Source organism: Capricornis sumatraensis, chromosome 16, assembly GCF_032405125.1.
Source record: "Capricornis sumatraensis isolate serow.1 chromosome 16, serow.2, whole genome shotgun sequence".
NCBI lineage: Eukaryota > Metazoa > Chordata > Mammalia > Artiodactyla > Bovidae > Capricornis > Capricornis sumatraensis.
The window spans coordinates 32,554,858-32,625,721 of NC_091084.1; the positions used below are offsets into that span (position 1 = coordinate 32,554,858).

Consider the following 70,864-nt stretch of genomic DNA (forward strand, 5'->3'; position numbering starts at 1 on the left):
TGTGTGTGTGGAATCTGAAAAATGATATAGATGAACCTATTCGCAGGGCAGGAACAGACTGCAGATGCAGGGAACCCACGTAGGGAAATGGGTGAGGTGGGGGGGTGAACCTGGGAATTGGGACTGACATACGTGCACTGCCAAGTGTAAAACAGATAGCTGTGGGAAGCTACGGCAAGGCACTGGGAGCTCAGCTTGGTGCTGTGAGGGGTGGGGTGGGGTGGGGTGGGCGGCGGGAGGGAGGATCTAGCGAGAGGGAGCCATGGCGGGGGCAGGACAGGGGGCATGATCTGATCATGAGGGTCCCTCTGGCTCTCTGTTGAGAACAGACTGCAAAGGGAGCAAAGACAGAAATGGAGAGACCAGTTAGGAAGCTCTTGTCAAAATCCAGACAGAGATGATGGTGGCCCTGCCCAAGGTAGTGTCAGAGGTCTGACTTCAGATGGAGTCAGCCAACAGGTGGAGACGCCCCCGCCAAAGGTGAGCAGGCAAGTTCCAGGCTCTTGGGTCCTTCTGCTCTCTGCCCAAGGACATCTTTTCTCCTGGGGCAAAAACTAGGAGTTGATCTCCTTTGGAGGGGGTTGTGGAGGAGGATGAGAAAGCCAAGCTCTAGCTCCTTCCTTCACATCTGGCACAGCCAGTAAAGGCTGATGACACCTTACAAGTCTCTGAGCTAGAGTGGGGAGGAAGGGGATGAGGGTGTCTCTCATGAGTCCAGTCAGTGGCATGCTGGAAAAGGTTTAACAACTGTGTGTATGTTTGTGATTTTACTGATATAAAGGGTGCATTGCATATATTTTACAAATAATAATATATTATTACCAATAATAATAAAATTTTATTGTAAATTCCATATAGCTGATTGGTCCTCATAGAAGGTTTCTGCTGGTTATTGCAGAACTCTTATACCCATAGCCAACCTATGGTTATAATTGACAAACAAGTGTAGTTCCCACATGAATGTTGGTTGATATTTGCATTTACATTAATGGGTAAAAAGAAAATGAAATGACAAGGACATTTTCGGGAAATTCCTTTGGCAATGATGTGATTTCTTTGCTGCATCAGATAATAGTTTTCAATTACTGCAAGAATATTTTCTCAATTTTTTGTGCTATTTGCAATGTAATAGCTACACGCGCCACATATTACTTTGAGGTTTAATCTGCATCATTAAAATTTTCTCCATCACTGTTTTTAAGTCTAAACAAATAACAAAACAATAAATGAAGTCTTGACTTTGTGGCATTTGCCAGTTTCCATGTTGCAAATACTCTCACCCTGGCCAATTTCAGGCTACCAAGACGATGTCACTGGTGCGGAGTTGAGAAGAGATGCTTAGCAGTGAGTCGTTATACCAGGATTTCCAACATACAGATACGATCGATGGAAATAACCTCAAGAGCAGAGATAATAGTAAAATAATTAGAAAATAATGAGTTTTGAGTATTTATTACCTTTGTGTTTAATGCAACTTGTTTAATTGTAAGCTTATATAACTTAATTTTTCATAATGACCGTCTTTATCAACTAGCTCGCAAAATCACTGAAAGTTTAACAATCGACTCTTGTGAGTCAATGCCAGCAGCTCAGGCACCCCGCTGACTGTATGGTGCTGTCACAGAAATCACCCATCTTTCCAACGGGAGACCAAAAATAGAGAAAGTTAGGATCAGAGGGATGAGCGATTTGCCCCGGCGCCTGGTAACTGGTGGCCTTGGGTGTCTGGTATGGCGTGAGGGGCGAGTGGTGGGAAGCCCAGGGAACCAGAGGAAGCTTCATACAAGGGCAGGGAGGGTCGATGGAGGCTGTGGATGTGAGGGATCCTCAAGCCCACATCCCCATAGCCATCACCTGCTCCTCTATCTGCCAGGCCAGCCATGGTGGATCTTCACGGACAGGCAGCCGCACCCAAGTTGCATAGGCTGTGGTTGATTAACAAACTGGCTGTTAATCACATGCTCATCAACGTAAATAGCATGTTTGTCCACAGGACGGAAGGTGTGCCAGGGCCAGCCTCCTTGGCTGGGCTCGTGGTGAAGCCAGCATGCGGGGATCAGGCCAAAGGGAATCAGGTGGAGAGTCTGGCCCTCTGGCCCAGTGAACTAGTGTTTCATTGTCCCAGAAATGAGGGAGGGGCCAAAAGAGAGGTTGAGAGCTAGCCCCCAAAGATCCCAGCTGCAGCTGGGAGGACAGTCCCCTTTCCCCCCTTAAGTCCTCAGCATCCTGTTTTGTTCCCCAAGTTCCTTCTCTACCAACCAGTGCCTCCAAAATACTTGCTTGGCCCTCTGGGCTCTAGAAATGAGAGTGATGATAGCAAGGCCAGACTCACCCCAGCCTCCCCAGGCCCACCCAGGTCCTGGACGTGGAAGGAGCAGCGGAGTGTAGCCCTAAACCCCAGGGACGCTGAGTGCGCCCTTGGCTGTGGCCACTCTGAATTTGGCCCAGCTCAGAAGCTGAGGGGTAGAGCAGGCCTCCTGAGCCGGGGACCCTGTAAGGGGCGAGGGCAGTAGGGAGAGTGAGGGACTGGCCAGAGCGTGGCCCACATCCCAGCTTCTGTGCCCAGGAGGGGGAGCCCACCAACCTGGAGCTATGTTAAAAACCTCTCTGAGTTTCCATTTTCTCCATGTTAGAAAACGAGTTAACCACACAATAAATTCCTGGCTTTCATAGATTTACTATTTGGCTGTTTAGTTTTGTTTGTAGCCCTTTAATGAACTGGATGCTTGCTTGGGCAGTACCCCCTCTTGAGCCTGGTTTGCCTTCCCAGAAGCCCTTGGTCTCCTGCTTCATTGGCCTTGATGGAAGCTTGGGAAGAAGGATTCAATGTCTTCTCTAGCCTCCATCCTCAACTCAGTCTAGAAGCTCACTCCTCCTGGATTTCCCTTCCCAATAGGACCTAGAATCTGCATTGCTGCAGCCAGTGCCTTACCGCTGGTGGCAGAGCACCCCCCAACCCGAGACCTCCGCACCCGGGTCTGCAGCTCTGCCCCTTCCCGGTGTCCAGGCTTTATCAGCCCTGGGGATGAGGACCATGTGGGCCGCAGAGTGAGGCTTGGAGCAGGTCCTGCCATGGGACAGGTGACATGAACAGAAGCTTCCAGGGCCCCTTCCTCCTTTTCCACAAAGGGCCTCAGGGCAGCTCTCCTGGAACAATGGGAGTTGGGGTGGGGAGCACGTCCCCCACCTGCTTGCCCCACCCTCGGATCTCTCCCAGCTGCTAGTGACAGGTCAGGCCCTGAAAGGAGCTGAAATTCAGCCCCGCTCAGCTTTGGGCAACTCAGGGAGGGGTAACCAGTGAGAGGGCAGGCTGCAGTGGGAGAAACAGGTGAAGAGAGCAAAGAGAAGGGAGTGGAGACAGAGAGGGAGGCGGGAGGGGAGGGGTGCAGAGCTCAGGCTCTGCACAACACTGCCACAAATCACTTGGAGGAGGCCTGGGAGCCCTCACAGCTCCGAGGAGATCATTAGCGCAAGAAAAGTCCTTTCCCTAGGAGGCCTAGGGGGCCTCCGGCCACCCTTTGTTCTCACTAAGGGGGAGGGGCAAGGCGGGGTTGGTGGGGGGGCGGCTTCATTTACCCCATTGCAAAATGTGAAGCGAGATCCTTGCCTCCAAGGCCCAGGGCAGAGACTGTGTCCTGGGGACACTGAGCTCTCCATGCACAGGTATGTGGACAAGCCATGGGAATATTACTAGCGATTCTCATCCCTAGCAGTATTAATAAAAATACTTCGTGCAGAGCTCTGGAACAAGCCTGCTCTGGGGTGTGGAACAATAACTAACATTTATATAGCGCCTCACAGCATGAAAAGCAGGGTGTACTTCTCTCCCGTGGTTCCCACAATACAGGAGCGATGCAGGTAAGGTGGAGGACTTGCTTCTTGTTTTACAAACCAGGAACTTCCAGTTCAAAGCAGCCCCAGGGCAATGGAACCAGGAAGCTGGGCAGAGCAGAAACGGCACCCCAACTCTCGCCCTTTCTCTGGGTCACACAGGAGAACCCGGTGAATGTGACTGAATCCAGGGAAGGAGAGAGACCACGGGACATGGGGGTCTGGGTCACTGGCACAGGGGTTCTGCGCCACTTCCTTGTTATAATGAAGACGGTGCCCACCCGCTAGGGTCATTGGGCACATTTGGAGTTAGGATGGATTCAGAGGGCTTGGCAAAGCTCCCAGAAGAGAGTTAGTGCTCAGTTAACATGAGCAGAGGATTTACTCTTCCTAAGACCTAAGAAATGGCAGAGTTGGGCGGGGGGGGTGGTGTTGCCGGCCACTCATTGGCCAAGAGATGGACATGATGACCCTCCCAGTTCTCTCCAGGGTGAGGGACCCAGAAAGTCATTTTCACAGCTTTTCTCATTGAGTCCCCATCCCCATGGAGGCTTTGGAAGCCCACAGCTACTGGTTTCACTGGACAGCCAGAGGACATCACTAAAGTGATGGGTGTCCTGAGCTGAAGCAAAGGAAGTGGGCTCTAGCGCCTGGGGACTTGAGCAGCTTCTTGGAGCCCACCTGTGCCCAAGGCAGACCCGGGACAGATCAGCACCTCATCAAAGCCATCAGAGATTAAGCAGGAAGCTTGGAGCCGTGCAATAGCATAGACTCTGGATGCCAACAGATCTGAAACCTAACTCTGCCTCAGTTTCCTTATCTGGAAAGTGAGATTATAGTTGCCATAGTGGGGACTAAAAGTGGTTACCTGGGTTGAGTTCCCCTTCCCCTCCTGCCCCTCACTGTGGAGGCTAGATGAAGGCCCAAGATGCCAGACCACTGGGCGGAGGTCCCCAGCCCTCTCTGTGTGGATTCGCTGGGGTCAGGTTCCCTGGAGGCAGGTCTCTCATCAGGCAGGACCGACAAGTGGGATGCTGGTCACAGGAGCATCAGAGCCTGTCTGTCTGTCTTCTTCAGGACTGGCGGCTGCCGCGGCCTTCCAGGATATACCCCTGAGGCTGTGGATCCATGGAGACAGCCCTGTCTCCCTCCATGGCTACCTGAGTGCCCTGACCCCTGGTTCCTCCTCCACGGTCCCCTTGAGCCCTGTGCCATGTGCCAGCATCACGTGTGGTCTCCTCCTGCCACCCTTACCCCTGCAGCAGGCGAGTAAGTCTGGTGACACGTTTGGAGGTTCCGAGGGCCCCGCCATTAAGTGGTGTAATTTAGTCTGGGTTCTGTGTTTTGATTTTGCCCAGCTGCGTCTGTGTGCATTTAGATTAATCCTGTTAGCTGGCGGGAGCGGGGCTACCTGCTGTTTATCAAGAGTGCTTGTGCGATTTGCGTTTAATATGCAGCCACCTTCCCTCTTAGTGAAGCCTTCTGTCCCCTTGCTTCCCACCTGAGCAGGGAGAGGAGGAGGGGTCCACAGAAGGGGCTGCGGAGCCACCCACACTCAGCCTAGCACAGACCCACCTCTCAGCCTCCTCCACCCTCGTCACCTCCCCCCGGGCTCCACTTTCATCCAAGGCCTTTGATCTGTGCATCTTGGAGCGTGGAACACTCCAGGATTATGGCTGTGGCTGGCCTAAAGTCAGCAGGGGTCCGGTGCTCTGACTGATGTTTGGAGACTTGTCCCTGACTCTCAGTTTTCCTACCAATCAGATGGAGCTCGGGCTTCCCTGGTGGCTCAGAGGTAAAAGAATCCGCCTGCCAGTGCAGGAGACACGGGTTCAGTCCTTGATCCAGGAAGATCCCACATGCTGCGGTGCAGCTAAGCCCATGCGCAACTATTGAGCCTGTGCCCTAGAGCCGCAGCTACTGAGCCCATGGGCCCTAAGGCCTGTGCTCTGCACCAAGAGAAGCCACTGCAGTGAGAAGTCTTCACACCACACTAGAGAGCAGCCCCTGCTCACCAGAACGAGAGAAAAGCCTCTGCAGCAAGGAAGACCCAGCACAGCCACAGGTAAATAAACCAGTACTTTTTTTAAAGGTGGGGCTAGTGATAGCCATCCTACTCACGCAGAAACCCGTCCTGCAGGTGCAGCGAGGGCATTCATCCCAGTATCCATGCACAGTGTCAGCCCTGCTGCACTGCCCGGTGCAAGGCATTCTGGATGAGAGTCCCGTTCTGCACTCCCTCTTGGCGATCTGTCCTTAGACGAGTCACCACGGTGCACGGCCTCTGGGACACCTCATGGGATACCTGCCCCATCTACCCACAGGGTTGATGCCAAGACCAGCTGAGATCAGTTTTCACCCAACAGCGGAACTCTTACCAGATGCTTTCAACACAGCATCTGATTTCACGCAGGGCAACCCTAGGAAGGAGAAGTGGCCACCCCAGGCTCCTGGATAAGGAGCCTGGAGTCAGAGAGGTCCACTGCCTCTGAGCTCGTGCTCCCAGCGTTGTGCTCCGCTGGTGGGACACTGACTGGGTCAAGTTCTGTCCCTTTGCACAAGGTCACATCTTTAATGGTGATCTCCACGTGGAAATAAATGGCTGGGCAGAGTCACTCACTGCTCCTCAGGACTGCGGGCACTGCATCAGAACCCCAGCTCCCTTCACCCAGCGCTGACCAGTCCTCTCCTGCTAGAGGGTTTGAGGGCTGCCAGAGGTCACCGGCTGAGCCCTCCCCCTGCCCTGACACCTCCCAGCGGTGCACCAGCCCTCCCCCGTGAAGGCATTCCCCCAGGGTCCATCATCGGTCCCTTGGGAAATCTTTCTGAGCAAGGTCACAGCCCCACCACCACTGTCTCCATTAGCAACTCCCCAGCCTCTGTCTCCACTCATACCTCACCTCTCAGCCTCAGATTTTTTTGCTATGGGTTTCTCTTTTTTTGAACAGTTTTGTTGAGACACAACCCAAATACTCTATAATTCACCCATTTAAAGTCTACAGTTCAATGGTTTATTTAGTTTATTCATGAACATATCCAAACATCACCACAGTTCACTTTAGAACATTCTCATCATCTCAAAAAGAAAACTCGTACCTTTTAGCCATCACCCCCCATCCCTTCAGCCCCACTCACGTCCCCAAGCAACCATTAACCTACTTTCTGTCCCCACAGATTTGCTTATTCTGGACTTTTGTAGGAACAGAATTGCATACTAGGTGGACTTTGGTGACTGACTTCTTTCACTTAACCTAATGTTTTTGAGGTTCCTCCACGTGGTAGCACGTGTCAGGACCCCATTCCTTTCATGGCTGGATGATGTTGCTGGGACACACACAGGAATAGCCGGCTTGTTTCTACCGTTTAACTGTAATGAACAGAGCTGCTATAAATGTTAGCATACAAGTTTTTGTCTGATGTATGTTTCCTATTCTCCTGAGTATATACCTAAGAGTGGAATTTCTGGGTTATATAGAGTTGTTCAGGGCTTCCCTGGTGGCTCAGAGGTTAAAACGTCTGCCTGCAATATGGGAGACCTGGGTTCGATCCCTGGGTTGGGAAGATCCCCTGGAGAAGGAAATGGCATCCCACTCCAATATTCTTGCCTGGAGAATCCCATGGATGGAGGAGCCTGGTGGGCTACAGTCCACGGGGTCGCAAAGAGTCGGACACGACTGAGCGAATTCATTTCACTTCACTTCACTTTCACTTATGGTGTTGTTTAGAGAAGGAAGTGGCAACCTACTCCATACTCTTGCCTGGAAAATCCCATGGACAGAGGAGCCTGGTGGGCTGCAGTCCATGCGGTCACGAAGAGTTGGACACAACTAAGCAACTTCACTTTCACTTTTCACTTTCATGCACTGGAGAAGGAAATGGCAACTCAACTCCAGTGTTCTTCCCTGGAGAATCCCAGGGACGGTGGAGCCTGGTGGGCTGCCATCTATGGGGTCGCACAGAGTCAGACATGACTGAAGTGACTTAGCAGCAGCAGCAGCAGCATGGTGTTGTTGCTCTTAAATCGCTGTCATGTCCAACTCTTTGTGACCCCATGGACTGTAGCCCGCCAGGCTCCTCTGTCCATGGGATTTCCCAGGCAAGAATACTGGAGTGGGTTGCTGTTTCCTTCTCCAGGAGATCTTCCTGACCCAGGATTGAACTCATATCTCTTATGTCTCCTACATTGGCTGGTGGGTTCTTTACAACCCGTACTACCTGGGAAGCCCACCAGCAGTATATGAGGTTCTAATACTCCATCTCCCTGTTAACAGTGGCTACTATTGTCTGTCTTTTCAATTATCACCATTCCTGTGAAGCAGTGTCTTGTTGTGGGTTTGATTTGTGTTTCCCTGATGGCTAACAGTGTTGAGTATCTCTTCACATGCTTACCGGCCATGTGTATTTCCTTGGAGAAATATGTACTCAGACACTTTGTCCACTTTCTAATTGGGTTGTCTTTGAAAGTTTGTTTATTTATTTGGCTGCACTGCATCTTAGCTGTGGCACTCTGGATCCCTGTTGCGTCATGCAGGACCTTTCACTGTGTGCACGGACTCTCCAGTTGTGGTGTGCAGGCTTAGTTGCTCCATGGCATATGGGATCTTAGTTCCTTGACCAGGGATCAAACTGGTGTCCCCTGCATTACAAAGCAGATTCTTAACCACTGGACCACCAGGGAAGTCCCTATTGGTTTGTTTTTTTTTTTTAATTTTGGAGTTAAGTTTCTACATATTTTCTAGATATCAGTCCTGCCATCTCAGATTTGAGCAGCTAACCAAGCCTAGCTTCAGGTCCAGGGGGAGGACCGTGGGCTCTGAAATGAGATCAACTTGGGCTCAAGTGTCCACTCAGGCACCGAGTAGCAGAGAGTTAGTGTAACTCATCTATAGAATTGAAGTAATGGCACCTGGAAAACAGCACACTTGTGTTTAGCTGGTGCTTGGACGGTGCTGGAGCTGAGGCTCTGTGCAGTTTTCCCACTGAGGTAGGTAAGGAGCAGCTATTATTCCTATTTTGCAGGGGAGGCCACAGAGGCACAACTTGCTCAAGGCTATGGCGTCATCAGTGTCAGGCTGGGAGAGCCCAGAACTGCAGGACTCTAGAGCTGAGAGCCACAGTGGTGTACTGCTTTTCCAAGGTAGACCATCAGCATGGGTTAAATGAATGAGTGAATTCATGCCCCCACTGACGGGGACCTCACTACTGACAAAGCTATCTGCTCTACTCTTGGAGAGTCCTAGTTACTGCAAATTCTTTCTTTCTCTGAATAACAATCGCCTGTCCCTCATCATAACCTCTCGCACTGGCCCTGGTTTTGCTCTGCAGCAGACTCCTGAAGCGTGGACCACCGTTCACTCCAAGCCTCTCCCTTTGGCACTCAGATACTCACAGGTGAGCCCAAGCCCTGCCCACCTGGCCCCAGGGTTGAGTCTGGGGAGTGACCACTCCCACTGGCCTGTCCAGCCCTCCCACTGGATGCAGAGAAAGCCAGATTCCCCTCCCCAGGAACCAACAGCTGAGGCCTCCACAAGGAGATGAGGCCCTTGTCCACAGTGATGTGGGAGCCGAGGCTTTGAGACCAGGTCAGGTTAAAGCAGACCCAAGATCCAGGTGAGAGCCAGAGGGGCCTGTGGCTGGCTGGTGGGAGGGGGTGCACATGGGGCAGGCGGGGGCAGGGAGCCGCTCACACTCTAGCAAGCTGAGCAATCTCATGCTTGGTTAGCTCTGCGAGTGACATTGATTTGGAGCTGACCCTTCGTGGCCCCAAGGCTGACCCAACCAGAGAGCCGTGAGACCCAATCTCAGGCTGTGAGCCCTAGACAGCCTTAGGGCCAGGGTGGGGGTGGGCAACTTGAGGGCATAAGCCTCCCGCCTACACACACACACTCCTCCGGGCCTTGCAATCAGCCTGTCGTGCAGTCAGGCAGACAGTGCACCTGAGCCCCTCCACCAGCCCCTCCAGACAAGACAAGGAGGGAGCCCCACCTCTGTCCCTTCAGGGGTCCCAGGGTGGGCTGCCCTTGAGAATTCAGGCTGGGACCACGACACCCAAGGATCCAAGGCCTGGACCTCTGGCTGTGTCCTGAATGTGGAGGGAGCTCCCCTGACATGGGCAGATCAGAGGGCCATCGTTTCCAAACAATTCCTGCAGGTCAGTATTAGTTGAGAGGCAGACGTGGGGGGCAGGACAACCCCTAAGTTACTCACTGGCCTGACCTCCACTTGCATTTCTGTGGAATGGGATGGGGATGCTCACATCCCCAACGTGCTATGAGGGTTAAACAAATCCCCAGAGCCAAGCCCACAAGATGCCACATCTACAATTCCGTTCATTCGACACTCCTGATGCCAAAATGATAGAAAGGAGAACGGATCAGGGGCGGGCAGGGGTCAGAGAAGAGGGAGGAAGGAGGAGATGAGGGCGCCTACGAGGGGAAACAGCAAAGATCCTTTTGCTGACGGAGATGCTCTCTCTATTGGCTGTGTCCCTGTCAGTATCCTTGGTGTGAAACAGTACTAAGATTTTGCAGGATGCTACCACTAGGGGAACTGGATACAAGGCACAGGGCGCTCTCTGTATCATTTCTCACAACTGCACATGAAACTACAAGTGTCTCAAAAGTAAAAGCTTAATTTTTAAAAAAGAGAGTTATCTCATGTCTGGTGAAGAATAGCATCTGTGACATTATCTATTCCTCTTCCCCCTTCTCATGGGTTCTGCTACGAACTGGTGTGTGGCCTGGAAATCGGCATTGTATGAGGTTGTCACCTCAAAAGAGGGGCAGCTGTGAGAAGAGGCTGACTGTGTGTCAGCATCTTTCACTTCTGTGCCCACCATAAGTGCCTGATAGGTGCAGGAACGAGGGAACGAGAGAGAGTGAATGACCAGCACAGCCCCTGAGCTGGAAATGAAGTAGGCTTAAAGCAAGTGATACTTGGGGTAGACACGGGCCTGAACTTGTAGCTCCTAGACCGTCGGCTCAGGACCCTGCCTGGCCAGGTCACCCCGGGCTGTGTTTCGGGGTGTGTCGGGGGTAGGGGGCAGGCTGGGTGCCTGCACAGACAGCACTTTAATTAGTGGCGGAGTCAATTACACCAGAAGAGGAGAGCCCTGACTTCTCCCTACGGCGTGCGGAAAATGGAAGCCTAGCATTTTCAATTTAAGGTTCAGTTAGATAATGCCTATTGGTGCCAGTAGATTACAGAGTGGATATTAAATCCTACAGGATTTGGAATCGGAGAGTACAAGTGGAATCCGTAAGTAGGGGGAAGCCTCCGGAAGGAGCTGGCCCGCCGTCCTCAGCTAATGAGACAGCCTCTCTGTGAAACAGCAGCCGGCACAGACCTGGATCCTACAACTTCCGCTCTGGGACGGCGAGGGGTCAGGGATCACTGACATTCCAGGGGCTGGCACTGCTGTCCTTACTATCTCCTTGTGCAGATTCTTCCCGTGCTACAGGTGGGAACGGAAGGGCCCAATAGCACACCAAGTTTTGCCATCGTAATAGGAACTCACACTTCAACCCCATCCAGCCCTTCCCTCCCCTCTCCAGCTGATCGACTCCGACACAACCTTGGGACTTCCCTGGTGGTTCAGTGGTTAAGACTTCACCTTCCAGTTCAGGGGGTGCAGGTTCGATCCCTGGTCAGGGAGCTAATATTCCCACATGGCTTGTAGCCTAAAAAACATAAAACAGAATCAATATTTAGTAAATTCAATAAAGACTTTTAAATGATTTACATTAAAAAAATCTTGGGAAAAAAAAAAAAACTCCTACACTACCTTCAAAATGATTCAAGCTCCCCTCCTCCAGGAAGCTGTCCAGGATGCTCCCAAACTACCCACTGAGGTTCCTCTGTGAGCCCAGGGGCATTCCGTTCACCACAGTCATTATCACTCAGGACTTTCCTTGCTTTCTACCCCATCTTTGAAGGGACCATTGTGATTTACCCTCCCACACTCCCAACCACACAGGGGTAACCAACAAATATGCTGGACATGAACTGACATTTTTATACCGTTTGTTGTGGAATGACTGACGTTTTCCGAATACGTGATGCATTCACAGTGCTCAAGACTCAAGAGGCACAGAAAGATGAGGGCAAAAGTCTTCCTCTGTCTGACTTTCAGCCCAGCTCCTCCCTGGGGATGGCCAGTCTCCTGTGAACCCGTCCAGGCTTTATCCTGCCAGCAAACATGCTTGGGTGTCTTTGCCTTTTTTAACAAAACAGGAGAACAATCTCCTTACACTATCTTCACATCTTTCTTGGAAGCTCTTTCTTATCCCGCTCAGAGGATGTCTTCCTGTGCCTAGCCATCTTTGTACCAGATCCTGCATCTTCAGACCGAGGAGCCTGTGAGCCTGTGGGGATGGACTCGCTTTTCCCGCTTTCCTCCCAGATGGACATGAGGTTGCCTGGGTGCTCCGAGACGCCCTCTGAGGCTGACCTGGACCATTGTGCTCAGAAGTGTAGACACAAGGCCTCCAAGCCTTGGGCCCAGCCCACAGGATGACAGTGGGGACCACCACAGCTTCCCTGAGGCCAGCGTGCTGTCTCTGGCAGGCCCATTGCGAAGGCTTGGGCTCAGTGGAGAAGGAGGATATAGAAGCTTATTAGTTTAAGCAGGATGAAATGTGTAAATAATTACCCCAGCCACCCGTGCATGTAGCGGCCGGCCCCTCGCTCTGGGAGGAGACGCATCAGCCTTCATTCTTCTCTCAGATTGCCTTCTCTGCTAGATACTGTCGAAGGACCTGTGGCTGCACATCCACTCAGGGCGGGAAGGGTCCAGGCCCATCCCGTCCCCAGGAACCGCAGTGGGTGGTCTTGAGGACAGGCCCTCCTGCGGAATGGTGAGGTTCAATTCTGCCACCACCAGCAGTGAAATCAGCGTCAGAAAAGGACAGCAAAGGCCTGACGCCCACTCCCAGAGCATTTATTTATCGAGGAATAAGGTGTCAGGAACTGGGGCAACTCTTTGCTTGCTTCCTTTCATTTAATCCTCACAAAACACACAAGTGGTTGTAATTACTAGCCCCATTTTACAGATGAGAACACAGAGGGCCAGGATGTTGAGATGCCTCTAATATTGAGAATGAGTGAGGAAGCCCCCATCCATTCTGCTCCCATACCAATTCCCACTCCCACCCTTCTGCTCTCACCTGGGCCTTCGTGCAGACGCAATCCTGGACCCAAGTCATCTAGCCCAGATCCCCCCGGCCCCGAGACAGGTCCCCACCTAAGCCACCAAAGACCCACAGCCTCACCTCTCGAGGAATAATAGGGAGTCCCATGCCTCCCCCTGCCAGATCCACCTTCTGCAAGTTGCCAATCAGCAGCAGGCTTTGCAGTCCACTGAGAGTCTTGACATGAGGATGGAACCAACCTCAGAGAAATACAGTTTGCTCCCCAAGGCCAACTGCAAGGCCAGTGGGGAAATAAATTATCAGTCCACTCAGGATTAATTTCCTAATAACCACAAGCTAGCCAAAGACCTCCCGACCCTCCCTCACCCAGCTCCTTGTCCTCCCTGGAGAGCCCCAGGGACCCAGAGCACTGTTCTCATCCTCGGGGGAGGGGGTCCTGGCTCCCGCCACCCACTGCCACATCCTCTTGCAAAGGTGTCTAGTTGTCCCCAGAGTCCCAGCTCCTTCCCCCTTCCTTTGCCTCTTAGCCTCAGCACGGTGAGGTGATGAATTAGGAACCAGAAGTTGGCACATTCACCCAGCAATTAGCGTTTATCTCTCTTGTTTATGTGGCTGAACAACTGTTCATTTTCAAACTCAATAGTCACTACTCAGAAAGATAAACCTGCCTGGGTCACTCCTGGGAGGCGATTTGAGGGTTTGGTAGGAAGATGAGGACAGGGCAGGAACTCAGCCCACGTCTTCACCTCCAAGTGCTCACTCCTCCCCAGGCCTCTGCCCTCCCTGCCTAGTCGACCAGGATGAAGGTTCAAATCCCCCCGTTCCATGTGCTGGAAATCTGAGGATGACAGATGTTGAGGGGTTCTGCGGTTTGCAGACTCTCCATTTTTTCTCATGTTGGATTTCGAGGGCTCTGACTTTCCATCCTGCACTTCAACTGGGGTCTGCCTTGTACAGAGTCCTGCCTTCGGGGGCTGTAGAAGTGACCCTGAGGCCCCCTTCCTGAGGCCCACACAGCCAACCCAAGGGGAGCAGAGACCACGCAGAAGGGACCCCACCCGTGAACCACACTACAACCTCAAGCCAGGATGGACAGGGCTTGGTGGGATGAAGCAAGACCCTCCTTCCTGCGCACCTGTCATCACGTTCCAGCCTAAGACTACAGAGTCTGCTTGACTAGTGCAGAAAAAGGCAAGAAAGGGACTCCCCTTGCGGTGCCAGTCCTGACTGCAGGGCTAGGGGAGGGAGGCTTGGTGTCCATTAACTGTGGTGAAATGCTGCCACCTACCGGCTATATAGAGAACTGCAGGGAGCCCTGGGGCTGGTTCGGGGGCTGGAAAGGAGTCCAGAAAAATGCCCATTGGCTCACTGGTCTCTCCCGTCCAATGGCGGAAGGTTAAAAGGACCAGAAAACCTAGCTTGGATGTTGACTGGACAGCAATAACCATCGTTTATTGAGCACTTGCTGTTCCCAGTGCTTTGCACACATTCCCAACAATCCTGTGTGTGTGTGTGTGTGTGTGTGTGTGTGAGTCCCTCAGTCATGTTCGACTCTGTGACCCCGCCAACTGTAGCCCGCCAGGCTCCTCTGTCCATGGGATTCTCCAGGCAAGAATACTGGAGTGGGTAACCATTTCCTGCTCCTTGGGTCTCCTGCATTACAGGCAGTTTCTTTACCATCTGAGCCACCAGGGAATCCTGTAAGACACCCCTATGGGATTTACCCTCCCTTGGCCAGGGAGCTCGTCAAGCTGGTGAGCAGTACAGTCCGGCTCCAAACTCTGTACTCCAAACTCAGGCGCCGGTCCCTGCTGCCCACACAATGGCGCGTCCCAGATCCCCCTTCCCTGGACCTCTCCCCAGCTCCTCTTTTGTTTCTTTCACCCCGACTGCCTTGCCTTCTCCCCCAGACAGCTGCTTCTCAGCCGCCAAGTCCTGTCCACAGGATCCCATTCCTCCAGGAGAACAAAACTCCACGGAGTCTGTATTTTGGTGGGTCCTGATGATCCAGGCCCAGAGAAGAGCTCAACGCTTCTAAGGTCCCAGTCTCCCCACCTTCTGAACAGGGGAGGAGTCTCTTTGAGGATGCCCCAAGCTGACTATCGTCGGATCTAAAGGTGAAGTGGGGCAACCGGCTGGATTAGGGGAGTCTCGGGGAGTTGGGGGCCCAGTTCTGATCACAGCGCCCCAACCTGGGACCAAGCTGCATTTTCCAGTCCCTTCTAATCACTCTTCACTGTGATCTTTGCCGTACAGACTATCAGAGCTGGGAGCGGACCTCAGGATTGATCCATTGAAAACATCTCCTATAGATGGCCTTCCCTTGTGGCTCAGCTGGTAAAAAATCTGCCCGCCGTGCAGGAGACCTGGGTTCGATCCCTGGGTTGGGACAGTCCCCTGGAGAAGGGAAAGGCTACCTACTCCAGTATTCTGGCCTAGAGAATTCCATAGACTGTATAGTCCATGGAGTCACAAAGAGTTGGACACGACTAAGTGACTTTCATAGATGGGAAGCTGGGATCAGAGAGGGCAGCAGATCACACAGCCCAAAGTGGCAAATCAGGAAAGCTCCGCTGCCCAGCCTGTCTTTCTACTCCCTCCTCATCCAGCCCAGACCCTGGGGGTCCTCACCTCTGTGCCCACAGGCTACCCACAGCACCCCCAGAACCACCTGAGGCCCAGAACGGGTGAGGCCAGGACATAAGGGAGCATGGGCCTCAGAGGAACTAGAATAGAAACAGCATCTTGCTTCTCTCCTTTCTCTCCCTTTCTGCGGAGAGACGCCGCCTGTTTCCTGAGCCACTTGGGGCCTGAGTTAGTCCCCATGTTTTCACTCATGCTGAGGAGGGAGGTTTTCTAAGAAGCGGGAAGAAAGGATTCCCTTGATTGCTTTATAGTCACAGCTCTGGAGGCAATGGAACCTGTGGCGATGGTGGGGGAGCATGGTGCTCCATCCGGGCCCAGCAGAGGGCCAGGGCCTCTGGACCCTGCTGCCCTCTCTCTTCCCGCCTTTCTGGCTTCCAGGCTGCAAGTGGCTGCCCCTAGGGAGATCCAGGCCTCGGACACACAGGGGCCCAGCTGCCCCATGGCTCTCAGCAGGATAGGGGACAGGACCCCTCCTCAGCTGGCGGGCTTGGGGAAGGGCCCAAACTTTGGGCAACCAAGCCCTTTCTCAGAGAATCTGGGTGTCCCTGGGGCCCAGGGCAGTGGCTCTCCTTACCATCACATCCATAGGGAGGGAAGGTCCTAAAGAAGGTGGGGGGAGGCTGGGGGCACTGGGTGCCAACGGAGATGGACCTGCTGGGCAGGGGACACTTGTCGGGGGCACTGCTCATGGAATCAGCCCCAGGGCTACAGGGAGCAGCAGCTGAGCCTGGGACACTGGGCCCCCAGACCTCAAGGAGGGGTGCCAGATAGCAGAGCATCTCTCTGGTGGTCAGCTCTCCTTCCTGATAATGCCAGAGGGTTCTCCCTTCCTTCCTTCCCCTCTTTCCTCTCTGTCCCCCTCTTATCCATCTCCCCTGATTTCAAGGAGCCCCATTCTGGGAAGTCTGGCTGCTGGCTGGCCTCCCAAAGCTGCCTGGCCCAGCAGGGCAGGGAGGGGATGGGGGGTTGCACCTCCATGATGGGCCAGCAGGGAGCTCACTGAGGCTCTTTTCCTGAGGTGGGTGGGGCTTCTCCCTCAGTGTTGTTTGGGCTTTGGTGGGGAGCAAAGAGGGACATGAATGGAAGGGCCTGGGGGCTCCCAGCCATACCGGAGAAGAGGTGGGTGTAATTTTCTTGCACTTTTTTCCTTCCCTGCCAAGTTATGCTTCCTTCTGTCTTGCTTGCCTCTTCCGGGGAGCCTTCCCTAACTGCCTCTCCAGGCCTCTTCATGTTCCCAGGGACTAGAAGGCCTCTCTCCTTTCCCCATGGCCCAAGCTCAGGATGACACCACCCTTAGGAGCTGGGCTTCCCTGCCAAGTCTCAGCTCTGGGCTCCTCAGCCCAGGAAGCCCTCCTTCTACTAAGAAGACTCTCAGGTCTGAAGGCTCTGCCTGGCCTCCATTCCAGCCTGTGGGCCCTGCTCCCCCTGGGGCCTCAGAGGTAAGCTTGCTGGGGGCTCCGAGCTCTCACAGCCCTCGGGGTGTGCTGGTGACCCCCTGGACCCCACCCTAGTGTCCTCCCTTCTGCTCAGTGTTCACCAGGCCACTTCAGGAAGGTCCAGTCTCCTGCACTGACTCAGGTGGGGGTGGGGAGGGCTGGGAGCACTGCCCGCCAGGGACTCAGGTGGGGATGAGAGGGGTGGGAGCACTGCCCCTTAGAGACTTGGGTGGAGGTGGGGAGGAGTGGGAGCACTGCCTACTAGGGACTCAGGTGGGGGTGAGAGGGGTGGGAGCACTTCCCACCAGGGACTCAGGTGGGGATGAGAGGGGTGGGAGCAGTGTCCCTTAGAGACTTGGGCGGGGGTGGGGAGGAGTGGCAGCACTGCCTACTAGGGACTCAGGTGGGGGTGAGAGGGGTGGGAGCACTGCCTACTAGAGACTCAGGTGGGGGTGAGAGGGGTGGGAGCACTGCCCTCTAGGGACTCAGGTGGGGTGAGGACGGCTGGGACCACTGTCCACTAGGGACTCTGTGGGTTGGGGAAGGGTGGGAGGGAGGCTAAGAGGAACCACGTCTTCTGGGGGAAAGAAAGGAGACAACCACATACTCATCAGAGGTGGGAAAACTGGGTTCAGAAGAACTGCAGCCAGTCCCTCTGGTGACCCTGAGGAAATGGTGGTTCAGTACAAAGAAGTGAATGATCAATGGTTTATTCAGGAGGGGAAAGCCCAAGCTGAATGTCTCCCTCCCCCGTGCCTCCCCCCATCCTCCCTTCCTCCCGTGCCCCCTCCCACCCCTGACAGCTGGCCCCACTCCCCGAGGCCCCCATGGCCCTTGGGAGGGGTCAGTGAGAGGAGGGATGACCCTGTGTTGGTGCTCCTGGGTTGGACTCCTCTCCAGGAGGCCCCTTGACAACATGCAATGTGGAGGGCGGGAGGAGGAAGACGCTGGTGGGGGCAGTGGATGAGGGTGCGGGCAGGATGTAGGCACCCTTGAATATAAGCACCTCTGGCTACCAGCCCCGCCACACTTTCACCTGCCTGCTCACTTCCCATTGCCAGGGAGAAACACAATTATGAAACTAATGAAATTCTGCAGGTAAACCATATTTCCCTCAGAGCGGCTGGGCCAGGAGCTGTCTTCCTGGGTGGGGTATGTCACACCAACGGAATGGCTTATCTCAGAAGAAAGGGCTATCCTGACGAAAGTCCTCCTGGTGGTGAGGGGAGCCCGTCCTCAGGGACCACACACTCACAGTGGATGTGGAGAGACCCAAGGCGGGGCAGGGTGACTCCAGGGCACTGGGAGCTTTCCTCTGAGGTGGCCAAGGGCTGCAGCCCTGCCGGGCTGGGCACTGATCGGCAGGACCCAAGCAGAGCACATGGGGCCAGTCTTCTCCTGGGTCGGGGGGCAAGCTGCCAGGAAGAAGTGGCCCACATGGATGGGAGGCGGGCAGCTGTTGTGGCCAGGTGCCTACTGACTGGATCATGGCATAGGGGTCCTTGGAGAGAAGTGGCCAACAGGCCTGAAGAGAGCAGGGCTGGGCAGGGAAAGCGGGCGAGTACTGAGTGGGCACCCACCACCAGTCCCAAGAATCCTGCCCAAGAGCAAGAGTGGGGTGGGTTAGGGGAGAAAAGCCCAGCTGTCTCCCACCTCCATCCGAGCACAGGAAAGATGGTGACCCTTAGTTACGGAGCAGGAGAGGCCTGCATGGAGCGCACTGACGAGGAGGAAGGGGGCGGCCAGGCGGCCCTGAGCTAGCGGGCTGAGGGCAGATGAGAAGCGTAGCGAGAGCAGCCGGTGGGAAGGGCGGGGGTGGCGGGGCCTCGCTCCAGCCCATCTGGAACTCATGGGGCCTCGTTGGACCCGATCCCGTTGCCTTTGTTGACATAGAAGGGCCGGTAGTGCGACTGTGTGGGAAAAGGAGAGTGGTTAGGAGGTCTGATGGAACGCATGCCCGCCAGCCAGACCCCACACCCTCACCTCCACCAGGAAGCAGCAGTGGTCTGAATCCCAATAACCCTAGGGCCCTGTGGCCTAACCTGTGAGCTCCATCTACCCTGGGACTAGGGTGGGTGCCAGTGGTATCAGAGTCTCCGGGTTCACATCCTGATTAGAATTCTTTCCACCAGTTGGCGGGTGAGCTTGAACCTCAGCCTGATCAAACGCTCTCTCCATGCCCAGGAAGCCCCTCCCAGCACCATCGTAGCTCCCATTCATCCCGCGTTCTCTACTCTACAGACACACTCACTGAATTTCCACAACCACCCAATTAAGTGGGTTACTATTAGGAAACCCATTTTATACATGAACAAACTGAGGCACAGAGATGCTAAGCAACTCACCCAAGGTCCCTTAGCTAGTAAGCAGAGGCGCTGGGATTCGAACCCCAGCAACCTGGCTCCAGAACTCAGCCCTCGCCTCCACCTGTGGCACTGTACCACTTCTGAGTGTCAGGGGCTGGCCTCTGCTCTCCCTGCATCATTCTCCCTGACAGAAGGGGTTGCAGAGAGGGCGAACCACCCCCCAGCCCAACACAGACTGGGGGCCTCCCCCCACTGCAAGCCCCTCCACCTCTCTCATCCTGGTCCCCTCATCAGGATTCAGGAAGCATCTCTCAGGACAGAGAGGGTGACAACTTTCCTGCCAGCCCTGTGTATTACATCCTGCAGCAATTTCATGAAATCAGCACGCCCCTCTCCTCCCAATCACTTCATCAGGGCCCTGAGCAACCACCCTCCAGGCTGCAACAGAAGAGCACATTTCAGCTGCAGCTTGCCCCTGGGAGGGCCCTGGCTCCTAAAGGGTCTCCAGAAGTGGCTTTGCCCTTGAACTGGGTCACAGCCTGAGCCCATCTCACACCGCACTGATCCCAGGAGACCCCAAGGGTGACCCCAGCCCCTGCCCTGGGCCTGCCTGCCTGAACACCTGTGTCTACAGTAGCTCCTTGCCTACGTCTGGTCCACCATGGAAGTGGGGGCCTGTGGAATGCAAGAGCTAAGAGAACTTAGCTCTGGCCTTGGTTAAACCACTCATTAAACAATGGAAGAGACAGAGATTCAGGGCAGGGAGAGATGGCCAAAGTTCCTCAGCTGCTTAGCAGGAGAGCCGGGCCTGGATCCAGTCCCCTGATCCCCAGGTGCCAGCCTGGACCCCTGAAGAGTCAGTAAGGTGAAGTGGGTAGACCCAGAAATGGCCGAAGCCTTTCTTAAAGGAAGGTTGAGTCAAGCAAATGGATGGCAGGTCAGTGAACAGTGCTGTCTTATTGAGAGCCAAGTAGCAGGTGGGCACAGAGCCCCATGGCATCTGGGCAGGATGCTCCCAGCACATACACACCCATCCCCTACCCATTTCCTCCCAGGCTCAGGGTCACAGCACATGAAAGTTGGAAGACTTAGGAAATCATCCAGGCTATCTGCCCATGTTACAGATGGGAAAACTGAGGCACAGGGGAAGAATGACTCAAGTTGGTGAGAAGACTGGGGCCCAGGCATCCTGACTCCCAGGCCAGCCTCTGCCCACACTAGCACCTGCCCCCATTCTCCCCTCTGTGCTGGGTGCCAGCTGGGGACCGCAGAACCCTGCCCTGCCAGGCATCTCAGGGTGGTGATGAGCCTTCTGTGCTGGGACTGGGGCTCTGGGATGGTGGGAAAGTAGGGGGCGGGTGGGGAAGGACCGAGCCAGGAACAGAAGCCTTCCTTTTTCTTCCCATATCTGCTTTTCGCAGCCCTGCTGTTGCAGTGGCCCTGGGCCTGGTTCAAATTACACATACCATCACTTAGTTCCATCGCCAGCAAATTAAAGGTTCTCTTCCAATTAAACCAGCCCCAGTCACTCTTTGTAGCCTGGAGCAAATCACCTCTATGTTCTGACCTCCAAATACAAAGACAGCAGGGAGCCAGGGGCTCCAGGCCCTGTGCACACAGAGGCCACCTCCATCCAAGGCAGCTGACTGACCCCTTCAGCAGGGCCTGGCGAAGGCCTTGGGAGAGAGCATTCCCAAGCGGAGGCCCAGCCTCCACAGTGAAGGACAGCCCCTGATCACTAAGGTCTTGGGCGGGGCTCAGTATGTAAGATCTACAGATATTGGAGATCAATCCCATCTCAGCACTGCATTGTGGTGTCCCAAAGGGGGCTCTGACTCATCCAGGGTCCCACAGCTACCAGGTGGTTCGACTCCAAGACCATGCTCCTTCTTGTCCTGCTCTTTGATGCCCCTACTCAGCGACATTAGCTATCGAATCTTAAATATCTCTGTTCCCAACTTCACAGCCTCTCACCCACACTATCATCCCAATGGCCTCTATGCTGTCAGAACTAGAGATGCACCCCCAGGGAACTGGGACTCGTGTCTAGGATGCCAGTCCCCCATAGTCAACATTTTGGCCACCATTCAACAAGCAGAGGCAGCCAACAACCATCTGCAAGTTTTAAAAACTGCCCGCTTTACAGATTAGAAAATCAAGGCCCAGAAAATTGGTGCTTACCCAGGCCCCCTGCCTATCAGCCGTTGGTCTTTCTTATACTACCCTTTGCTGGAAGCTGGTGTTCAGGCCACTGCCTCCTCTCTCCATCCTGTGGCCAGGAGATATCACCATGCTCCCACAGGCCCTGGACAAGTGATGACCAGATGCCCCTGGGAGCCCACTCTGGACATGCTAGTGCCCAGGTGGGCGCTTCTCACTCACCAGTAGAGTCTGCTTGCCAGATTTCCAGGTCTGGGGCTGGGCCTTGGGACTCTGGCTCCTGATGAGGGAAGGGTAGCCTGGGGAGACAAGGGGCTCCAGTCAGAGGGAGCACAAGCTGGTGCTCAGGGGCTCAGGGCTGGAGCAGCACAGATGCAGCCAGGGGGGTTGCCATGGAAAATCCTGAGGAGGTGGGCCGGAGGGAGGAGGCACCAAGGCAGACAGAAGGAGGAGGAGCAGACCAGGTGGGCTGGGCCAGGCAGCAGGGGAGCATCACCCCAAATCCAGGCCAGGATCACACCACTTGCGGGGATCGCCACCCACCCCGCTGCAGGCTTACCCCAGAGGCCCCTCTCCTTCCCTCCCCAAAGCCCAGGAAAGCCCCTTTATAAGCACAGTCTGCCCCATCTCCACCAGGAGGTGCTCATTCCAACTCCCTGACCCCTCCACTACATGGACGAGGCTCCCCATTTCCCGGCCTGTCTCCGGCCAGGCACTGAGCTGGACTCCACCTAGGTCTTCCCTGTTCTTATTGTCCTGGACTGCACAGATAATAATCAGCGGTCAGAACTGGAGCCCAGGTGTGCTGGACTCAAAACCTACCGTCTTGCCCCACCTCCCCAGTTCATTTTCCTCTTTCCTGCTTCCCAAGCAGGAGGCTGGGGCCCAGAGAGTGGCAGTAATGTGGCTGTGGTCCAGGTTTCAAACAGCAAGTCCATGGGGCGCTGTCTAGGTCTGGGGTCCTAGAGATGCTAGTCCGGGGCAGCGCTGTCTGAGCCCACCTCCCCATCCCTCTGCCTCAGCCCAGCAGGTTTGTAAGGGCTCCGTCCACAGAACTGTGAAAAGCAGTGTCAGCCCTCAGCCTGCAGAGACCAACAAGGCTGCCTGGGAAGGAATAGACTGTGAGCTGGACGTAGAGGAGCTCAAGAAATTAACAAGGTCTGTCTTGGCAGGGGCAGGCTGGAGCCCTGCACTGGGCTGCTTGAAGGGCAATGAGCTGGTCAGGCCCAGAGCCACCTGCAGCACTGCTGGGCTGCCAGCGAGGCTGGCCCTTCCAGGGCTGACGCTTGGCAAGGGGGCAGAGCCAGAGCAGAGAACCTGGCTGTCTCCCTGCATCTGGGGGTGGGGGCAGCCTTGGAAGGAGAGGAGGAAGCAGAGGGTCCCTCAGGTCCTGAGCGGGAGGCTAAGACAAGGGGGGAATTCAGGTCACTTCTCAGTTCCCAGAAAGAAAACCCCAGGCCAGCCATGAGAGAGGTGGGGATGGGGGTGGGGTGGGGTGTGGCCCAGGAGACCAGCCTGTACAGCAGGGGTTATCCAGGGGCGGGTAGGCTAGGATGGCAGGTGGGGTGGGGGGCATGCATCCTCTGCCAGGGGGCTCTGGGGAGATGGGAGGGACCAGGACACCCTAGAAGTGGCAGACAGCCCCGTAGGATGTCCCAATTGCCCTGCTATGGGAGAGAAAAGAGGGGTGATGCAAAACAGGTGGGTACCAGGATTATTTTTAAACAGCCCACTGCCATCCAGTGGTTTGGAAAACTCTGTGGTGGCCTGTCCCAAGGTGGTGAACTGATAGGGGACTTTCCCAGTGCCTGCCAGGAGAGAGAGAGCCATTAGCACTGGTCCTAGGAGGGGCCAGAGGGGGTCGCCCATCCTGCGGGCACTGCTGCTCTCAAAGCGCTCGCTCAGCCCCCCACCCGGCGCCCCCCGAGTAGATGCAGTTGGGAGCCACGGGGCAGCCCATGCCCAGGACCCCCATCTAGGCCAGTTCTGAGCAGATCTGCATGAAGGTGACAACAAGCGTCCCGGGGGTCTTGGTGTATTTGAGGAGGGGCTCTCCTAGAGCAAGGCCCCCCCACCTGGAGAGACTGTGGACCGCCAGAGAGATGCTGAGGGGCAGGAAAGCTCTGAATCACACCTAAGGGGGGCCATCTTTCCTGCCTGGTGGCCTTTGATCCAAGCTTGACCAGAGAGCAGGGAAGGACCTGCTGTAAGCCAGACAGGCCAGAGCAAGTCCCTGTCCTGGGGATCCTGTAGTCTGGGACCTTCTAGTCATATCCCCTTGTGGGTAGATCCCAGAATCCCAGCCCTGGGTAGAGTCCAGGACCCAGCCCAGAAGGGGCAGCTGGATAAGCAACTGTCTGAGGCTGCTGCCTGAGGGTCCACCTATACCTTTCCCACCCGAGCCCACCAGCCTGCTTATCCAGACTCCTAGGCCAGATGTCTGCCAGCTAGAAGGCAGATAGACCTGCTCCCTCTACCCCCAGAGCTGCCCCGTGGACCTTTAAGAAGAGATGTGAGGGCTGTGGGTCCACTGGGAGCTGGGGTCTGGCTCAGGCTGGCCCCTTGGAATGACCTCAACCCCAGGGGACAGGAGGCATCGACCACTCAGTCTTGTCAAAGAGCTCTGGGGGCAGAACCAGATCGGGAGGGAGGCCTTCAAGATCACGTAGTCCGCCTGGCCCAGAGGGGACTTGGCAGGACTCTGGCTCTGTGGGAGGCTGACAGGTGCTTGGGCCACAGGGTTCTAGAGTCCCCTGAGGCTGGGAGTCACTGGGTGACAAAGTTAAATAAACTTTCTGCAGTAGGAAGACTCGAAATTAAGCCTGATGGAAGCCCCCGGGGACGTCGGGGCACAGGATACAGAGAGTATGGTGTGTCTCCCTCACCCCCGACACTGAGGCCTGTATCACAGTGCATCCCGAGGGGCCCACATGCGGTGGCCCAGCCCTCATGACAGCAGAGACCTGATGGAGGCGGGGTATGGTGAGCAGAGACCAAGGCAGGGCTTATAGAGCGCCCAGAAGACAAGGGCCGGATGGGGGTGAGCTCACCTTTCAGGGAGAAGGAGGAGCTGCCTGCTTGCACCGCAGGCGTGTCGTCAGAGCTCTGAATGGTGGAGGAGTATTCCCAGACCCGGGAGGTGTAGTTACCTGGTGGGGAAAGGAAGCGGAGTCAGCCCAGGGCGGCCTGGCACGTGGGATGGGGGGTTGGGCAGCGAGCAGAGGCCATTTCTGCAAATCTCTCCAGCCCAGCCAGGAGGCAGCTGAGTCCTCATCACACCTCTGACCAACCCTTCCTGCCATCAAGCTGTCCTTCTAAGGCATCGTCCTGCCCTTGCTCTCAGCTTAAGGTACAAAGTCCTTAACACGACCCTCAGCTCTTCCCTGAGCTGATGCTCCCACCCTTCTCCACCACCTCCACTTCCTGGCTTCCCCCTTCCCTCTCCCGCCCTCACTCAACACCCCAGCCAGGCTGTGCCCTGAGCTCCTGATGCACAGCAGGCTCGCTCTAGCTCCAGGCTTTTGGCACAGCCCAGGTCCTCTGCCTAGGAGAGTCCACTTGCTCCCCGACACTTAGTAAATTCATGCATTGGGTCTTCTGGCATCAGCTTCCACATCATCTCCCCCAAGTCTGCGTGTGTCTCAGCCCCACGCCCCGTATATCACACTGTAATTACACGTTGAATGGTCCGTCTCCCCAGCTGGCTCCGTGGGGGCAGGTGGTGTGCCCGTCTGACCCAGCCTTCCACCCAGGGCCTGGCACCTAGCCTGGCTCCTGGAAGGCGCTCACTGTCCGGCTAATGGATGAATGAATGAGTGAAGGAACAAATAAACACAAACACAGCTAAAAGGTGGAGACGGAGGCAGCTGCTCCAAGCCCCGAAATGCTGTGCGGAGGATGAGGCAGGCTGTGGTGCTCCATTTGCAGATGGATATAGAGAGACCTGGGGACAATGGGGCAGGGACACCACGGGGGCATTCGAGAGCTCCCCCGCCTCCCGCATGGAGACCTGCCCACTCCAAACCCTCCCTTTCAGCAGCTCTGAGCACAGCGGCTCTGCTCCGTTGAGCTCACGCCACAGAGGAGCCCCCCAACCCTGGAGATCTCCTGCTGCTGCCTGGGGGGGAAGGGGTCAGAGGGCAGATGGGGGTCGGGGGCTGGCCGCCTGCCCCATCATGAACCCTCACCCATAGGGAGTCTGCATTAAGGCTGTCACTAAGCATGTCCACCCAAGGCTCCAAGGGGCCATTTTCTTTGCCCTCTCATCCATCCATTCATCGCCCCCTCTTCCTCCCATTAAACAAATGTTTGCTGAGCCCATCCTTCTGGACCCTGCAGTGTTAGCGGGGAATAGGACAGACCCAGCATCTGCCTTCACGGAGCTCACAGCGCAACGAACCCAGTCCTGGACATAGAGGCCTGGGCACTGCCCTGTCCACAGTGCCCCAACCCCCAGATCTCTGGATCTACCAACACTCCCACTTCCTTCCTTGCTTCTCCAGACCCCTGGTGCCGTGTCCCCAGGGACTCTGGTGGAGCTGGCCCGAGTCCCCTCCCCATCTGCACGTGGCACACACCCAGGAGCCCCCCAAATCTGGGTCCATCAAAGGCTGGGCCCTGCCCTCGGCAGAGCAGTGCCCTCCACACTTTGGGCAGAGGAGGGGACCCTGCACTTGGCAACTCTCCCTGGGGAAGCACGCCTCCACCCTCATTTCACCCCTTCCGGGTCTTAAGGGCAAGTCGCCCACTTACCTCCCTGGCAAACATGCCTCCTGGCTCTCCAGGGATGGCCCGGCCCGTAGCACACCTGACTTTTCCTTGCCTGCTTCCCTAGTCTGTTTTAACCAGTGTCCAACTTTCTGACACAGGAGTGCACAAATCAGGAAAGGTCCCCTGTGGACCCCTGGCCTGCCACTTGCTGAGGGAAGTCCTCACACACCTCACCCTGGGGTCCGCTTTCCCCAGCTCATCCTTCAGGGAGAAGACCTTACAGACCCAGGGATTCCACTGATGCGGAGGTGCCTGGCTGGCTTTCCTCAGCCGAACGATGTCACACACATGCGTGCACACAAGCACATGTGCGAACCACACAGACACACATACACCTGAACACCCCCTGAGCTTGATAGGATCCTTCCTCACCCATCTCCAGGCCAACCCCACTCCAGCTCCCCAAGTCACCTCGTATGCGGAGTCCCACTGCCCATTGCCCAACCCCCACCTGCTGCCTGCATGGCCCCACACAGAGGCCCTGCCACCCTCCTGCTGAGCCGCCTCCTACCTTTGGTGCCGTATAGGTTGTTGAAGTTCTTCTCCTTGGAGAGGCGGCTGGGGGAGGCCGGCTGGTACGAGGTCCTGGCCCCACCTATGAAGGGGATGAAGAGGGGGCTGTCATCTCAGAAAGGGGGGCCTGGCTCAGCCGGGGGGCCTGTGGCTCTGACTTGAGGGGTGTCAAGCAGGAATCCTTGCCCCCCCAAAACAGCTCCACCTGTCTGGGTCAGGACCGGGGTTCAACCACCAAGATAGCGCCCTTGGGTCTAGGATAAGGCGACCATGTAATTTACCATTCATATCGGAGCAGAATTGAGAGGGATGATGCTAGTTATCAGGCTGAGGGTACCAGTGTAAACTTGGAGAGTCTTGAATGGACTAAGATGTATAGGCATCCTAATTAGAGGCTTTGAGGGTCACTAGAGCGCCCCTGCGCCAGGCCCTGCATGCTGAGACTCCAGAGGCTGGGTGAGAGGTGGGGTGCCCGTGAGGAAGCTGGGCCAGGACCACTGTGGGGGCAGAGGTGCAGTGAGGGCTGCCAGCTGGGTGTTGCTGAGCTGGTACCATGAATATCTCCCCACCTGGGTAAGCTTTCCCAGCGATTGGCCCTAAATGGCATGGGTTTCCCTTTTCCCTCCCTCCCCTATTTGGGCTTCACAACCATCTGGGGAGAAAGGCAGAAAGAAGGGGCTCCACACCTTCACTTCACAGATGAAGACATCGCATGCGTGCGTCAGAGTGCGCGTCGGCTCCTGCCCTCCTGCCTAACCAGCCCCACTCCCGTTCTGGAGGAGAGCAAGCATGCCAAACCTTCACACCTTCGGTCCAGCCCTCTCGCCCCTTGCCCTCTGTCCATCATAGCCATGCCCTCTCTACCAAGCCCTCAACCCCTCTTTCAGGGAGCCTGGAAACTAACCTCTCCTCCAGAAGTCTCACTGCCCAGCCCCACTGCCCCAAAGCTCCCAGACGCAGGCCGCTGGCCCCGCTTCCAGATCTCTGTGCTGACTCTCCTGGCCCCTCCCTTGCCTCTGTCTTGAGCCTGGGAGCCCCCAGAGGGCAGATTTCCTCCTCCCTCCTGTCCTGGGTGCAGGGGCAGAGACAGGATAAACCTGTTCCTTCTGCCTACAAATGTCACAACCTGACTCACAGTCGCAGAGCTGGAGGCTCTCCTAGCAGCTGAGTCCAACCCCCTCCTTCTCAGGTAGGAACACTGAAGGGGCAGTGGCCAGCCCCAGGCCACTAGGCCCCTGGCTCTCCAGGGACATCTGGGCGGGTCCCTGCTCCTTCCTCAACACCCCCATTACTACTCGGCTCCCCTCCGTCTGCAACAGAGCAGGCCAGCCCTGCAGGGCCAGTCGGGGTCTGATACCACCCTGGGTCTGGTCCTCAGAAGCTGGTGAGCCAAAGGTCTGGACCACGGCTAGGGATGCTGAGACGGCTGATTAACGTAGCTCATCTTCCCACAGAACTAGGCTCGAAGGGCAGCGCCCCGGGGGAGGGAAGGAAGCAGAACTGGCCAGCCCGGACCTGGATGGCCCCCACTAGGAATGTAGGGCAGGGTACCTGCGCCCAGCTGCCTCACCGGAAGCCCAGGTGTTGTTTTGACATTGGGTGGGGCGGCCGAGGTTCCTCTCTGCTGAGCTCACCCCTCCAAATACCCGCTGGGGCTCCTCCTGCTGTGCATGCGTGTCTGAGGGTGTGAGTCAGTACCCAGGACCTCAAGGCTCCCCCTCCCGGCCCCTGGTGTCTACCCCAAGTCTCCTGTCTCCCCCCTTGCCTACACACCCTCTCTTCTCCTGACCCCCGACCCCCGCAACACACGCACATGCATGCACATGTCTACCAGGCCCACCCACCCTTATGTAACAAGCATCACTGTGGTTTGTTTGTTGCTGATGCCAAAGAATGTGACGGGCTACCGCAGGGCAAGGACAGGCCGGCGCTGGTCTCTTCCCTCACCCAGCTGGGCAGCACCCATCAGACTGGCCCTCACCTGGGTCTGGGAGGGAGGGCTGGCTGCCTGGGGGAGGGGGACTGAGGAATTTACAAGAGCGCCCCTCAATCCCTGCCCCACTGCCTGGAGGAGCAGGATGGTTCTGGAGGAGCCAGCCCTCCTCCAGGACTACAGAAATCTAAGCAGAAGCAAAACACAGCTCAGCCTGGCGGATGGAAGTGGATGAGACCCTCAGGCGTCCCTCTGGAAGGAAAGAGAAGGAGGTGTGGGCGGGGGGTGGGGGCGGGGGCTGGCATGGGGCACGGAAACCAGTGGGGCAGGTGCCAAAAAGAAGCAAGAGGAGGTGCTGGTGACTGCGCCAGTAAGCACAGGGCCTCCAGGTGGCTCAGTGGCAGAGACGCAGGAGACCTGGGCTTGATCCCTGACGTGGGAAGATCCCCTGGAGAAGGAAACGGCCACCCACTCTAGTATTCCTGCCTGGGAAGTCCCATGGACAGAGGAGCCTGGCTGGCTACAGAGCATGGGGTCACAAAAGAGTCAGACATGACTTGGCATTAAACAACAGGCAGGTACAGGCCAGGACCTTCCCAGGCAAGTCCACGGGGGTTGCCCCCTGGGGAACCTGGCTGCATCTCTCCTGGACCTGCTCTCAGCGGCAGGACCCGCTCCCTTCTCTTACCCTTGGGCGTCAGGTACATGGAGTATCTCTTCATGGCGTCCGGAGCACTCCACTCGCTGGTGTAGCTGTTACTGTAGTTGTTCATGTAGCGGTGGTCACCACCTGGGAAGGAGAGAGCTCGGGTCAGCAGAGGGACAGGTGGGGAGGACGAGCTGGCCCACTGGGGGCATCACTGAGTCAGCCTGTGGCCCCTCTGTCCCAGGGAGAGGCGAGGCCCCCAACCCCAGAGACAGTGGCCCCCTGCCCTGCACCCGCTCTGGCCCTGAGCTCCTGGTGGGTGAGGGAAGGGCTCAGTGGGCCATCCGGCCTCGCTGGGACTGCTTCCTATGAGGAGACGATGAGCACAGCACTTTGCAATTAATAAGGTGCTATTGAGTTCCATTTGTCATCTGACATGTCCGTCAACCCTTGGGCTGGTATGAAGATACCCAGGTGGCAGATAGGAAGATTGAGGAAGATTGAGGCTCAGGAGGTGAGTGAAGCCACTGCCAAGTGTCACATGGCCTATAAGGGCAGATCTGGGATTCGAGCCCCCATGCCCACTTTCTGCCTTTGTCCCAGCCACTGATGACAGCCCAGGGGATGGAATGAGGTCCCAGCACTGGCCTCCAGGGCCAAGGATCCAAGTGGCTGAGTGGAACCATGCAGAGGGGAGTGAGCTACTCAGAAGGGCACCGACTGCCCCCGCCTGGCACCCACCAGCAGAGCCCTGACCCCAATCAGACCTGTTGCTCCACGCTTGCCCTCCACCCCATTCCTCTCTCTTGCTACTTCCCTTCCCTCTTCCTCCAAGAAGAGGAGTGGGGGACTTAGACCTTCACCCTTCATCTCCATCATGTGGGCCAAGCAGGGGCCTGGCGCACAGTAGGCACGTCATGACAAACATCCTCTTTGATGTAGGTCCAGCTCCCTCCCCACCAAGCCCAGGGGGGAGATGCCCTGGTGTCTCTCAGCTCCCTCACCTTTGATGGTGAGAATTGAGCCCCTGGCGGGTGGACAGACCACTATCAAGGAAGAGAAGACGGTCACTCCAAGGTCTGACTCACCGGCCACCCGCCTCCCACCTCCTACAGCCAGACACACTCCCAGCAGCACAGCAGTGACCAAACGCCGACTCGGACGGAGGCCCAGGGCCCCAGGCACAGGTGTAGAGCCGCTGACGTCAGCACGACCCATCCCGCGCCTGGCAGCAGTCTCCCCGCACAGCTTGTACAGGCGCAGGGCCACACCTGCACAGAGGCCACGGCCAACACAGTCATGACCTAGAAATGGCTCCATGGGCGAGTGGCGGTGGGAGGCGGGGGGTCCCTGCACCCGCGAGGCTCACAGGCCACCCCAATGCAGCCAAGGCCATCCTCATGGGTCTGGCCCGACCTCAGCTGAGGAGCTCCCCCACACAGTTTTGTGCCCCAGGGAGCTTGACCCTCACACCCCCTACTCCTCTGCAGGCCGCCAGGAGCAGCAGCTTCTCCGATGAGAAGATGTGGGTGGAGGGTTTGAATAACAGAGCATGAAACCCAGCTCACCCCCTGCTTAGCCGTGTGCCCTTTGAAAATCTTCTGTGAGATGCAATACATCCCGCAGGGAGACTGAGATAGTGCAAGGGAGGCGCTTACACAGAGCCAGCATCCAGGGAGCGCCAGATCACAGAGGGCCATCCTTGCCAGGACCGCCACCATTGTCATTAGGAGGATTTCAGGACCCAAGTGCCCCTTGAAGCAAATGATTGTCTTGTGGCAGTGGCTTATCTGTCCTTAGGGTGGCAATGTCCCTCACATCTCCCGGGGACACTATGTGATGTCAACATTCCCAAGATATACAGACACCAGCCCCTGAGTCCCAGCCCCTCAGCGCACCATACCCCCTTCTCATGCCCCAAAGAGTCACATACTCCCTTTGGAGACCAAAGACAGTCACTTCCTCTGGGTGTTGCAGCTAGAAGTCATTAACTAGGCTGCATCCTCAAGGTCTGGGCCACCGGGTGGAGCTTGGGGAAAGTGTCCAGCTTCAGGCCCTAAAGGGATGGGCTGGGACTGGTGGAAAAGCACTTAACGGGGCAAGTTCTCGTGTTTGGAGGCTTTCTATGAGGATGATTCAGTTGCCTCTGCAGAGGACAGTGTGATTCAATAGAGAAGCTGACTTCAGGGGAGCTGGTGAGTCACCGAGACATGCTGTGCTCAACCACGCCCAGCCAGTCCACCAGGCCAAGTCCACCTCTGGGCTCAGCACTGCTCAGCACAGCCATGATGACAGGCAAGTTCTCCCTCCCAGCATGCATGCAGTTCTAGGTCATGTCCCCTGGAGCCTAGGAAGCCACCAGATTGGAGTCTGGCCCTTACAATTCACAGCGTCCACACTGCTCCTGGCTTAGGTCCCCTAGTCAGACGCAGGGCTGTAAAACCAACCCCCGAGTTTGAGGGACAATCCAGGGAGAAGATGTTTGTCCCTAGTGGTACATCTCCCTAGCCAGTGCCTGGGATGCTCCCCTGGAGGCCCCTTGTAATAGCTGCATAACTTGGGCAGCAACTCCGAGAGAGGAGGGTACCATCTCTGAGTCCTTGTCCAAACACCCTCAGGTGAGATGGGAGGCTGGAAACAGTGAGGTCCCAGCTGCTGGGATGCCAGCCTGAGCCAGGCAGCGGGAACTGACCTAGGAGAAAACCTCCATGGCCTTGGGGCCGGCCCACGGGAGGGGACTTACCATTCTCCATGTGGTTCCTCTCAATGAAGCTGCGGCTCAGGTCCGCCTTGCACATCTTCTCAACGTGGCGCATGCAGACGTTAAGCAGGTCATCCTTGCAGTTGCCCAGCGACTGACCCAGGCCCTCCCCCTCCAGCAGAACGTGATAGGTGGGCAGGGGTGGGGGGAGGGAGTAACTGCTCATCAAAGCACCAAATTCCTACCAGGAAAGGAAAGGAGCCATTAGTGTCCTGGGTCTTTAGGAGCCATGAGGACCCACAGTCTCGCTGGAAGGTTCAACCGGGAGCCAGAGGAGGTGGGGTCTACATCCAGCTCGGCTATTAACTGGCCTCACTTTTCCTAGGGGGCACATTTCTTATTCTTCTGTAAAATGAGAAGGTTTGACTAAAATCCACTAGATGGGGACTTCCCTGGCGGTCCAGTGGTTAAGACTCCGTGCTTTCACTGCTGAGGGCACTGGCTAAATCCCTGGTTGGGGAACTAAGATCCCCACAAGCCAAAAAATAAAATTAACTTTTAAAGAATAACTAAATAAAATCCACTAGATGCTAATATCCCTGATGGCACTAGCAGTCGGATATGTGACCCCATGGCTCCCACCTCTAAAACTGGATGCATGGTGCCTCCCCACAGCGGTTTATTTGGGTTTATGGGAGCAACCCAACCTGCCAAGTCTTTGGGAGTGAAACCACCAAAGAAAGGCAAGGAAATACTAGCATTGTGGGTCAGTCACAGCGGTCTCCCCCCCGCATGTGCCCACTCAGTCCTGCCTCTATTCTCTGGCACGTCTTACCTCCTTTCTCCCTTACTGGAGACTCTCTCCTGCTTTTCAAATCCTAACAGGCTTTCAAGACCCAGTTCAAGTTCCACTGCCTCGACAAAACTGTCTCCATGCTGTCTGCCCTTCCCAGAGCTTCCACAGGCACTTATCTCCTGAACCATAGGCTTTTCCACTTAATTACAGGCTCCTCTGTATTCTCTAATTGTGCGTGTCTTATCTTCCCAGCTGGACTGCAGTTCCTTGAGGGCAAAAACTGCACCTTCTACCTTTCTAGTCTCCACAGCACCTAAAACAGAACTGGGTGTATAGTGCCCCAAATACTCTAGCAGATGGGAGGACGGAGGAACAGATGGACAGACCACATCAAAGAAAGCAAATCCACATGCTTACTTGCCACCCTCCCATACCCAAAGCAGGCATCACTAATCTATCATGGAGCTATTTCCTGAAGTACTGAGCCTGAAGTACTATTAATATGTATCAGTTGAAGTTGGTACAAGGTGATCTTTGTGTGCCATCTTTAAAGTAGGTAGGATGGCTTGGATGGAAATTAAATAGACAGATGGAATGGAGCTTAAAGGGATGGATGGATGATGAATGGTGGATACATGGATGGATGGACAGATGGACAGTGGATGAGAGTTTGGGTAAGTGGATGGAAGAAGGAGGGGCTGGACGGGATGGAAGGAGGAGGGGCTGGATGGGATGGAAGGAGGAGGGGCTGGATGGGGTGGAAGGAGGAGGGGCTGGATGGATGGAGGGAGGAGGGCTGGATGGATGGAGGGAGGAGGGCCTGGATGGATGGAGGGAGGAGGGCTGGATGGATGGAGGGAGGAGGGCTGGATGGATGGAGGGAGGAGGGCCTGGATGGCAGCGGAGCTGCTCGTTACCTGTAGGAACAGCACAGAGTCGCTGATGCTGTGCAGCTGCTCCCTGGTCTGCTTGTCATCCTGCAGCAGCTTGGCCCTCTCTTCCAGAGCATCCACGATCACCTTCACCTGGTCCACTGCGTCCTGCTCCCGCTGCTCCAGTGCAGCCCTCACTTCCTCCTTCTGCTTCTCCAGGTCCCGCACCAGGTCCCGGAAGCTCTGCTCCAGGATGGCCTTCTCGTTGGTGGTGAAGCTCTGGGTCCAGGGTGAGGGGAGAGGTGAGGGGTGCGTCTTTATGTCCCAGCATAGAGTCAGGGCATTTCTACTGCCCCGACTCTGCAAGCCTGTTCAGCCAAGAATCTCATTCGAAGGGATGAGGGATCCCTATCTCTTGATAGAGATGGCCAGGGTGTTTTTACAGCCCACCCTTCCTTATCCATCAGCAGCTCCTCCCACTTAATGGGTTTGCATGAACCATCATTCTACGCTTGGGCAACTCTATGGGTCCAAAAGTTCCAGAGGAGTCAGGGTGTGTCCACTGAAACCTCAGCCAGAACCAAGCATCATTCAGAAAGTGAACTGATGAGCTGTTTATGTAGCCAGGTTCAAGAGCGAGAGCCCAGGCCCAGGCCTGCCTCCTCCAGGCCGCACCAGCTGGGGGGAGACCCTGGGCGCTGCTCACCTTGATGCGGTCCTTCTCCTTCTGCCACTTCTCAGCTTCATCTTCTATCTCAATGATCTTGAGCTGCAACTGCTCTTTTTGCAGTGACAGCTCCGTCTGTAGGGAAGGAGCCGGGGTTGGAGGAGACGTCAGGGGGAGGAAGTGGAAAAGATCCAGAGAGTCAGGGAGGAGGGCCCACAAATCATCACTCTGCCCTTCATTCACCCAACACTCACTGGGCCCTTGAATATGCCAGGCACTGTGCCAGTCACCAAGGATCCAGCAACAAGTCAAGCGCCACCTCATTGTAAACTCTGGGCTCTGAGGCTGGGCAGCCCAGCCATGTGTTTGTAAGGCGGACCCTCTACCAGGCCCTCCACCCAACGTGAGCAGGAAGGAAGCTCATTAGGGGGTTCCTGCTCCTTTCAATGGACCTAGGGCCATTGGGGAGCAGCTTACAGGAGAAAGGGGACCCAGCCCAGCTCAGCCCAGCCCAGCCCAGGGAGCGTCCCATGGCAGTAAGAGGGAACAGCGTTTCTGTGGCATGACGTGAGGCTTGTGTTGCAAGCAGGAGTCTGGGTTGCCGCCAGCGGGGAGTCCGTCTGGGCAGGCACAGCTATAAACCTGTTTATGGGAAATGGAGCGCACTTTGCAGTCTGGGCAAGATTGGGATTTTATTCAAGTCCCTGGGAGAGGAGAGAGGCCAGTGAGCAAGGCAGTGAGGGTGGATGGGAGAAAGGAAAGAAAGGGTCCAGGGTCCATCCTCAGGAAGAGAACATGGGCTGTCAGGGTCTGGGGTGGGTTGGGAAGAGGATCAGGAGTGAACTGGGACATGAGCTCTGATACGGAAAGTGTGGATAATAGCTTCCTTCCGTTGGAGAAACACCCTTCTCTGAAAAGCAGCTACAACACAGACCAAAGGGGGAGCGTGAGCTATGTGGGTGTGCAGTCACTCAGCTGTGTCTGGCTCTGTGACCCCACGGACTGTAGCCCTTCAGGCTCCTCTGTCCATGGGATCTCCCAGGCAAGAACACTCAAGTGGGTTGCCATTTCCTTCTCCAGGGGAATCTTCCTAAGCCAGGAATCAGACCCGCATCTTCTGCTTTGCAGGCAGATTCTTTACCCGTTGAACCACTGAGGAAGCGCGCATGAAGCTAAGGCCAAGCCAGTCCAGCCAAGAGGCACCTCTTCTGTTCTGTGGGTTCCCCACTAGCGCTCCTAAAACACCTTCCAGTTTGAAAGGCAGGTGGGTGATCTCCACCTGAAAGCAGGAAGACTGGGCATCCGAGAGCACCCCAGAATGCTCAAGGTCTCCCCGTTACACTGGATTTTGAACAGAGTCCCAACCCTTTCCAGCCATCTCCTTGAGGAAACTCAAGAAGAATCAAGATGTGGATGCCACAAACTACCAGGAATGTGAGCTCTGCTGGCAAGGAGTCCTGAGCAGCTGTGCACACACGTCACAACTCCTGGATGCTCCCCCAGGCCAGGGGGTGCTGGTGGGTCCCTGGTGCAGAGACCTAGTGAACTGGACTGATGGAGGAGAGAGCATCCTGGCTTTTGTGGGAAAGAGCACTGAGAAGCTGGTGGGGATGGTGGGAAGGACTGGGGCGGGAGCTGAAAAGCTCCCAGACCCGAAGCCCCGGATTCCCACCCCACCCCTCTGCCCACACCCCAGGGGTCTCCGGGCCGCAGACTCTCAGTTCTTCTCAGGAAGCCAGTGCCCCACCAGCTACACACAAGAAATCCCACAACATGGAAAATGCCACCAGCCAAGATGGGAAATGTTTGTGAAGAGGAATGAAAGCAGATGAGGACGGGGGTTTGGCCCAATCTCTGGACAAAGGCTGGGAGGAGCCAGCTGTCCACAGACAGGGTGGAGGGAGGGTGGAGAGCAGAGACAAAAAGACCCCACGTGGGCAGTGGAGACTCTGCAGGAGGCGGGCGGAGCCAAAAGCCCAAAACACAGAAGTGGGCAGAGCTGGTAGCCTGGAACGTTCGTGAGAAGCCTGGGACTGGTAATGGGTCCAAGCTGTGAGAAAGAAGCCTAAAGGCTGAACAGTGCTGGGCAACTTTCCCATTCCTGGATAACCCCCTCACCCCCTCACCTGCAGCAAGCAAGGCCTGAGGAGGTGGTGGGGGGCGGGGGGGCGACACTGGAATCCACCTCCCCCTGCAGCTGAGATGTCACCAGCCCAGAGATGAGCGGCTGGCACTGGGGTTCCTTACCCCTACCTCACACCCAGAACAAGGAGAGCAGAGAGCAAACGTGCATTCACTCCCCAGGCCTGGGGAAGCGGTGACAGGGCAACTCTTCCATGAAACAAGCCTAGGGAAATCCAGGAGGGACCCTACCCAGAGCCCAGGACTGGGAGTCCAAAGGTTTGAATCCAGTTACCACCACGTCCAGGCAGGTGGCCTTTGCAAGTTACTAAACTCCTCCATGCCCCAGTCACTCCATCTTTCATGGAGGTAGGAAGAGGACCACCTTCCAGGCAGGTGAGACTCTAGAGAAAAGCACTGGCCACTGGCCCCATCACCACTGCTGTGTCAGGCACCTTCCATGGGCCAGAACTCGGAGGGGAGAGGACAGGGAGGCAGGCAGGCCCGCAGGGCAGGTAAGCCGGGGGAGCAGGCAGGGGTGAGCAGGTGAGCCTTGATGGTGTTCAGAGGTTGGGATGCTGTGTGCGAGGGTCCAGGTGTGGTATGTACACCGTCAGGATACAGAGTAAAATGTACAGAAAGGAGGGAGGTCCAGACATCAGGCTGAGAATGTGAAGTGAAGTGAAAGTCGCTCAGTCGTGTCCGACTCTTTGCGACCCCATAGACTGTAGCCCACCAGGCTCCTCTGTCCACGGGATTCTCCAGGCAAGCATACTGGAGAGGGCAGCCATGCCCTTCTCCAGGGGATCATCTCGACCCAGGGATTGAACCCAGATCTCCTGCGTTGCAGGTAGATTATTTACCATATGAGACACCAGGGAAGCCCTGGGGATGTAGAGACTAGATGGTGGATAACTGAAGACTGGAGGATGTTGGGGGAAAACAGAACAGAAGGAGGATAAACGGGGTGCAGGCGGGCTGCCCCCTGTGAGTGGTAGGAGGTTTTCCTAGAGAAGAGGGAGGTGAGGAGCCAGTGGAATGCACAGACGTCTGTGCGTTGGGAATGTCTTACCCACAAGAGCACAGACTCACTGGCCAAGAGGGAGGAAGATGGCACTGAATCCCCTGGGGGGGGCTTTAGAACAGTGAAGAGCCTCAGCCAAGGGCAGCAGGAGTCAGCCCCGGGGGTCCAGCCTGTGTAAGATAGGCCGGAAAGAGGGAGGCTAGTGGGAGGGGATGTGCCGAGGAGAGCCAGAGATGCTGGCCAGTGACCTGGGAGGGGTGGAGGGAGAGGCTGCCAGCCGACCTGTAAACATGCAAGGGCAGGGTCAGAAGCGGAGCCCTGCTGTCTGCAGCCGTGGGTGGAAGCATCAGTCAGGGCGGCAGAGACTGGTCTCCTGGTTTCTTTGGGGCACCAGGGAAGTCAACACGGGCGGAGTGGAGGCCTCGCAAGCCCCAACTTGCCGAGCACAGTGGGATCTTGGAAGGGACCTGGGGCTGTGAATTCTGTGCTACTAGAAGGGTCTGCTCTCACATCTGGGGTGAGTGCTACCCTGTTAGGAGAGGAGGGTTCGGGCTGAGACCTCTGGGGATGTGAACAGCATCTGTTTAGTCCTTGGCAATTTTTCCCTGCTAGCCAGGCTGCACAAAAGCCAGACGAGGCAGGAGACAGAAAACAATATAACATAGGAAGGTTCTGAAATACTGAGTTCTCCTGTCACCATAGAAGGAAAGACCCTAACTGCTTTGTTGAGCAGCCACTGTGTGTTTGCATTTCTCCTTTCATCTCAAAAGCCCCCTGGGGAGGTAAGACGTGTTGTCCCCATTTTACAGGTACAGAAACCAAGGCCGAGGCAGATTGAGGAGCTTGCCTGAGTTTTCCCAGTGAGGAAATGAGAGGACCACGACACAGAGACTGGACTCAGCTCAGCTACATGGCCTCAACCCCTGGGCTGTTCTCTGTATCATCCAGGACATCGTAGTGCCAGGCCTCCCCACCCCCTACCTCATAGATGAGGCAGTTCATGGATTCTGCCTCTCTCCCTGTCCTCCCCACACCTCCCCATCACCCCCTAAGGCCCCGCTTTCTCCTTCTCCTCCCTGAGCTTGCTAAGTTGTTTTGAGTCATGTGCAACTCTTTGCAACCCTGTTGGACTCTAGCCCACCAAGCTCCTCTGTCCATGGGATTCTCCAGGCGAGAATATTGGAGTGGGTTGCCATGCCCTCCTCCAGGGGATCTTCCTGACCCAGGGATCAAACCTGTGTCTTTCAAACCTTCTGCACTGGCAGGTGGGTTCTTCACCACTAGTATCACCTGGGAAGCCCACCCTCCTCCCTAGGAATCTGATTAAATCCCCTGATGGCTGATGGGGCCTCAGCTCCTGTCGGCTCCACCCCGTCTACACCTCCCTCCGACTTCCCTCTGCTCCCTGCTCACCCCCTCCGCCCTGCCCAGACCTGCCCCTAAATACCTTCTTTGTTTCCTTCTCCCACACTCCTCCTGTTGCCGCTTGCTCTGTGGCTGGGATGGGCCCTGCGTAGGCCACCCAGTCTTGAAATCCTTCCAGCCTTGGGGGAGCAAAGAGGTGGCCGGCAGCTGGTGCTGCCTCGGCCGGGACAGACAGGGCCTTCAGATGCAGACACACCTGAGCACTCACCTGAACAGGTGTGCCTGTGCCGCCCCAGGGAAGGGGAAATGGGGCCCAGGATCCTCCTCTGGTCTGAATTAACCACACGGGCCACTGGCTATGACATTTGCCAAATGAGCCAGTTAATTGCCAAATTTGTACTTTCAGACAAATGGTAATTATCTGGATAAGAATCTGAAATGCTGGATAGATTTCCCCATTCCCACCCAGATGTCAACCAGCCCAGTATTCGTCGGCTTTGTTGGGACTCACCATTCCTCCTGCTTCCTTGGACGTCAGGATGCAGAAGGGGCAAGATGGGTGGGGAAGAGCATCATCCAAGCGCACCCACAGAGGTCATCCCACTGCCTTTCTCACTCACCCTGTCCCAGGGCAGTTTTCCCCCCAATATCTCTGAAAAGAGTGGTCCCAGACATGCCCCCAACCCCATTCCAGGCCTTTAGCCACCTGGCTCCTCTTCCTGAACTTGGTCATGGTGGTCCACCCAGAGAGCCCCAAAATCCCAGACCAGCACATCTCCCAAAGCTCAAAGACCAGTAATTGCCCATGGCCAGCAGCCTGGCAGCTCAGACTTCATGAAAAAACGGAGCAATGAGACCAGAGGCAAAGCCACAGACCACTGTGGCAGAAAGGAACTGAGCCAAATGATGGCGTCAGGAGAGTGGCCGAGATGTTGAATATGAGCTGCACTACTGAGTTAGGACCTCGCCCTCCAGAGCAATGCTTGTCCTGAGCGCTCCTCCCCATGCCTGGCCAGACTGCCGACCTAGAGCCTGGAGAACCTACAGAATGGCAGACGACCCTGCAGCAAGAGTCGTGGCCAGGAATCCTCCACTCTGACCCAATGCAGCAGAAGGTACGCGGGAGAGAAGAAGACAGGCCCTGAGACACAGAACAGGATGGATGTGCACGTTGCAAGGGCTTCCCAGTTGGTGCTAGTGGTAGAGAACCCGCCTGCCAATGCATCAGGCGTAAGAGACTTATCCCTGGGCTTGATCCCTGGGTCGGGAAGATCCCCTGAAGCAGGGCATGGCAACCCACTCCAGTATTCTTTCCTGGAAAATCCCGTGGACAGTGGAGCCTGGGGGGCTACAATCCTTGGGGTCACAAAAGAGTCAGACATGACTTAGCAACTAAACAACAACAGAAATCTCATCAATCTGAGCCAGAGGCAGAGGTGTGCAACTCGGGACATCTGTGGACCCTCCTTGAGACATTCAGAGTGGAACTGGAAATCTTCTGATCTTGGGTCGGCAGAGGAAGGCCTGTCGTGTTGGCGGCACACCGAGTAGCCTTTCTCCAACACCACCTCTGCTCGGATTCTGCAGAGGAGGCCCAAACGCACTGCAGCCCAGGGTGTTGTCTATAGTCTCATGCAAGAAACCATGACAGATCAGTGATGGCCTCATCGGGGCCTCGCCGACCAGCCTGCAGAACAGGTTCGGGACAGGACTTCTTGCAAAAAAGTTGTGTGTAGGCTGATGTTTGGGTCTGCAGGGGCTGCCTCTGAAGGATGTCAGGGCCGACAGGCTCCTTCACTTTGATCTGTCAACCTACCTAAGGCTGCCCTGTGCCAGAGCCCCAGGCTTGGACAAAGAGCTCCACTCCACCTCTGTCTCCACTCAGCTGCTCAGCACCACCCCTCCCTGCCTACCTATGCTGCAGCGCACACACACACACACACACACACACACACACAGTCTGAAGCTCCCACCATTCAAGTCACTCCAGAGGATCAGACATTTCCCCCTGAGGCCCTGTAAGGCACACACCTCCTGAATCCCACCCCTCTTTCCCCAGTTGCTCTCAAACACTGGAAGAGGACTCAGGGGGCTTCTTCCTTAAGCACTGAGCCTGGACAGGTCCCTTCCTTCCTCTGGGTCTGTGTTCCCATGCAAGGTGGAGAGGAGATGGCAAGGTTGCTCATTCTCCATCCAGCCTCGCGTTCTGTCCTCTGCAAGTCGATGTTTACTTACAGCCACTGCTGTGCAACTAGGCGGATGCACCCCAGACTGGTCTGTGCGCCTGAGCTCTGCCTCTTGACCTCCATCACGAGCCCTAGAGCATGAACTCCAAGTCCCAGGTGCTGCCAGAGAAAACTGCCCAAGACTGTCCTGTCCTCTGGGGCACTCAGGCTTTTCTTAAGTGGAGATACCCTGGTTTCAAATAAAATTTGGGACCAAGCCCTACACATATAACAGATAAATAAGAGTTGTTGTTCTTCAGTCACTAAGTCGTGTCTGACTCTTCTGTGACCCCATGGACTGTAGCCCACCAAGCTCTGCTTCCATGGGATTCTCCAGGCAACACTACTGGAGTGGGTAGGTGCTGGAAAATCCCATGGACAGAAGAGCCTGGCAGTCTACTTCCAGAGGGTTGCGAAGATTCGGACATGACAGCGCGAGCATGGCACAGCTGCTTGCAGTAGCGATAGGAGCCTGCGCCCCTGCCTTCTGGGTGTCAGTTTGCCCCCCTCCTCATCCCTGAGGTCTCAGAGACATTCCTAAGAATCGTCAGGCTCCAGGGGGTCATTTGAAAACTTCCAATCTGGTCCAATCCCTTAGTTTCATGTGAAGGGAAACCAAGGCTGAGAGAACATAAGGGACTTGTCCACTGTCTCACAGCTGGTTTGAGGAAAAACTAGGACTGGAGCTGAGTCTCCCAAAACCCAGCCTGGGGCGCTGCAATTTCTTGGTTGTGGTGGTTGAGGATAATTAACCCGCAATCTGTTTTGATTCCCTAAGTGAGATCCTGGAGGAGATCCATGGCCCCTGCCCCAGCTCCATCTCCCTGTCTGAAGCCTGAAGCCAGGCTGGGGTCAGGGAGTTAGGGAGACTAGGACCACCTTTCTTTCCTGGGCCAAATGAGGCTCCTGAAAAGGCTCTTTGAGCCTTTTGTCATCTCTGACTCGTCTCTCCTGCCCAGGAGTATGGATAGGAAAGAGTGACCCACAGACTTCAGGTCAGGAAGGTTGGGCACAGAGGGGGGCCTGTGCTGCCCCATTCTGTGGGGTGCAGAAAGCAGAGTCCCCTGCCTTGACAATGAGCATGGCTGACCCCGGCTGGAGGACACACCACATCAGGGGGCTGTGTTGTTGTAGAGGGAGGAGTCCCAGTATCTGTGCAGCCACAGACGAGCCCTTATCCCAGCACACCCTCTCCAGGAGTAAGGCGTACCACATTCACAAGCCTCCACACGCCTCTGCTCCTCCCCGCAGAAGCACAGGCAGAATCACGTACACAGAACACATGTGAACACACTCACATGCTACATATACAGTCATATGCAAGCATCCATACACAGACATAAGCACCCACGTGCACAGAAAACACACGCACACACGCACACACATGTACACCCCCCCCCCCCGACTCCAACTGCCACGAGTGTCCACCTATAGGCAACGGCCACACACACAAAGCACTGAGCGTCCAGCTGAGGGAAGGATAAAGAAGGCTGCTGGGAGTGTCAAGACTGGCTGGGGGATCAGACAGAACAACAAGGAGCCACTGTCCTACAGAGACCAACTCCGAGGTCAGGGGAGAAAGGGCCTTGACGTGGTCCCCAAATTCCCTCCTCCTTACCCATGACTTATCCCCATGAGCCAGTCCTCCTCAGCTAGGAAGAATTCTCTCTCCATTAAGTAGAAAGAGGTGGCTTTCCCAGTGGCTCAGATAGTAAAGATTCTGCCTGCAAGGCAGAAGACTGGGTTTGACCCTTGCGTGGGGAAGATCCCCTGGAGAAGGAAATGGCAACCCACTCCAGTATTCTTGCCTGGATAATTCCATGGATAGAGGAGCCTGGTGGGCTACAGTCCATGGAGTCGCAGAGTTGGACACGACTGAGTGACTTAGCACCGAAGTAGAAAGGAAGGAAGAAGCACCCAGCCAGGCAGAGAGCCCAGGATGGAATGCTGATTTCCTGGCCTGACTTGAATTTATCCTATGACCTTGGCCAAGCCCCCCATCTTTGCTGAGCCCCTCTTTGCTCATTTAGGAGATGACTTGACTCCTGAGGCCTTAGAGGATAGGGGAACCATCTCTGACTCCCAGTCTGGGGGTAGGAGGGGAAAGGACTGTTTTCTGAAAGAACCAGGAACAGCAGAGAGGTAAGCCCCAGACCCTGGGAGCGGCCGGTGGAGCAGGTGAGGTGGGAGGGCACTGCAAGGGCGGCCAGCTCTTACCTCCTTCTCGGCCTTGGCCTCTTCCACGGTCACGGTGCTGTGGTTCTTGTGCTCCTGGAACATGCAGAGGTAGCAGATACAGGTCTGGTCCGTCTGGCAGAAGAGCTCCATGGTCTTGCCGTGCAGGGGGCACTTGCGGGCCTCGAAGTCCCGGATGGGCTCGAGCAGCTGGTGGTCGCGGAAGGCGGCGCCCTCCAGGTGGGGCTTGAGGTGCAGCTCGCAGAAGGAGGCCTGGCACACCAGGCAGGACTTGACGGCCTTCTGCTTGTTGCCGATGCACGAGTCGCACAGGACCTCCTCGGAGCCCGACTTGGAGCGCAGGAGGGTGCTGGAGTCGCCCCGGGGGTAGCTGTTCCGCCGCACATCTCCGGGCTCCACGATGGACACCGAGGGCTTCCGGGGCTCTGAGAATATGGACCTGCGCGGCTCCCCCTTCTCGGCAAAGGAGACAGGTGGCTTCTTGGCAGCCCCCAGCTGGAGCCCGGCGTAGGGAGACCTCCTGCCTTCCCCAGAGTCCATGCTGAAGTAGCTGGAGCTCTTGTCATCCACCGACTCGACAAACTGGATAATGGGCCGCCGCCACTCGCTGCCGGAGAACAGGGAGCTCCTGCCTTCGCCCGGCTTCAGGGCGCCGCCTGCGCCCTTGCCCTCGGCCACCTCCCCGCCGTGCCCGTTGGCAGTCTTAGCCTCTTTGCCTTCAGCTTTGACCCCATTCTCCAGGCTGCCGTTGGGGCCCAGGGGGCTGCGGACATCCCTGACTTCCGGGCTGGCCCCGTTGCTCCTGGAGGCGTCTGCAGCTTCCATCGCGGCTCACCTGGCTGGTCTTTGTTGGGCGCGCTGGGGGTTCAGGTGGGTGACCTTTCGGGCGGCGGCGTCTCTGCAGGAGTGAGACAGGCAGCCACGGAGCCCGAGACACACCTACCGGAGCTGAGAGGAGGGCCTGACACAACGGGCGGGCAGGAGAGGCAGGCGGCTCCCAGAGCCAGCAGAGCAGCTAATTATACAGAAGGGCCACGCCCCGCACATTCATACCTAACCTGGTGTTTTAAAGAAGTGTTTTTATTCTTCCCCAGTTTAATTATTTTCCACGGCTCAGCAACCAGTTGGGCTGCTTCCTTCTGATACACTTTCTTCTCATCAGTAAAGCGGGAGCTTCTGTCCTCGCAGGTGGGCAGGCTTCGCTGAGCCAAGCCAGCCGTGGGACAGAAGGTGAGGTGTCCACAGAGGCCCACAGGACCCAGGGCTATTTAACTGGGTCACACAAGCCAAATAATCTTGAAACGTGATGGCCTGGGTTTCAGAGGCATATCCCCCTGCCACCCTGAGACACTGGAGTTGCTTCTTATCTTTTTTTTTGTTTTTTAATTTCCATCCAAAAGTTTAGTACTTTTTTAAATTAGAGGATAATTGTTTTACAATATTGTGTTTGACTTCCTGTCTTAAAAGGAATGATGGGTTCCACTTGATTTGGAGCTAAAATTTGAACCCAAGGCCTTTGAGAACCAACAGCCACCTGACTATCTCAATGGAAGATGGCTTCAGGAAGTCACGTCCCACCCAGCAGCCCTAACAAGATGCTTATGGCTTTATGTTATTTCTGTCAGAGCAAGTTAGAACCTGCTTGGATCCAAGGGACAGGGAGACAGTAGTGAGGGACAGAAACGCAAGCAGTGCCAGGCCAGGTGGCAGCGTCCTCAGGGCCCCCACCAAGGGAAGGGCTGTGCCTCTTCCCGGCCGGGCTGGACTGGACAGAGCAGAGGAGGGAGTGGCTGGGGTGGCAGGTTCCAGGCTGTGTGTAGGGGAGTGGGTTTCCTTCGCCTCGAATCCAGGTCAAACTCTGGGAGCCCCCGCCCCTTTGGCTCACCAGGCCGAACAGCTAATCCTCTGCAGCAACAGCTCCTGGGAACGAGAGCAGAGACAAGCTTAGATCCCCAAGCAGCCAGAGTTTTAAGAGGAGGTGTGGGGGTGGAGAGCGCTGCTTCATCACGGGGATTCCCTCTCACCTTGTGTCTCTGTTCTCAGGCTCCACAGGAGCCCCGACTCGTTTGAACTCACTAATGAGTGGTCTAAGAGTTCATCCGGGCTTCTGGGGGCAGGAAACACTTTCTCAAAAAGTCTTGCTCAGGACTTCTTTGGTGGACCAGTGGCTGAGACTCCGCACTCCCAAGGCAGGGGACCCAAGTTTTACCCCTGGTCAGGGAACTGGATCCCACATGCCGCAAAATTAAAGATCCCAAATGCCACAACTTAAAGTTGGCATGCCACGACAAAAATCTCAGATGCTGCAGCTAAGACCTGCCACAGCCAAAATAAATTTTAAAAAAATTTTTTTTAAGTCAGGCCCAGTTCCGCTGGGCTCTTGCCTGAGGTGTGGAGGGAAAGGAAGAGAGACAGAGGTGGAGCCATACCGCTCCTTCCCCTGCTGGTCCTGGGCCCTGTGAGAACAGGCTGTGAGGAGCAGAGAGCAGAGAGGGCAAGCAGCAGCAGAAGGGGAAAATGAAGTGTTCTGCTTACGAACCCAACATCAGCGCTGGCTGCCCCTCCCTAATGAGGAGGCCTCTGCTAGTCTTAGGGTTCATGCTCCATCTTTCAGAAGTCTGGGAAAGATTCTGGACCTGAAAAATAGGCTGACGCAGAGAAGATGCTCAGAAAGCATTTGTGGAAGGATGGATGGATAGATGGACGGATGAATGGATGGATAGATGGACGGATGAATGGATGGATGGGTATGTGGGTGAATATACAGAAGAAACAAGAGTTAGATGGATCTGAGTTGGAAATGAATGGGTGGATGGACGGATAATATTAACAGATGTATGGATGATGGGTGAGTGGGCCGTAGGATGAAGGATTGATAGATGGACGGCGGAAGGATGGTGGATGGATGGATGAGTAGGTAAGTGGGGAACTGGATAAAGTAACTTTAAAAAAGGAAAGGAAAGGGAGGAAGGAAGATTTGTGGAAAGGAGAGAGGGAAGAGAAAGGAAGGAAGGAATTGGACGGAAGGTAATGGACAGGTGGTAGATAAGCAAGTGTGCTGATAAACACTTAGCAACTATCTCTTCCAGAGCAAAAAAAGCACTGGTTTATAGTGTTTGCCAGTTTCTTCTACCCTGGCCAATTTCAAGCCACCAACGTGAGATGTGCTGGGGAAGACATGAATACGGTCAGCTCCCAACAGGATCAGGCCATTGTGAGCCAGTCCAGAACATCACAGGGGATTGGTGGGTAACTGGGTAGATGAATTAATGTAGGAGTGGAGGACAGAAAAAAAAAAAAGATGATGGAGAATTCAACTCTCAACTGTCCTGAGAGAGGAAAATGGGTTCAAGTGATTTTAAGGCAGTGGAAGATAAGGCTACCTTATCTCTTTCACAAGGCTTTCCCCCCTGACCCAGGTGCACAGATTGCTCCCTCCTCTGAACCCCTGAAACATCACTGTCTGTCCTACTCAGGGGTATTTGTCTCAGACCACCCAATGGTGTTAATTACTCACTCATTCACATTGATATTTCAGCATCCTACCACATGCCAGGCTTTAAACAAGGGACTGACCACACCGCAGAATGAATCCCAGATCTCGTGGTAGGGGAGCTTCCAGTCTAGTGGGGAAACAAACCAGTGAGTCAATCATTTGAATCTGGCATGACCGTGAGTGAGAGAAATCCATGTGAGAGGCCTGAGCTGCCCAGGGGAGGGACGAGTCCAGGCCGTGCTGTGAGAGGCGGTCCCTCCAACCAGGCTGAGCACAGCTCACTTCCCATGCACAGAGGTGTCCTCTCTGACCAGACAGAGGGAGCATTTGATTTGACTCAGCAGATATTTATTCAGTTGAATTCTCAGTCCGTGTTGGTTGCTCTGAGTTTTGGTCCACCCAGATGGGGCCCCAGCCCTTCCTCACTCCAGATGCATGGTGGACTCTAGGTGGAGTGTGCTAGGAATCCCTAGAATCCAAAAGTTGAAAAGGAGAAGCCAAAGAAACAATTGTGTCTCCAGGGACACCATGACTCCATGCACACCAGCCCCAGGGCTGAGCCAAAGAGGGACTTCTGCCCTAACCCCTACCTTAGCCTCTGGAGTACTGAGGTCTGGGGTGGGCACTGGGGCCATCCATGGCAACATGATTGCTCGTAGGGCTCCTGCAAACCCTCACTCCAGTTCTGCCATTGCGTCCCCCCATCGACATGTGGTACCATCTGCTAGGATCTAGCTGCGCTTGATCCCAAATCTGTTGCGCAGGCTCCACAAAAGGGCATTTCCTGATGCTAGCAGAACCTATGTGTCACATGCAAGCTGGCCAAAAGCCCCCAGAGGCTGTTACATCCATCACTGTGGCTTGGAGGTGAGGGGTCTCCTGGGAGCAGAAAAAAACTTTGTTTTTAAAGGCCTTGAAAGAAACGGGTCCATGGAAGCCCCTCCGTCACTCATCTCCCTCTTTATCCAGTTCTACCTGTGGTCTGGCTGAAAGCCTTCCTGCCGCAATGTTTCTCCCTATACCAAGTGATGCTGGAATGTGAGTGGCTGCCAGCCCCAACCCCATCCCTTGCAAGGGTTAGGAGGTGAGAAGAGCTGGCAGGTGTGGCTTCCAAAGGAGTCCTGTGAAGCCAGGGAGAATCCTTCTTCAAACTAAGTATGTCCAGCTAGCCAGCCCCCACTGAGTCCCTTCTTCCCACGCACACTGGTCAGCCAACCCCAAGCCTCCTCCCAGCCTTCTTTCATGAGGCATCTCCAAGCCATTCCCCTCCTGGAAGCCTCCCTTGATTCAGCGGGTGGAGCAGCCTCACCCACCCACCTCTGCGGCCTGGCAGCACCTGATTCCCTCCCCAGGCACCTCCAGATGAAAGAGGAAACCCCTTTAAAAGGAGAAAGCTCCTCCCCCCCCCTTGGGATCCCAAGGTTGGGAGGGAGCGGTCAGCGGGTCCATCCCTTGCCTCTGAGCAAAACTGTATCTAAAAATGTCCTCTAAAAGATCTGCAAAGAAAAAGATGTCACGACCTCCCTCAGCCATTCAGTTTCAAGCTTTGGGACTATTTGCTGCAGGAACATCTTCTTTGAATCTATCTGAGCCTCGTGCCCTGAGAAAGATAAGCTAAGGGGCAGTTGTGTCCAAGAGAGGAGGGCGCTGGCCCAGTCTTAGTACTGGCACCGCTCTTTCGACTTGCCTGTGTCTCTGTCTTTCTGTGCCTCGGGTTATAGACAGCAGCCAGAAGGCTGTGGTGGTTCAAAACTTTGTGTGTTAGTCCTTCAGTTGTGTTCAACTCTTTGCGACCCCATGAACTGTAGTCCTCCAGACTCCTCTCTCCATGGAATTTTCCAGGCGAGAATACTGAAGTGGGTTGCCATTTCCTTCTCCAGAGGAACATCCTGACCCAGGGATCAAACCCAAGTCTCTTGCATTGCAGAAAGATTCTTTACTGTCTGAGCTCAAAACTTTATAGCAACAATAGAATTTCTGAGGTCTTATTTACTCATTTCTGCTATTCTAGTCCTACAGAGTTTGTCGTGAAATTGGAGGGGTTTCAATTATATACTAAGAACTCTTTAATTTCTTTTTCTTGTGATGAGAACTCTTAAGATCTACTCTCTTAAAAACTTTCAAATATACATGACAGTATTATTACCTATTGTCACCATGCTGCACCTCATGTTCCTGGGACTTATTTATTCTAAAATTAAAGGCTGAACCTTTTGGTGAATAAGAAGAAAGAGAAGAAGAGGGAGAAGGAGACAGAGGAAAAAGAAAAATAACTCTCTAGATCGGGAACTACTGTTTCTGCTATCAAATTTTCTTCTGGGAAGAACTTTAAAAACAGGTCTGATTTCTACCTGCCTAGAATATTTAAGGCACCTGCTGGGGAGGGTGATGAAGGGGAAGAAACAGACATGTGTAGCACCTCTCCCATGGGCCATGGGCCCAGCCCTGGGATATCGAGCGCTGAGACATGGTTCCCACCCTCAAGGACTCTTGGCCTACCCAGTCCCTCAGATTCAGGCGACAATCCTCTTGATCCTATTCCAAGGACTGCCCTTTACTCCTTCCTAGTCTTTTGCCCCTGTAAAAGTCACTGAGTCTTAAATGAAGTTATCAAATAAAGATCAGGGCCTCCCCAAGGGGAAGAAGTCTGGTACGGATCTGGTTGGGATAACCCTGACCTGGGACCTAGCACCTTCATAATGGGGAGGCGCAGGAGGGTTCTGCCATCCTTGGCACCTTCCCAGCACTTGCCTTGAACTCTGGGGAAAATACCCACTGGATCAAGCCAACCTCTCTCCATTGACACTCGTAAAGGAGGGCGGGATGTGCAGCTTTCCGTGTCAACTTGCCTAAGCTATAATACCCAGTTATTGAGTCAGACACTAATCTAGGTGTTGCTGTGAAGATATTTTGTAGATGTGGTTACATTACAGTCAGTGGACTTTAAGTGAAGAAGATTATCTGCTTTAACGTGGTCAGGTCTCATCGAATCATTGGAAAGGCCTTCACCGTGAAAACAGGTTTCTTGGAGAAGAAGAAATTCTGCCTCAAAACCTGCCATCAACTCCTGCCTGAGTTGCCAACCTGCCACTTACCATCCCCCACAACTGCATGAGCCCATTTCTTGAAATAAATCCCTTGATATAAAAATTGCTGTTGTTGCTCAGTCCCTAAGTTGTGTTTGACTCTTGGCGACCCCACGGGCTGCAGCACACCAGGCTTCTGTCTCCTGGACTTTGCTCAAATTCCTGTCCATTGAGCCAGTGATGCCATCTAACCATCTGCGCTCCTGTGCAATACTGTTCTTTACAGCATGACTTTCACCACCAGACACACCCGCAACTGAGCAGCGTTCCTGCTTTGGCCCAGGAACTAATAGCTGAATCTGCTCTTCCCCGGCAGCCTATTGGACACCTTCCGGCCTGGGGGTCTCAGCTTCCAGGGACATATCCTTTTGCCTTCTCCTACTGTCCATGGGGTTCTTCAGGCAAGGATATTCGAGCGGGTTGCCGTTTCCTTCTCCACTGGCCCCCGATTTGTCAGAATTCTTCACTACAGCCCGTCCATCTTGGGTGGCCCTAAAGGGCACCGCTCATAGCTTCACTGAGTTACACAAACCCCTTCACACCATGATAAGGCTGTGATCCATGAAGGGGTGATATAAAGATGTATAAATGAACCTCTTTATATAAATATAGAGAGAGATAGAGACAAACATAGCTCCTGCTGGTTCTGTTTCTCTGTGGAATCCTGACCGATTCCTGTTGCAGCCTGGTGCTGGCTGGAGTTTGACAGACTCTCCACGAGGGAGATGCTTCCAGAAAGGCCCGTGGTAACTGGCTCTCTGCGGGTACCGCGGGAACTGGGGTGGGAGTCGCAGGAGCAGGGACTCTGGGCAGAAGAGCTCTGGAACTTTCTTCAAGTGTAAATTTGGGCAAATTACTTAATCTCTCAGAGCCAGTTTCCTTGCCTACAAAATGAGGCTGCCTGGCAGGACAGTGAAGGGATTAAGGAGGTCACAATTCTGAAAATGCCTTGACAGCACATAGCTCCCCAGAACAGCTCAATCAACTTTTGCTCTACAGGGAAATGAGCAGCGCTCTCCCTGGCTGGAGGAAGGATGGGGAAGGGGGTCGTGAAGAGAGGCTGACTGGACTTCACTCCCATGCCTGCGACTGGACCGCGCAGGGCCTGACCTTCTGCATCTGGCTCCTCCATGCCTCTCCCAGGTGCCTTCCAGCTCTGAAGTTCCGTGACTATAGGGTGCCGTCCTGAAATACAGAGAGGGCAGTGAAAATAATTAAAGCCTTGGAAAAATAGAACCTGAGAGGAAAGGGTTAAAGGCCCCTGGGATTATTTAGCCTGCAGAAAGAATGGCTTAATGACACCCTTCCTAACCTCAGGAGGGTTATTTGGATGAAGGCTGGCCAGCTTCTCTCCACCTCTCTAGAGGCCCAAACAAGAGGGCCCAGGCTAACAGCCCATCTAGAGGGACTGAAGTCAGACCGCAGGGTGTCTGCCTTGCCTGAGATATCCTCTGCTTTAGAGGACTTAAGGGGTGCAGGGCCAGGGGGCAGGGAATGCAAGGTGGGATTGTCACAGACCTGCCTTGCAGTAGGAAATGGGTTGGATGACCTCCGTGCTGTTTAATTTCTAGAAACTCATTTCCCCAGATAGGAGGAAAGGGAAAGCACATCAACGCGAGAGCAGACAGAACAGGTGTGGCGAGGCTGATTCAGCAGTGCCTCGCTGCCCTGAGGGGTCACTCAGCAGGAGCCCTGTGGAGCAGGAGGGTCGGTCACAGAGAGAAGGCTCTGCCTGGGTTTGCTCCTGAGACCTCCGAGGGTCCCCTTCCTTCCCCATTCCTTCTACGCAGCTTGAACATGAACCTCCCCAGGTTTAGGCAATGCTGACATCTCAGGAAGGTATGAAGGAAAACAAGAAGCACTTCTGTAATAAGTAGCTTTCTCTCCCAAGGCCCATGCAGAACCAACCAGTTCCCTGCCAGAGCCCTAAACTTCTTCCCCATCTTCACCATCGGGATAACGATACTAGCAACTATTTTGTTGAAGGTGTACTCTCTGCCTGGCACATTACATAGGTTTCCCCCAATTCCACAACTCTCTCTGGTACGTAGTACCAGGAAACAGAGGCCCAGAGAGGTGAAGCAACTTGCCTAAGGTCACACAGCAGAGCTGGAATGCAGCCCTGTGCCATCCATCCATGCGGTATAAATTCACCATTGAGATCGCATTATCCCCATCTTACTGATGAGGCAGTTAAGACCAAAAAGTTGAGCCCATTAATCAATAAAGCCATACATTCCAGCTGCCAAACCTGAACATTTCCTGCACTGAGTGAAAATGCTAGAGAGCACCCTCATTCTGCAGCTCTCTCATTCCATGGGGGGGTAGATGTGGGGGGATATAAACCCCTGTGAGGCCCCCATTAGGTGGCAGGCAAGAGTCAGTCACCTGTCCATCAGAGAAATTGCAGGAAATAATATCAATAAATAGCATCTTAATTATTTATTAAGCCTTCCCTGGTGGCTCAGATGGTAAGGAATCTTCCTGAAATGCAGGAGACCCAGGGTTCGATCCCCAGGCTGGGAAAATCCCCTGGAGAAGGGAATGGCTTACCCACTCCAGTATTCTTGCCTGGGGAACTCTGTGGACAGAGGAGCCTGGCAGGGCTACAGTCCATGGCATTGCCAAGAGTCAGACACGACTAAGCGACTAATGCTTGACCGTGTACCTGGAGCCACGCTGAGTGCTTAACACGGATTATCTGACTCAGCCCTCCTGTAATCTTGCGGGGTGGGTGCTTTCATTCTCCCCGTGTTACTGAGGAGGCGACTGAGACACAAAGAGATTACTTGCCCAAGGTTACAAGGTTAATAAGAAGCAGAACTGGGTTTTGATCTGTACATTATCTGACTCCAGAGCCCTCCTTCTAATCCCTTAAATTGGACTGTTAAATTTGCTTCTTCTGAGCCAAGCAGGCTAACTGATTTTAGAGTCTTAACAGCTTTGTGATGTCTCACAAAACTCCTTCCATGTCTTCTGTTTCTTGTTTGCAGCCTCCACTCCTGAGAAGTTCACCCACAGCCTGTCTCACCATCCTGGCTCAGGGATGGGGGAGGCCCTTCCCCAGGAGGAGGCGCTGAAGTCAGAATCTGCTTTCCTGGCCTTGACAAGACCTGGCTCCTGTGTTTGGCCTCACCTGTGGGTCCAGCTGAGCCCAGAACCAGAGTCGGAACTGAATCAGAACTGGAACTAGGACTGGAACCGGAATGGAAACCAGAGCATTCCCTGAAAGGCAAAGGGGGCAGAGAAGTCTGCCTGACCCCACAGAAGCAGAAGGTGTGAGTCCCATGAAAGGAGGCAAGCCCAGCTCTGCCCGAATCATTGCCCAGCCTGAGGGCTCCAGGCAGGGAGGACCACTGAGGGGGAGCAGGGAGCACCCAGGTGCCCCCACTCAGCTCCATCCAACTCAAGTCCTAAACTGCTCAGGGGAGGCTGGCTCCAGGCACGCTGGAGCCCCCCTGGTTCAGGCAGAAGCAACACTGCCTTGGGAGGGGCACACGGGTCCGGCAGCTCTGGCGGGGGGAGCCGCAGGCTCTCCAGGCCACATCTCCCGGCCCGACCCACCCCTCACACCTGAAGTCTAGCCAGACTGAACCTTCTGCAGCTCCCAAAAGGCCGTGCCAAGGCACACTCAGCCTGCGGCTGTTTCACAAGCCTCTTCTTTGCCACTCCACCCACTTTGGGGCTTAGCTTAGTTGGCATTTCCTCTAAGAATCACTTCCTGACACCCCCTCACCCCAAGCCAGGCCGTGTGGCCCCTCCCCTCCTCCCTTTCCCCTCCTCCCATCCCGCCCTCTCCCCCGACTCTCCTAGCTCCCCAGCGGCCACCCCATCACACCGCCCTGAAACCTTCTGTTCCTCCGGCCACCAGGCTATCTCTGTGGTGGTCAGTGTCTCACTGGGTGCCCAGCTCACAGTGGGTGGCCTGATAAATATCTGTTGAGTTCCTGGATGATTAAAACAGAACAGAAAAAGCGAAAGAGCAGCCTCTAGGCATCTTGGGGGCCATGCCCCCCCAAGCCCACAGTTTCCGCAACAGCGCTGGGCACTTAGCTGGTCTTGGCAAGAACAACTCAGGGTACCAGGGCTAAGATGCTGATGAGGCAGTGACCCACTGGAAGCCGGGGTAGGGCAGGGTGGCTCCAGAAAGGAGATGAGCTGGGGTTTAGGGCTTGGGAAACTGGCTCAAATTTCCCTCAAATCTGAGTTTTCAGAGAAGCCAAGTAGAGGAGACATGTCCGGGCAAAGGCAGCCCGTCTGTCTGGTTGCAGTGCAGCAAAGCAGCAGCAGCAGCTAGCCTCCGCCCCGGGAGGCACATGGTGGCGAGCCATGGGAGCGAGAGGAGAAAGCGAGAAGCAGAACCCTCCCTGACCTCCCCACGGCAGGCTGCTAGCTGTGCGGCCACACCTTCAAGACACTGTCCTCAGGACTTCCCTGTGGCCCAGCGGCTAAGACCTCACACTCCCAATGCAGGCGGCCCAGGTTCCATCCCTGGTCGGGGAACTAGAGAACTAGACCCCATGCGCTACAATTAAAGATTCACATGCCACAACTTCAAAAAAAAGACCCCTCATGCCGCAGCGAAGATCCCACATGCTGTGACTAAGACCACATAAATAGATACATGTGCGTGTTTAGCTGCTCTGTCCTGTCTGAGTCTGTGACCTCACAGACTGCAGCCATGTGGCCAGTTGTTGTTGTTTAGTCACTAAGTCGTGTCCCACTCTTTCGGCCCCGCGGTCTATAGCATGCCAGGCTCCTCTGTCAGTGGGATTTTCAGGCAAGAATACTGGAGTGGGTTACCGTTTCCTCCTCCAGGGGATCTTCCTGATTCAGGGGTCGAATCCGGGTCTCCTGTGTCTCCTGCATTGCAGGCAGATTCTTTACCCAGTGAGCCACTGGGGAAGCCCCTAAATAAAATACATTAAAAAAAAAAAAAAAAAGACACCACCCACACCCAGACCAGTGCCACCAGAGCCCCCTGCAGCAGATCTGGACTCATCAATGGACAAAAGGCAATGGGCTACCAGGAGAAAGAAGGGAGCAGGCAGGCAGGAAAGAAAACAGAAGCGAAGCTGCAGGAAGGACAGAGAACAAGCGTGCAGCAGACAGCAAGAACCAGAGTGAGTAAACGAGACGGGAAGGGAGGCAGATCCAACGGGGAAAGCTCCTGTCAAAATATACTCCCGCCTCCAAAATCCTTTTCCCGACGATGCCTCATATGAACGCACAATGGCTCCAGGAGGCATCATTGTGCTTTTCTTTCCTTTTATTTTATTTCACTTTTTATTACGGAAAACTTCAAAAATACACAAAGTAAACATAACGGTATAATTTAAATCCCTGTACACCCATCGCCCCACTGCAACAATTATCTCACTGCGCCATTCTTCTTTCATTATATTCTCACCCACTCAATTCTTATTGTTTTTTGACATGTCTGTTTTTAGGGGAATTTACATGCATTAAAATGTACAAATATAGGTGTACCAGGTTGATAAATGTTTATATCCAAGTAACCCCCAACCCTGTCGCAATACGGTACATAATCATCTCACAGGGAAATTCTCCATGTTCATTTCAAGTCAAGCCCACCACCTACCTCCACCCTAAACTGACCTAAATCTGTAGCTAACAATAGTTTTGCCTACTCTGGAACTTTGCATAAGTGGAATCATACAATATGTACTCCTGAGTGTCTTTCTCCTTTCTCATATTATTTTTGAGACTCACACATCTTGATGCATACATCAGTTGTTGTTGTTGTTTAACCACTAAGTCATGTCCGACTCTTATGACCCCATGGTCTATAGCATGCCAGGCTCCTCTGTCCATGGGATTTTCCAGGCGAGAATACTGGAGAGGGTTGCCATTTCCTTCTCTAGGGGATCTTTCCGATCCAGAGATCGAACCCGTGTCTCTTACATCTCCTGCGTTAGCAGGTGGGTTCTTTATCATTGAGCCACCTGGGAAACCCACATACATCGGTAGTTAATTTCTTTTCCATTGCTGACTGGTACTCCAGGGTAGGAATGTACGAAAATTTATCTAGCGAGTCTCCTGTTGATGAACATTTGGCCTGTTTCCAGCATGTGACTAGTATGAATAAAACTTTTATGAACAGTTGTTTTTGTGGGCATATGTTTTCGTCTCTCTTAGATAAATACGTAGGAGCAGAATTACCAAGTCCAAGAGTAGGTGTATAGGTGTATGTTTGACTTTATGAGAAACTATCAAACCCTTTTCCAGAGTGGTTGCACTGGTTTGCATTCCCACCAGCAACTTGTGTGTGTTCCAGCTGCTCCACGGTCTCGTCAACATTCTGTGGTTGTCAGGCTTTTAAATTTAGCCATTAAGGTTGGTATGTACTGCTTGCAATTTGTATTACATTAATGATGTCAAGCAATGTTTAACGTGCCATTGACACTCGTACATCTTTGTGAAGTACCTATTCAAACCTCTTGCCCATTTTTAATGGTCTTGCTTGTCTTTTTATTATTGAATCATAGTTCTTTGTTTATTCTGGTAGTCTGTCCTTTGTTGGATACATGTTTTCTGAATATTTTCTCCAAATCTATGGCCTATTAATTTTCTCAATGGTATCCTTTTATCAGATTTATCAAGGCATAATTTAGATAAGCGAAGAAGGCAGTGGCATCCCACTCCAGTACTCTTGCCTGGAAAATCCCATGGATGGAGGAGCCTGGTGGGCTGCAGTCCATGGGGTGGAGAAGTGTCGGACACGACTGAGCGACTTCACTTTCACTTTTCACTTTCATGCATTGGAGAAGGAAATGGCAACCCACTCCAGTGTTCTTACCTAGAGAATCCCAGGGACGGGGGAGCCTGGTGGGCTGCCGTCTATGGGGTCGCACAGAGTTGGACACGACTGAAGCGACTTAGCAGCAGCAGCAATTTAGATAAGATTCACCCATTTTAAGTGCACAATTCAAAAAGTTTGGACAAATGTGTGCAGTCATATAACCAACATTAGAAGCATGATCTAGAATATTCCCATCATTCTGAAATGTTCTCCTGTGCTCCTTTGTAATGAATTCCCCAGGTTCTGGGAATCATTGCTATGTGGTTTCTACCTGTTCCAGAATTTCTGTATATTGAGTCTTGCACTATGTAATCTTCTATATCTGCCTTCTTTTGCTTAGCATAGTGTTTTTGAGATTTATTAACGTTCTTGCCTATATAGATAATGCCTGTACATTGATGAATAGTATTCCATTGTACAACTGTTCTACAGTTTATCCCCTTACCACTTAATGGACATTTTGGGTGTTTCAATTTGCAGCTCTTACAGATAAAGTTGATGTATTTACATAAATGTTTGTGTGTGTTTATTTTTTTATTTCCCCTGGGAAATTCTTTGGAGTGAGTTTGTTTGGTCATGAAATAAGATGTTAAACTTTATAAGTAACTATCAAACTATTTTTCAAAGCATCCATGCCTTTTCAAGGCATCTTCATTCCTGGAACGTGTGGTAAAGTTAGTCTCCTGAAGTCTTAGCCATCCCACTGGTTATGTAGTAGTAACTTGGTGTAATTTTAATTTGTGCATATCCAGTGACTAAAGAGGGATTCCCAAATGGTGCTAGCAGTAAAGAACCCACCTGCCAATGTAGGAGATGTAAGGGACCAGGGTTTGATCCCAGGTTGGGAAGATCCCCTGAAGGAGGGCATGGAAAGCCACTCCAGTATTCTTGCCTGGAGAATCCCATGGACAGAGGATCCTGGTCGGCTACAGTCCATGAGGTTTTACAGAGTCTGACACAACTGAAGCGACTTAGCACATGCGCACAGGCGATGCAGGAGACCCCAGCTCAATCCCTGGGCTGGTGAAGGAAATGCCAGCCCACTCCAGTATTCTTGCCTGGAGAATCCCCATGGAGAGAGGAGCCTGGTCTATGGGGTCTACAAAGAGAGAGTACAGTCATAGAGAGCTATAGTCCATGGGGTCTCAGAGTCGGACATTACTGAGCCACAAAGCACAGTGACTAAAGATGTCTAGCTTCTTTTCCCATCTTCTTTGCTATTGCTTACCTTTATTGGTGAGATGTCTTGCCAGGTCTTTTGCTCAGTTTTTAATCTTTTGATCACTTTGTCTTGCTACTGAGTGGGAAGCTTCTCATGCATACTCTGGATCCAAGTCCTTTATTAGACATATGAGTTGCAATATTTTCTACCCCGTTGTGGCTTGACTTTTTACTTTTTTGACAATGTCTTTTTTAAAAAAGCAAAATGTTTTCATTTTGATGAAACACAATATATTGATTTTTTTTTTCTTGTTAGAAGTTGTCCTTTCTGTATCCTCAGATGTCTTGGCTAACTCAAGATCACAAACATTTCAGGTCTTTGACCCACCATTTCAAATTGTTGTTTATTGTATGAGACAAGAGTCATTGTTTTTTCTTATACATAGACATCCAAATATTCCAATACCATTTATTGAAAAAGACTGCCATTTCCCTCACTGGTTTACCTTGGCACCCTTGTGAAAAGCCAATTAACTTTAGATGTGTAAGTATTTCCGGACACTCTAGTCTGATCCGAATTTCTATTCCTCACCAATCTGTACTGTCTTCATTACTGTAACTTTATTGTAAGTCTTAAAATCTGGTAGTAATTCCTCCAACCTTGTTCCTTGCTTTTCATAAAATTTGTTTTAGCTATTATAGTTCTTTCCATTTCCACATACATTTTTAGAATCAGCTTGTCAAATCTGCAAAACACCTGCTGAGAGTTTGACTGGGAATATGTTAGATCCATAGATTGATTTGAGGAAAACTGAGATCCTAACAATATCAAGTATTCTGATTCATGAACGTGGTCTCTCTATTTACTTAAATCTTAATTTCTCCCAGCAATATTTTACAGTTTTCAACATACTTTATAAATTTTGCTAATTTGTCCCTAAATGTGTCCTGTTTCATGCTATTATAAATGTTATTTTTAATTTAAATTTCCAGTTTCCAGTATATAGAAATACAATTCATTTTTTGTATATTGAGCTTGTATCTTGAAACCTTGCTAAACTTATTTATTAGTTCTAGTCCCCTAGCTTTTCTATAGATTCCTTAAGCTTTTTCTAGATAGACAATTATGTTGACTGTATATAAAGAAAATTTCAAATCTTCCCTTCAAAACAACATGCCTTTTAATCCTTTTACTTGAATTATCACGTTGCCGAGGACCTTAAGTACACTGCTGAATAGAAATAGTTATAAAAGAGGTTCAGACATGGTGGAAATGGGTGAAGGTGGTCAAGATGTCCAATTTATAGTATTAATAAGTTCTGGTGATGTACTGTACAACTATAGTGACTATAGGTAACAATAATGTATATTTGAAAGTTTCTTAGAGAACAGATCTTAAAGTCCCCATCACAAGAAAAAAATATATAACTATGTGAAGTGATGGGCATTAACTAAATTTATTGTGGTGATCATTTTGCAATATATATATACATATAATCATTATCTCATACACCTTAAACCAATACAATCTTATGTGTCAATCATATCTCAGTAAAACTGGAAGAAGAGAATAGTTTTAACAGGTTCCCTTGTTTCTGATCTGAGAGGGAATACATTCAGTCTTTCACCACTTAACTATGAGGTTAAACTCTTAAGATATTTTGTAGACATCCTTTTTTCAGGTTGTGAAAGTTTCCATCTATTCCCAATTTGCTAAGATTTTATCATAGATCTATGCTAAATTTTGTCAAAAACTTCCGTTGCATCAACTGGCATGATCAATATGTTACTTCTTTTAAGACTGTTTAAATGGTGTGTTCGTGTTGTTCTATTTAGTTTCTTCCTGTTGCTGTAACAACCTTAGTGGCTTAAAAACAATACAGATTTATTATTTTACCAGTCTGGAGGTTTGAAGTTCAAAATGGGTCTTACTAGGCTAAAGTCAAGACGTTGGCAGGGCTACCTTCCTTTTGCAGGCTCTAGGAGAGAGTTCTGTTCCATCTCAAAATCCTTAATCACGTCTGCAGAATCTCTTATGTTACTGAAAGCAGCATATTCACTGGTTCTGAGATTCAGATGTGGATATTCTGTCTACCACATATGATAGAGCATAGACTGACTTTTGAATATTAAAGCAACCTTGATGGGACTTCCCTGCCGGTCCAGTGTTAAGACATCACCTTTCCAAGCAGGTGGTGTGGGTTTGATCCCTGACTGGGGAGTTAAGGTCTTCCCTGGTAGCTCAACTTGTAAAGAATCTGCCTGCAATGCAGGAGATCCCGGTTCAACTCCTGAGTTGGGAAAATCCCCTGGAGAAGGGATAGGTTATCCACTCCAGTATTCTGGGGATTTGCTGGTGGCTCAGATGGTAAGAGAATCTGCCTGCAACGTGGGAGACCTAGGTTTGATCCCTGGGTTGGGAAGATCCCCTGGAGGGGGGCAGTAAAGAATCTGCCTACAATGCAGGAAACCTGGGTGCCATCCCTGGGTCAGGAAGATCTCCTGGAGAAGGGAATGGCTACTCACTCCAGTATTTTTGCCTGGAAAATCCCATGGACAGAGGAGCCTGGCCAGCTACAGTCCATGGGGTCACAAAGAGTCGGACACCAGTACACAGCACAGGGAGCTAAGACCTCACATGCTTCAGAGCCAAAAAGCCAAAACATAAAACAGAACAAATTCAACAAGAACTTTGAAAAGTGGAAGAAAGTGAAAGTGAAGGTTGCTCAGTTGTGTCCTACTCTTTGCAACCCCATGGGCTGTATAGTCTACGGAACTCTCCAGGCCAGAATACTGGAGTGGGTAGCCTTTCCCTTCTCCAGGGGATCTTCCCAACCCAGGGAGGGAACTCAGGTCTCCCGCATTGCAGGGGGATTCTCTACCAACTGAGCCACCAGGGAAAAAAAAGTGGTCCACATCAAAAAATCTTTTAAAAATATAAATAAATAAAACAGCCTTGAATTCTGGATTAAAGGCCATTTGGGCATGGTTTGTTATCCTTTTTACATATTGTTGAAATTTCTTTCTAAAATTTTATTAAGTATTCCTGTTTTTTTGTTTTGTTTTGTTTTTTTTTTTTGATGCACTGGGTCTTTGTTGCGGGGTGCAGGCTTTCTCTAGTTGCAGCTTAGTTGCCCCATGGGATGCAGGATCTTAGTTCCTGGACCAGGCATTGAACCTGCATCCCATACATTAAAAGGTAGATTCTTAACCACTGGGCCACCAGGAAAGGCCCTCTGTACCTATGTTATTGAGTGATAATGCTTTGTAGTCTTAGCGTTTCTTTTCCCTTATAATGTCTTTGTCTCATTTTGGTACCCAGATAATGCTGGCTTTCTAAAATAAGTTTGGAAATGTTCCTTCCTCTTTTACTTTTTATAAAAGTTTTTATAGAATTGGTACTATTTTAACTTAAATGTTTAGTAGAATCATTGGTATACCAGAACTGGCTTGTACTGACTCATGAGAGTCTACTGTTAAATTTTTAGGAATTTTATGAAACTGTTGTTAAATTCAGCCATTATTAAAAATTTAAAAATTTCAAGACTTGCACTTAAGCTTCTTTAAAGTGTATCCACAGCAGCCTTTAGACTAGAATTGATTTAGCTGCACTCTTAAGACAGTACCCTTTTTGATCATTCTACCCAATGTCCCAGGTATTGTAAGGTTTCTTAACTCGGGCTGGTGGGAACACAAGTTCTAATTTTTATGCGGGCTCTAGAAATTGTTTTGCCCACTGCTTTCTGGTGATCCTTTCCCTAGCTTTGGGTCATTTCCTCTCACATGTTGCAGGTCAAGGACTGAAGCAAGAGATACCTCTGTACATCTCCAGAACTCTGTCTGCGTAGATGCCCCCTCCTTGGTACTCTGTCCTCCAAATTCTGCTCCTTGCCTTTCCTCAACTCCCGTCACTGTCTTCTCGATTCACCCAGGCCCTGCTCGGCTTCTCTCTTCCTCTTCTGTGACCTGGAAACTGCCTCCAGGCAATAAAGCAAGGAATTTATTTGTAGGTCTCATTTCAGCTGTTTCCCTTATCTCAACGATCACAGCCCTGTGCTGACTATTTTCTTCTAATACCTGAAAAACATGTTTCATATATTTTTTCCAGTTTTCTGGTTGTTTAAGGTAACAAGGCAGATCTGGTCCCAGTCACTCCATCATGATGAAAGCAGAAGTGTTTATTGATGAGTAAAGTTTTTTCTTTTCATTTTATTGAAACATATTTTATCTTTTTTTCTTCTTTTTTTGATTATCGACTTGTGGGTCTTGTTCAAGAACTCTTGAGCTTCCCAGATAACTCAAGCAGTAAAGAATCCACTGGCCAATGTAGGAGACGCAGGAGAAGCAGGTTCAATCCTCGGTTCAGGGAAGACCCCCTGGAGGAGAAAATGGCAACCCACCCACTCCAATATTCTTGCCTGGGAAATCCCATGGACAGAGGAACCTGCTGGGCCACACTCTATGGGGTCACAAAGAGTTGGACATGACTGAGCGACTAAGCACACACACACACAAGAACTCTTTGCTTACTTTTGAGTCTCAAAAATATTCTCTCCTGTGCTGAATTTAAACAAAAAAAACCATAGTGTAAGCTGCCACATTTAGGTCTATGACTCAACTCAAATTTTTTGATATAAGATATAAAGTTCAGGTGTCAAAGCTTATTTTTTTTCTGGATAAAGACATCCAGCTGTTTCAGGACCACTTATTGAAAGATTTTTTCTTCCCATAATTACTTTTACACCTCTGTTAAAAATCAGTTAACTGTGTGAGTATAAGTCTTCTTAGAATCTCTATTGTGTTTCATTGATCAATTAGCCTGCCCTTACATCAATACAGCACTGTCTTAATTGCTGCAGCTTTATAGTAAGACTTAAAGTAATCTAGTATAAACTCTTCCATTTTGTATTGCTTTTTTAGGATTATTTTGGTCCTTTGAACTTCTTTAGACTAAACTCTATAGCCTATAAAATGCTATTAACAAACACTTCTAGGATTATGAATAGAACTATTTAATACATTAAACCTACAGATTAATTTGGCAAAAATGACATCAAGGTTGAGTCTTTCAATTCATAAGTGTTATGTAACTCTCCATTTATTTAGGTCTTTTAAAACTTTACTCAGCAATATTTTGTAATTTTCAGTACATAGTTCTTGAATATCTTTTGTTAAAACTTTTCCTAAGTATTTTCTTATGTGTAATACTGTTGTTGTGTATAATACTGTTGTTGTGTATAGTACTATTGTGTATAATGCTGTTGTTGCATATAATGCTGTTGTTGTGTATAATACTGTTGTGTATAATACTGTTGTTGTGTATAATACTGTTGTTGTGTATAATACTATTGTGTATAATGCTGTTGTTGTGTATAATGCTGCTGTTGTGTATAGTACTGTTGTGTATAATACTGTTGTTGTGTATAATACTATTGTGTATAATGCTGTTGTGTATAATGCTGTTGTGTATAATACTATTGTGTATAATGCTGTTGTTGTATATAACACTGTTGTTGTGTATAATACTGTTGTGTATAATACTGTTGTTGTGTATAATACTGTTGTGTATAATACTATTGTGTATAATGCTGCTGTTGTGTATAGTACTGTTGTGTATAATACTGTTGTTGTGTATAATACTATTGTGTATAATGCTGTTGTGTATAATGCTGTTGTTGTGTATAATACTGTTGTTGTGTATAATACTGTTGTTGTGTATAATACTGTTGTTGTGTATAATACTATTGTGTATAATGCTGTTGTGTATAATGCTGTTGTTGTGTATAATACTGTTGTTGTGTATAATGCTGTTGTTGCGTATAATGCTGTTGTTGTGTATAATACTGTTGTGTATAATACTGTTGTTGTGTATAATGCTGTTGTGTATAATACTGTTGTTGTGTATAATACTGTTGTTATGTATAATACTGTTGTTGTGTATAATACTGTTGTGTATAATACTATTGTGTATAATGCTGTTGTTGTGTATAATGCTGTTGTTGTGTATAACACTGTTGTTGTGTATAATACTGTTGTGTATAATACTATTGTGTATAATGCTGTTGTGTATAATGCTGTTGTTGTGTATAATGCTGTTGTTGTGTATAATACTGTTGTGTATAATACTATTGTGTATAATGCTGTTGTTGTGTATAATGCTGTTGTTGTGTATAACACTGTTGTGTATAATACTGTTGTGTATAATACTATTGTGTATAATACTATTGTGTATAATGCTGTTGTGTATAATGCTGTTGTGTATAATGCTGTTGTTGTGTATAACGCTGTTGTTGTGTATAACGCTGTTGTTATGTATAATACTGTTGTGTATAATGCTGTTGTGTATAATGCTGTTGTGTATAATGCTGTTGTTGTGTATAATGCTGTTGTGTATAATACTATTGTGTATAATGCTGTTGTTGTGTATAATGCTGTTGTGTATAATACTGTTGTTGTATATAACACTGTTGTTGTGTATAACACTGTTGAAGTAAACTTGCTAGATTTAGTCACTAGTTCCAGTAAGGTTTTTATTCACATAAAGTATCACATCATCTGTAAAATGATGTCTATAATCTTCAGTACAATGTTAAACAGAAGTAATAAAAGTAGACATCCTGCTCTTATGAGAAAAGTATTCAATCTTTCACCAATAAAGTTGGCTTTAGCTGTAGGTTTCATTACAGTGCCCCTGATCAGACAGAGAAACTCTCTTGTGATCCTAGTTTTCTCACAGTTTTTATCATGAATAGGTGGAATTTTGTCAAATGTTTTTTGTGCATTTATAGAGATAATCATATGGATGTTCTCCTTTATCCTATAAATAAGTGGATTATAATAATTGATTTACAAGTGTGAAATGGATAAATCATATAGTCAGATGTATGATCCTCTTTATATATTGTTCAGTTCAATTTGTAAATACTTTGTTAAGGGTTCTTGTATGTATGTTTATGAGAGATATTGGTCTATAATTTTCTTTTCTTTGTCAAATTTGGGCTCAGGGTTATGTTGGAGCCATGAAAAGAACTGAGAAATTTTCCTTTATACCACAGTTTCTGAAAGACGATTGGTACAATTTCTTCCTTAAATATTTGATGAACTCACCAGTGAAACTATTTAGGCTTGGAATTTCCTTTGCAGAGAAGTTTTATACCTTGAACAAATTCAAGGTACTGGATAGGTATAGAACTCTTTTGATTTTCTATTTCTTTTATGTCTGTTTTGGTATGTTGGGTTTTTTCAAAGAATATGATTCATCTAGGCGGTCCAATTTACTGGCATAAAGTTATTCATAATCGTCCCTCATTATGCTTTTGATGTTCTGTAGGATCTGTGGGAATATTCCTCTATTATTCTAGATGCTGGTACTTGATATTGTCTCCCTGTTTCTTGGTCAGTTGATAGAGGTTTATTAATCATACTAATTTTCCCAAAAACTTTTGGTTTCATTATTTTTCTCTATCTTTTGTTTTCTATTTTATTGATTCTGCCCTTTATTATTTCCTTTCTTTGACTTATTTTCAGTTCAATTTTCTCCTTTCTTTTCAGTTTTTTGAAGATAAAAATGTAGATGATTGATTTTAAGCCATTATTATTAGCTAATAGAATCATTTAAAAGTGTAAAGTTTTTTCTAAATATTGCATCCTATGAATTTTGATACATTTTCATTATTTTTTTAGTTCAAAGCACTTTTTTTCCCTTTTAGATTTCCGTGTGTGTGTGCTCAGTCACCCAATCATGTCTGACTCTGCAACCCCATTGACTGTAGCCTGCCAGGCTTCTCTGTCCATGGAATTTTCCAGACAAGCATTCTGGAATGGGTTGCCGTTTCCTACTTCAGGGGATCTTTCCAACCTAGGGACTGAACCAACATCTTCTGAGTCCCTCATTGGCAGGCAGATTCTTTTTTATTGTGCCACCTGGGAAGCCCTTTTCCTTTGATTCACAAGTTATTTAAAGCTGTATTATTCCACTTTAAAATATTTGGAATTTTTCTAAGTATCTTGTTGATTTTCAAATTAATTCCATTTTGGACAGAAAACATCCTCAACGTTTTTTCAATCTTATGGAATTTACTGGGATCCTATTTTGCCTAGCGTATGGTCCATCTCAGTGAATGCTCCATGGGCACTTGGGTGAAAAATGTTATGGGTAATATTCTATAAAAGTCAGTTCAAATGAGGGAGTGTATTATGCCCTTCAGATCTTCTATATTCTAACTGAATTTCTGTCCAGTTGTTTCGAGAGAAGAGTGACGAGATTTGCAACTATGATTGTGAGTTTGTGTATGTCTCTCTTTTCTTCTGTCACTGTTTGCTTCATGTACTAAATTTAGTACAGATTATAAATAATTATTTTGTTATTATACTTCGGTACAGATTTATAATTATACTTTCTTTATGTATTGACCCTTTTATCATTATGAAACATTCATTTTAATTTCAGTAATGATCTTTGGCTTGAAGTTTATTTTGTCCGAGATTGATATACTCACTCCAACTTTCCTATGAGTTGTGTTTAAATGCTACATCAGAGATCTAATAGAAATAGAACCTTCTGGAGATCTATAACAATATTTCTTTATCCATATTTTCTTATATAAAAAGAGAAGTTGATAACAGATTTATTTCAAGCAATTAGCTGATGTGATTGTAGGGGTTGGAAAGCCTGAAACCTGTAGCATAGGGCAGGCTGGAAGGCTGGAAGGCTGGAAACTTTCAGGCAGATGTTGAAGCTGTGGGTCACAGGCAAAATTTTTTCTTTTTTCAGGAAACCTTAATTTTGCTCTTAAGGGCTCTCAGCTAATTGGATGAAGCCCACCCAGATTATAGAGGGTAATCTCCCTTACTCAAAGTCAACTGACTGTAGATGTTAATCACATCTACAAAATACCTTCACAGAAACACCTGGATTAGATTTAATTAAATAATTAGTCACTAATCAAATTGACACATTAAACTAATTATCACAAATGGTATATCTTTTTCCAACCTTTTACTCCCACCTTGTCTCTTTGTATTCAAAGTGCACCTCTTACAGTCAATATATACCTGGGTTCTGCCTCTTTCTGCAGTCAGACAATCTATACTTTTTAATTAAAATGTTTAACTCACCAATTTTATTAATAATTCATCAAACTACATTTCATTATTGATAAATTTGGGTTTAGGTCTACCACTTCCTATATGTTTTGTATTTATTTCATCTGTTTTCTTGTTCATTTGTTCTTTCCTGATTTCTTTAGGATTAATAAGATATTTTAGAATGTTTTATTGTCGTTCCTCTATAAGCTTTTTAACTATATGTCTTTGCATTTTTAGGAGTTGTTCCAGGTATTATAATATGTATCTTCAATTTACCACAATCTGTGTGTGTGTATGTGTGTGTGTGTGTACGTGTTCAGATACGTCTGACTGTTTGTGATTATAGACGGTAGCCCACCAGGCTCCTCTGTCCATGGGATTCTCCAGGCAAGAATACTGGAGTGGGTTACCATTTCCTACTCCAGGGAGTCTTTCTGACCCAGGGATCAAACCCACATCTCTTGCATCTCCTGCATTGACAGGCGGATTCTTTACCATTGCACCACCTGGAAAGAGTTAATATTGTACTGCTTCACATAAAGAACGTATAAGAATCTTGCATCAAGACACTTCCATTTACACTTACCCTCATAGTTTGTATTGCATTTGCCACGTATATAAATCTACATATGTAACAGACCCCTCAGCACAGTATTATAATTTTTGCTTTAAATAGTCATATGTCTTTTAAAGAATTTAAGAAAAGAAAATAATATATATAGTCTTTTATATTATACCCACATATTTATCATGTCTAATAATCTTAATTTTTCATATAAATCTGTGTTACCATCTGATATCATTTCCTTTCCATCTGAAAAACTTCCTTTAACATTTTTTGTAGTGTTACATGTGATGGTTAATGAATTCACTTAGTGTTTCTTAAAATTCATTCAGTTGGCCTTCATTACTGAGAACAATTTTGCTGAATGCTGAGTTGGCAGGGTTTTTTTTTTTTTCTTTTCTCTTCCAGCATTTTGAAGACGCTGCTCAGTTGTGTCCTGGCCTCCATCATTTATGAGAAGTTGGCCATCCCTGTATCACTGTTCCTCTCACAAAGTTTTTAGTATATTTTCTATACTCTGGGGTTTAGCAGCTTGATCATCTGTTCCTACATGTGGTTTTCCATATGCTTACTTTGCTTAGGGTTTCCTGAGCTTCTTAGGTCTCTATATTGAGGTCTTTCACTAAATTTGTACAGTTTTGAGCCATTATTTCTTTAAGTGTTTTTCGTATCCATTCTCTCCTTTCCTTCCTGAACTCCAGATACATTCATGCTAGATTGCTTAATGTTGTCCCACAGGACTCTTGAGATGCTCCACTGGATTTTGCATTTGTGTGACCCTGGACTTCTCAGGAGCCTCCTGCTGCCCTCCCCACAATGCCTCTGGCTCACTTCAAAGCATTCTCCATGCAGCAGCCAGGGGATCTTTCTGAAACATACATTTGAACTTGCCATTGCTTCCCTTCTTCACATGCTTGGCCTACCTAAATTCTTCCAGCACTGCTTACTGCTCTCAGGAATAAGACCTCAGTTCTTAAGACAGCCCCACGCCCTGCAAAGTGCAGCCGGGGTCTTTGTGTCCTCAGAGCTTAGCACACCACGGATGCTTATTAAACAAAGGGGCCACTTGACATCGCTGAGTGGCATCCTCATATGTCCTCAGTTTATGATGCAGAGCAAATGAGTCAAATGGAGCAAAAGGTGCTCCCCAAAGCTGTAAAAGTGCTACCCAAGCAGTGAAAGTCGCTCAGTCCTGTCCGACTCTTTGAGACCCCATGGGATATACAGTCCATAGAATTCTCCAGGCCAGAATACTGGAGTGGGTAGCCGTTCCCTTCTCCAGGGGATCTGCCCGCATTGCAGGAGGATTCTTTACCAGCTGAGCCACCAGGGAAGCCCGCCACCCAAGTAGGGGTGGCCTCATCTCTGGAGTTAAAAGGGGGAGAGAAGGTAGAGCCGAGGGCTCGCGCGGCAGGCCGGGCGCCGCCGTGTGGCGAGGCCGGGACGGTGCACGTGGGAGCGGTGGCCACGGTGGGAAGCCGGCGGCGCCCAGGCTCTCATGGCTCCCAGACCTGCCCCGGCTCGCTCTGCTTTGATGGCTGCTCCCGCCCCTCTCAGAGGCCTGTTTCATCCCCCAACGACGGAATGGGGCTTATGTCTGCCCTCGGGTTCTCCCGCGACGGGCGAATCGGGGACCTGAGTTTGCTGCCGCGTTAGCGTCCCAGGGTGGCAGGGGCCCAGACTCCAGGACGTTTTGTCTGGCCTCCCGAAAGAGTTTGGGATGGGTGAGGAGACTGACAAACCGAACAGGGAGGCAGACGGCGGAGCATGTGGATCGTTCCTCTTCTAAAGGGAGGTCCAGAGGGTTGTTTGTTTTTTTTTTTACCGGTGGTGCGCTTTGCACGGGCTCTGTGTCCAGCCTCATTCATTCATTAAATACCTCGGTTTCTGTCTCTGGGTCTGTTTCCCGGCCTCTGGGTCCCCTCTTGTCTCTGCCCACAGGCCCCGCAGTGTACTCCCTCACTTTCCATCCCTGACACCAACCATCGGCTGGCCCAAAGCAAGACTGGAAAGTTCATTTAATGCTCACAAGTACTCTCCGGAGGTGGGTGGGGGTTCTTATCTTCATTTTCCTGATGAGGAATCTGGGCCCAGGGAGGTCACCTGCCCAGGATCACGCAGCTAGAAGGTGCTGGATGGAGGAAACAAGCTTCCCACGGGAGATTCCCTGAGCTTCGTGGACTTCAACTAGTTCAACTCCAGGGCAGACAGCCACCCTGGCAGCCAGTCCTCCCCAACCCCACCCACCGCACAGGGTCCCCAGGCGCTCCGGTGTAGGGATGGCTGTCTGCCTGGCACCGGAGAAGCCGCAGTGGCAGCTGTTGACCCAGCATCTACTGCTCTGAGCTCCTAGAAGGATTCAGAGACCATGTGGGCTCCTGGCTAAGCCAGAGCTTCCCGAACTTCCTCACAGCCCGGCATGTGTGAAAGTGATGACGTGGGGCATGGCGGGGCCCACTGAAGTTAAGTGAGAGGCTGCTTCCAGCCAGAGGCTATGCTGGGGGAGGGGCAGCAGGTCCCCCAGGAACCTGCGACCATCTGGAGGATGGGATGGGGGAGAGGTCTGTCTTAAAACACCTGTAACTCATTCTTGGAACATGGGTGTGCCCTCCCCACAGGTGGGAACTCTGCTCTTGGGCCGGTGAGACTGTACCACCTCGACCCCTTCTGAGCGAGAGTGCTCAGCCTCTCTCGGGGGACCCAGTGCCTCGGCCCCCTTTCCCTCTCTCGCAGCCCACTCCCGTCTCCCCAAGACCCCGCTGCCCACCGAGAGCTGGAGCCCCCTCCCCTGCTCCAGGTCTGCCTCTGCTGACCCCGCAGCCCCACTTCTGGTCCAGCCCACCCATCCTATCTGGTAGGCAGGTGTAATGGTGACACGTGCGGGCTGGGCCCTCAGATCGTGGCCCCACCCATCTTCCAGCTGTGTGGCTTGGTGCCAGCTCCTCAATTTCTGTGTCTCGCTCTCTCATCTGTAAAGTGGAGGAAATAACAGAGCGACCGCACAGGGTCACCGTGAGGGACTGTGGGCACACAGCTGCTGGCACAGGAGAGGGCATGGTGAATGTTAGCCTTGTTACAGTGACCCACAACCCACACAGCTCAGCAGCCTTACCCTCACCCAGCTCACCCCTCCCAGTCAGCTCCCTCAGCAAGCGTCCTCAGCAAGCCTGTGGTGCGAGGACTCTGGAGGAGGAAGCTACACCGAGGTGCTGAGAAGAGCTTGGCCTTGACATGTAAGGGCTGAGGACTAGGTAGGCAATGCCTGCATGGCCTGCTGTGTGCGCCTCAT

General features: G+C 51.8%; 1 protein-coding gene across 1 annotated transcript; it reads right to left on the bottom strand.

Annotated features, from left to right (window-relative positions):
• Window positions 1–18,909: 18,909 nt before the first annotated feature.
• TRIM29 (tripartite motif containing 29) lies at window positions 18,910–44,182 on the bottom strand. Its single transcript, XM_068989372.1, has 9 exons — window positions 43,379–44,182; window positions 34,466–34,561; window positions 33,805–34,038; window positions 32,134–32,332; window positions 29,433–29,534; window positions 26,810–26,893; window positions 24,579–24,677; window positions 21,751–21,827; window positions 18,910–18,972 (listed from the first exon to the last, which is right to left on the bottom strand). The coding sequence occupies exons 1-9, from the start codon at window positions 44,180–44,182 to the stop codon at window positions 18,910–18,912; spliced, it is 1,758 nt and encodes a 585-aa protein (XP_068845473.1).
• Window positions 44,183–70,864: the final 26,682 nt, after the last annotated feature.

What these genes read in the sequence shown, in the direction of transcription:
- TRIM29 (XM_068989372.1), bottom strand. Translation starts at nt 44,182, where the DNA reads ATGGAAGCTGCAGACGCCTCCAGGAGCAACGGGGCCAGCCCGGAAGTC. An exon ending in AGGCCAAGGCCGAGAAGGAG is followed by an intron (nt 34,562 to 43,378) that starts GTAAGAGCTGGC and finishes CCTTCCCTACAG; the next exon opens with ACGGAGCTGTCACTGCAAAA. An exon ending in CTCCTCCTTCTCCCTGAAAG is followed by an intron (nt 21,828 to 24,578) that starts GTGAGCTCACCC and finishes TTGTCTCCCCAG; the next exon opens with GCTACCCTTCCCTCATCAGG.